We start from the raw sequence: 72,089 nt of genomic DNA on the forward strand, positions 1-72,089 counted from the left end.
GAGGTGAGACGGGCAGAGCGGGGAGGTCACTTATGAAGCAGCAGACGCTCAGCTCCGCGGGGAGTCGGCTCCAGCCGGGTCAGCCTTACTCACATGGTGGCCCCAGTTCTTTTTTTAGACCCCAAGGTCCTCGCCCTCCACTCTTCTAGCTGGCTAACAGGCAAGCCCCAGACCGCAGGCTCCAGAGATACGAGCCAACGTTGGGAGAAGGGAAGATGGAGGCAGGAAGCGTGGCCCGGAGGACTGGCTGAGTGAGGCTGATTGCTTCAAATGGAGGGTTCTGCACCCTCCCTCTCGGGGTCACTGGTTAAGGACGCCAGCAGGATCCAGTCCATGGTCACCCGGCTCACACGACCGGGATGCTGGGTTTGCCTCTCAAAGGCAAGCATTAGAGGGTGAAGGAATCTGGGTCACCGGGGACATCTTCAGTCTTTTTTTTTTTTTTTTTTCTGTTATAAGCTCAGGAAAGTGAGTCTTCTGCTGAGGGGCCTGGGTTTGGATGGGTCTCCAAACCTCTAGTCCAGATTGCTATCTTGCAACTAAAACACAGGGTGAGTGGAATGTTCTTCCAAACTTCATGGCAAACTATGATCTTGGCATGCTCTCTGTATCATTTCCTCTGGAGGGTGCTTCCATGCATAAAAAAAAAAAATCACCATAGTGATAGCACAGTGGGTAGGGCGTTTGTCTTGCATGCGGCCGACCCGGGTTCGATTCCCAGCATCCCATAGGGTCCCCTGAGCACCGCCAGGAGTGATTCCTGAGTGCAGAGCCAGGAGTAACCCCTGTGCATTGCCAGGTGTGACCCAAAAAGGAAAAAAAAAAATTTTTTTTTTAAATCACCATATCCTGGATATGACCAGATTGAGGACCCAACCCTCCCATCAGTCAAGCTGTACGAAGATCCAAGTGCTCCTGAGTCACACCCAAGCCCCCTGTGGGTGGGCGTGCTAAAGACTATGAAGAGGGGTCGAGAAAGAGCCTGGAGGAATTTCAGAAACTGGGAAAATCCGAGAGAGGGACTGACCTGGAAAGGTCACCTGTTCTGTCGTTGGTCTTGTTTGGTCCCATTTGCGACTTTAGTTTCAGCCCCTTTACATGCATACTTTTGAGCAACCCCCTTCCCCCCCACACACATCCCACATTTGTCTGCAATATTACATCTTCCTCCCAGGGTTGTACTCTCCTGTACTCTGGGCTAATTTAGAGACCCAGCCAGAGGATCTCAGCAGGAAAAGGAATTCCCCCTGACGAGCTTAGGGCTGCAGTGCTGAAGGATGGGGCGGTCTCCGGGAGTGCCTTGGAAGGGGTGAGCTCTGCCCATCTCAGGGACACGGGGTGACCAGCGCGGGTGTGAACCCCGGGCAGTCACTGAGGTGTGAACCCCGGAGCAGCGCCCAGGCGGGGCTGGGGTTTGCCCAGAGAACTGTGGTTTGTACCTTCTGAGCATCCCCTGCTGCCTCTCACTGGGCCAGCCCCGCGCCCAGCCATCTGAAAACCTTTCATCTGGGATGCTACTTCAAAGCCCCCTGGGAAAGCCAAGTTGCCAATTAAGCCTCTTTGAGGCAGGTTCTCATTCCTTCCCCACTAATTGAAATGTTACTCCTTTTACTAAACCCATAAACCACCCAAACACAACCGTCTTCCTCATTTGCATTGTAACAATGTCCCTAATGTGCTTCCAAGAGCTTTACGTGAAGGGGAACCTTTTCTCCTCTCGGGGGTCTGAACAGTCAAAAGCAATTCCCGAGGCAAAGGCCTTCATTTCCATCCCTATACAGCTGCTCATTAGCCAAGGTGGAAGAAATTCCTTTTCTTCTGGATTCATTTCCCAGGATGATAATGTCTTTTTTTTTTTTTTTGTCTCAGGCCACTGTTCCCAAACTAGGCTTTAATTGCTTGATAGTCATTGAGTTAATACATATTTACAGCTGGTCAGGTTAAAGAAGGGCTCGTGGAGTTTTATTTGAGACATTTTATTTAACCTGCAATAAAATCATTAACCAGGGGTTCCCTGTTAAAGCAGCGCAGCAGCGTTCTGGGTGCTTTATCTTGTCTCAGCCCCTGGGAAGGCAGGGGGGAGGCTGAGGTGCAGGTTGGCCCTGGGAACAGGGACAGGCCTGGCGACAGCGGCAGTCTCAGGGCCTCGCCCGGCCAGGCTCTCCTCTATTCCAGGCCGCGGGCCTCCCTGGGAAAGCCCGCAGCGGGGGCCGCGCTGGACGGCTCCCAGGCGCCCGGCCAGGGAAACCCGAGGGTGGAATCTCATCACAGAGCCACAGGGCCGCGTCTGGCTCCTGACACTGCTCCCTCCAGTAACCCAAGCTCCGAGTGGCCCACAGGCTGGGCAGGGAGCCCAGGCGCCAGGGGAGTGACAGCCTGGCCCCCAGAGCCTGCCCGGCACCTAGGCCGCGAAAAGCAGGGCGAGAGGAGGGTCTGAGGTGCCCGGGCAATGCCATGGAATGCCAGGGTGTCCAAGCCTCCCTGTTGGAGGCCGTGAACTGTTATTCCTGTTCCACTCCCTTGCCCTCCTTTCCACAAGAAAGCGGTAGAGAGGAGAGAGGTGGACCTTCACCCTCCTTCAGCACTGGCTGGCCGGCCCCTGAGCCCCCTGGAGAGAAAAGGGCTGGCCCGGAAGCAAAGCTGGCTGTGTCAGCTGCTTTCCCGAGAGAGAGGTCTCACCAGTTTCCAGAAGCTTCCTCCCTCTCTGCTTTGCCTCAGGCTACTTGTCTTAGTGATCTTCCCAGAGAGGCCCTCACGGTGTCTGAGATAGCTGGCCATTCCCTAGAGTCCACGCTGCTGTGTGTCTCCTGGACACGCCTCTGGGCCCCGATCCCAGCAACCTTTGCGATTAGATGTGGGGCCACAGAGCTGGGGAGTGAGTGACAAGGACCATTATCATGCTCTTTGCCCTCTCTGGCTGCCTGGAGGGGAGATGACTGAGACACATGTGTGTGTGTGTGTGTGTGTGTGTGTGTGTGTGTGTGTGTGTGTGTGTGTGTGTGTGTTTGGGAACCATACCTGGCGCTGCTCAGGGCTTGCTCCTGGCTCTATTCTCAGGGATCACTCCTGGCAAGGATCCACATGGGAACCAGGTGGCTCACTGAGGATCCAATCCAGGTTGGCTGCATACAAGGCAAGCACCCTACCTGCTGTACTATTGCTTGATCTCCCAAGTTTAAATTTTTTTGGTGGAGGGGGATATTTCTTTGAGCAATTTTTGAAGATAAAAATTGTGACAGAGGGGCTGGAGCAATAGCACAGCGGGTAGGGCGTTTGCCTTGCACGCGGCCAACCCAGGTTTGATTCCCAGCATCCCATATGGTCCCCTGAGCACTGCCAGGGGTGATTCCTGAGTGCAGAGCCAGGAGTAACCCCTGCGCGTCGCTGGGTGTGACCTAAAAAGCAAAAAAAATAAAAATAAAAATAAAAAAAATTGTGACAGAGTCTCAGTCCAGTCCCAAAGTGTAAATGACGCTGTCCCCATCTCCCCTCTCTGGACAGGACCATCTGTGGGGCTGCGCTTCAGGCAGGGACTCAAGCCACGTCTCGTGCTGCAAGGTGCTACCAGTTAGGAGGATTGTGGCCGTTGCCCTGCATGCTCGGTTCTTAAGACTCCACTCAAATTCCAGCTCCTTTCCTGGGATGGACACACACACACACACACAGACACACACACACACACATGGGCACACACGCACATACACACACACACACATGGGCACACACGCACATACACACACACAGGCACACACGCACATACACACACACACGCACGCACGCGCACACACGCACACACAGCCTTATCCAGCTGTTAATCCACGAGCTCCCACCAAAGCCTCCTTTGTCTCTGACTCAGCAGCTCGAGCCAAGCAGGAGTCTGGGACGGGGCCAGCAGCAGGAGATTTAGAGACCCTGCGTGGAGGCCAACGCCTCTGACTCCCAGGCAGCTCGCCCCGCAGGGCAGCTCCCTGCAGACCCCCTTGTCCTGAGCCCAGGCTGGAGAAGGGCTGGAGAAGCCTGGGAGAGGAGCCGGGAGACCGACCCGACCTCTGGAGAGATGCAGCACGCCCGAGGCAGCCGGCGTCTTAGAAACAGCAGCTCCTTCCCTTTCCTCTTCCAGACAAGGAGACGGAGGCTGCGAGTGGGAGGTGGCGGCGGCGGCAACACCAGCCGAGCTGCCTGACTCTCCGCCCGGCTCCTTCGTGGCCTCCTGGAAACCTGGTGACGAAAAGCAGGCAGACGAGTTGAGCAGTGGCCAAGGCTCTCTTGGCGGCTCCTGGCACGCGCGTCGAGTGACGCGTCCTTTTTCAATTCCCCGAGCTGTCGCCTGGCTTCTGCGCCCCGGGCTCTGGGCCTCCCAACCCCACCTCTCACTCTGCCTCTCCTCTGCCTCTCCAACTGGGCCTTTGGGGTGGACAGTTCCAGGGCCAGCCTCGCCCGAGTTCCCTGCCTGCTCTCCGTCAGCTTGGACGGGCTCTGCTCAGGACCCTGACCCTGTTCTTGCCCTCTCTCTGTCTGTCCCCTGTAGTGGACAGAAAACGTGATGCTTCATACGCCCATTCTCTGTTTCTCCCCCTCTGGCTTTGGGGCTGCACCCGGTGATGCTCAGGGCTGAGTCCTGGCTCTGTGGTGGTCTCAGGGGTCACTCCTGGCTGTGCTCAGGGGACCCATACGAGGTGTCAGGAATCTAATTGGAGTTGACTGCATGTCAAGGGTTTATACCCCTATGCAGTTTCTCTCCCATTCTCTGTTCCTTGGTAGTGGCCTTTAGTTGGCTGGGCATCAAGAGTTCTAGGGGGTGAGGAATGTCATCTTTGTTTTGCAGGGAAGAGAGTGGGAGCTTAGAGATGCACCCGTGGTGGCTCAGAGAGGATTGGAGATGAGTATAAAGCTCAAGGAGAACGGATGTGTTTCTTTTGCTCCTCTCCTGCATTCTCACAGCAGCGTGGCCTGTCCATGTGAGCAGTTTCTTTTCCTCTTTCTACACAGACACACAGACGCACAGCACACACACACACACACACACACACACACACACACACACACACACACACAGAGTGACCCTGGGTCCTGGTGTAGGATTTCAAACTCAATCCACAGCAATGTCTCCTATTCTCTCTAAAGCTAAAGCCAATTTCCAGGGCCAATATCTGAGGGTCTTTGGGCATCCTGCTGGTGAGAGTTTGCATCTGACCTGAGCAAGGCAGTGAGGCGGTGGTCCGCACCCACCAGGCATCCCCGTTCCGTCAGTGTGTTTCTTGATGGTGGGAGCTGACTCTAACACTTCTTTTCTGCTCTTGGATCCTGTCAGGAAGCTACGAGGGGAGTCAGAGTCTGGGATAAGTGACTCTGGAAGAGCCCTTGAGATCATGTAGTCCGACCTTCTCATGCTTGGGGGTGGGGGGCACCATGGCAGCAAGGCTGGTCTATGATCCCACTCTTCAACACAAATGCTTTATGGAAGATGCATCACCGGGAACCCAGATTCGTTGATGTCTCCACAAAACAAAGGAACACCAAGGCTCTTCTTCCAAACCTTCCAAGTAAATCAAGGAAGAGGCCGTTCTATGTTAGGAAAGCGGGTACATACAGCCCTCACTACATATTATTTATGACGCTGTCTCCTTTTGGGGGGTGTGGATGTTGGTTTTCCCCTGGGGTGGCTTTTTGGGCTTTCTGTTTGTTTGTTTGTTTTAGGGTCAGAACCAGTGGTGCTCAGGGGCTACTCTGAGCTCTGTGCTCACATATCATATACTTGCCGGGCTCAGGGGACCGTGTGTGTTGCCAGGGATCACACCTTAGTTAGCCAGATGTGAGGCAAACGCCCTGTCTGCTGCACCATAGCTCCAGCCCCTGGTATGACTTTCTGAATTGATCTGCTTTGTCTTCAATCCTTTTTAAAGCTCACTGAGTATCTGGGGCAGGGGGTGATGGAGGCATAGGGGTGACAGTCCTCAAATCCTGGAGGTGAAGGAGGGAAAGGAGATGTTTGAGAAGGTTAGAGCTGGGAGTGCCTGAACAGCTTTTCATTAACATTTATTGCGTAATGAAGGACGGTTGAGTCACATTGGCATACTTTAGAATTTTCTCAGAGTTTTTCCTTGTAGAAAAAAATTTAATTCATTAAAATTATTTAATTGGTCAGGGTCACCTGACCCTGAAAAAGCCTCCAATGCGGCATCGTTGGGAAGGACGAGTAAAGAGAGGCTTCTAAAACCTCAGGGCTAGGACGAATGGAGACGTTACTGAGACTGCTCGAGGAATTTGACGATCAATGGGATGATGATGATGATGATGATGATGAAATTTATGTGAATAATTATTTAATTTTATCTTAATTTCTTTAAGAATGGGGCATGGGGGAGGTGCTGGAGTAATACCACAGTGAGCAAGACTCTTGCCTTGCATGTGGTGGACTTTGGCTTGATCCCGGCATCACATGTTCCCCGAGCACCACCAGGAGTGATCCCTGTGCACAGAGACAGTAGGAAGCCCTGAAAACAACCATGTGTGGCTCTGCCGCCCTCCCCCCAAAAACACTCTTTAGAAAGTAGACGCTTGAAAGAGGAAGAGCCGACATGTGACACGTGGGGGAGTCTCCATAGTCCTAGAGAAGATGTTTTTCTTTTCCACCTCTACAGGAAAAACTCTTTGAAGCTCATGCACAGCATGAGACAAGCAATTGTCCTTCATCCTAAGTCTGAGGAGAGCTGGGCTCACAGCAGTCAGTTACTGGCCTCAGCTCTCACGGCCAGCAAATGGCAGAGGCAGGATTCGAATTCTAGCCTCTGAGTTAAAGTCATTTTTCTTTCCATGACATCAAACTGCCTCCCCAGTCTATAGAACCGTGAGCGAGGCGGCGCAATGACCTCCCCTGTCCCCCCAAACCATACTGTCAAGCTTGAGAAAAACGAGTCTCTAAGTCTCAGGAAAGCATAAAGTATTCTAATTCCTCATGACAAAATTGCGATCTGGCAAATTCTGGCTTGTGCTAAGTGAGACAGAACACGCCCAGGTATGATCCAACCTTGGAGAGATCAGCCTTTGGTGGGGAGCTTTGGTGGTTGATACTTGAGTCTCAACAGGATTTACTTTGGAATGAGCTCATGAGTGAGGTCGGCTGGAGTGGGGTGATGCGTGAGGGCGGGAGGATTTGAGATGCTAATCAGCACTGGCTCCAGAATGTTCTCTTAAAACTCTTTGCTACAGGCCATGGATGTTCATGTGCTATCTATCTGCACCTCCTGTGATCTTGAGGTAAGAAAACCCAAATCAATGGGAACCAAATACTTTCACAATAATTGCCTCTAGTTAGCAGAATGGGGCGCCTTCCCTTGAAGAAAGGTGCAGGAGTGGGTGGGGGTAACCTCTGGCCAAATCTCTTCACAACGGGCCGAGTGAGACCCTCTCTCCTGCGTGCTCCCTCCAAAAGGAATCAGAGATAAACACCCCGAAGACTCATTTTGTGGTCTCATTTTGTGGATGTGAATTCAATGACTCCTGGCTCCATTCTCCTCACCCTGGCTCCAGCTTAGGTTTTCAAAACCAATTCTCCCTGCATTAATCTGAAAAGATCCTTTAAACAAAAGCTCCACATCTGAGTCTATTTACTGAGTGTGCAGCTGTGTCAATTGGCCAAGACAAAGCGAGGCTTCCTGGTCGGCCCACAATGGGCCGCAGGTAGTCTTGCAAACAGAGAAACCCAAGACACGGTCCTTTCACCCGCCAGCAAACCTCCTTCAATAAGGGAGAGCTGAAGCTGAGGGTAGGGGGTGGGGGCGGTGCCCAGGGGGTGTCAAGAGAAACGATTGCCGTTCCACTCCCACCCTCACACACACACACAAGTGGGGACTGAAAGATATGATCTGTAAGCCCATCAGTTAGGACTATTAGAAAGGTCATTAGCCGTCTTCCATGGAAACAGAGGGCAGAGAGGAGAGAAGGGGCACATTCATTTCCACATGCTTACTCTGTAATCTGAGCAGGAGTTTCAGCAACAGATCCAGGCACTGCCGTTGACCCTTATCACTTGGTCAGTCTCAATGGGAAGGTGGTCTCAAGTCCATGAGAGCTATCTGACCAATAAAATATTGGCAAGTTTGATTTCTGAAAAGTATTTCCCCCCCCTGACATCCATACAACTCTAGTTCCAAATCAAACAGCCAGCCCTAGGCGGCCAGGAGAGACATTACCTTTCTAGCTTCCTTTCCAGAAGAGAATCATGGCAGGACATGAAATCTGACCAGGTGAACAACGAACCAGTTTGGCTTGGATTCTGTGAAGTGTGAAATTCAGAATGAATATGCCTTATTCCATTTCTTTTTAAACATGTGTGACTATTTTGAGGAATAGCCAAAAGAACAGAAAGATGAGTAGAGAAAAAGATACTTCTCCGACTGAGGTTCGAAAATATCTATCAAAAGGGAGCTGAACGGTATGGAGTTCTGTGTGTCTGGGCCCCGTACATGGGCGTGTTCACATGTATACTTTCATTGTGTGTGCTTGTAAGTGAAGAATCACTTATTTTTGATTGTTGTTCTCTACTTTTTCCTTCACTCACCCATCCCAGCTGACAGAGTCAAAAGGAGCTTGCAGTGAGGGACACAGATCTTAAGTGCAAATGTGGACCACCCACATCCTATTAATCTACTCCCAAATCTCACTTCACAATATTCCCAGTATCTCAGAAGTCTATTGCTCTGTCTTGTCAATAATCACCTCCTCAGGCCAATACCATTTTTAATTTTTAATACTATCAATGAGTTTGGGGGCTGGAGTGATAGCACAGCGGGTAGCGTGTTTGCCTTGCACGTGGCCGACCCAGGTTCGATTCCCAGCATCCCATATGGTCCCCCGAGAACCGCCAGGAGAAATTTCTGAATGCAAAGCCAGGAGTAACCCCTGAGCATCGCCGGGTGTGACCCAAAAAGAAAAAAAATATTATCAATGAGTTTTGCCTATTCTTAAATTTCACAAAAGTGATACCCCATGGTCTGGGTTCTTTTTATCTGATATCCTTCATTCAAAATAGTGTACTAGAGACCACTCTTTAGAGCAAATTGCATTTATTCTTGCATAAGGGGATGTTGAATTGTTTCCACCTGGGGGTTATTCTGAATAAAGTTATGATAAATATTGCTGTAAAAGACTTTTAATGGGTGTGATTTTATTTCTCTTGGAAGAAGTTAGTCTACCTAGGAGTAGAATTGCTAAATCAGAGGGGAGGTATAACTTTAATGCTATAAGAAGTCAAGGAACTAACTGGTTTCTTCACTCTAGAAAACCGCTGGAGTTTTCTGTGGTTGTGCCATCTTATAGAATGTGAAAGAAACATCTAGAAGTACCATCTCTTCAGGAACATTTAATGTTCTGTGAGTTCTAATGTAAGCTAGATTACAATCAGTAATCTCACTGTGGTTTTAGTTTGCATTTCTCTGATAACAAATAATGTGGAATCCCTTTTGATGTGATTAGCATTTGCATATCTTCTTCCATGAAGCCTGTTATTGTGTTGTTTCCCATTATTTCTTTGACATATTATTTTTAGGGTTTTGTTATATATTCTTTCTAGATATGGACTGAAGCGATAGCACAGCGGGTAGGCCTTGCACATGGCCGACCAGGTTTGCTTCCTCTGTCCCTCTCGGAGAGCCCAGCAAGCTACCGAGAGTATCCCGCCTGCATGGCAGAGCCTGGCAAGCTACCCGTGGCGTATTCAATATGCCAAAAACAGTAACAACAAGTCTCACAATGGAGACATTACTGGTGCCCGCTCGAGAGCAAATGTGACAGTGTTACAGTGCTACTGTAAGAACATTGCTATTTGGCACAGAAGGCATTCTTTCTAGATAAAAGAAATATTGTTTCGGGCCTGAGAAATAGCACAGGGGGGTTAAGGTGCTTCTTATCGTTCCTGAGCACTGACAGGAATGAGCCCTGAGCAGAAAACAAATAGTAAACCTGGACGAAACCCTGTGTACACCTGGGTGTGGCCCACAAAAACAAAACACAAAAGAAAAATAGAAAGTTCTTTCTTCTAACATATAAATCAAATGTTTTCTCTTGGTTTATAACTGTTTTATTTTCTTAACGTGCTAAAGCTTACTGATTTAATAAACTCCAACTTTTCCATTTTGTTTTTCTGTTTAGTGTTTTTTCTTGCCTGAGAAAACTTTGTCCACCCCAAAACAGTGAGGACATTTCCTGATGCATTCTTTTACTACATTTACTTTGTGATTATTCTTTGTCTTAAATTAATATTTTTGTGGTCAGGATATAAGGTAAGGGTGAGTCTTTTTTTTAAACATCTAGTAGTTTTAACATCACTTGATGCATACCATCTTTATGCCCTACATTTCTCTCATGGCTTTGTCATAAATCAAAAAATAAAGTTTCTGAACTTTTATTTTTGTCAAACTTAATGTCAATTCTGCACCCTGTTGGTTGTTGTAGATTTTTAATTTGCTTCAAAACCTAGTATTATGGGTTCTCTAATCTGTTCTTCTTTTCAAAAATAATCTGACCAGTTCGATTCTTTATAATTTTATATAAGCTTTAGAGTCAAATTAATTTCTACAGAAGCCTTCTTGAGATTTTGATTAGGAATGTGTTTAACTTGTAACTCAATTTAAGGAGAGGGAGGGTCAAAACCTTAATAACACTGGGCCTTTTAATTAATGAACATAGTCTATATTTGGGAAAATGTAAAATATTGTAAAATATTGTTGCATTTTAAACATATGTATCTTTGACATCTTTAAAAACTCACTTCTAGATATTTCTTGTATTTTGATGGTATTTTAAATGGTATTTGAAATATTTGATTTTGTAATTGTGTGTTGTTAGTAGGTAAAGATAGAAATGATGTTTGTGCATTTAACCTTGTGGTTTGCTGTGTTATTAAATTCCTTAGTAGTTTTACTAGTCACAGAATATACACCTGAGGATTTTTGTTTTACATATAAACTCATGTCTTCTATAAACAACGTTTTACTTCTTTCTGTCCAATCTTTATACTGATTACTCCACCTTATTGCACTTTTCAGGATCTACAGTATGGCACTAAATGGAAGTGGTGAGAGCGGAAAGACTTGTTCTCTTATGATCTTAGAGGGAAAACTTTCAATAGTCTACTCTTAAGACATCAGCAAAAGATTTTTCATAGCTTTCTTTTGTCAAACATTTTATTACTAGTTTTCTGAGCAATTTTAAAAACGATAAATCAGTATTTAATTTGGCTAAAAGCCTTTTCTTCATTTTCAAACTGAATCATCTGGCATTTTTTTTTATGAGTATGTTGATGTGGAAAATGTAATTGGATGCTTTTTGGATGCTGAATCTGTCTTGCATTTCTGGGATACATCTCACTTAGTCATAGCATTACCTTTTATCACTAATGCTGGATTTGATTTGATGATCTTGTTACACATTTTTGTGTCTATGTGTAGAGAAGGTTATTTTTGTTGTGATATTTTTGTCAGTGGCATAATGACTTATTTGTCAACTTGGCTATTCCTAGTACTTAGTTAGGCAATCAAGTACTAATCTAGGTGTTGTGAAGGTATTTCACGTATGTGGTGAACATCTATAATTAGTCGACTTGAAGGAGATTAACCTTGATAATGTCAATGGGCTTCATTCAATCACTTGAAGACCTTAAGAGCAGAACAGGTTTCCCCAAGTAGAAATTTTGCCTCAAGATTGCAGCACCAATTCCTGCTGGCCTGCTTATATACTTTGCACCTACCAGCCCTAGAATTTGCATAAGCTGACTCCTTAAAATAAATATTTCTATCTACCCAAACAAACACATATATACATCAATATATGCAGTATATAGTATACACTGTAGCACTGCACTGTCCTCCCATTGTTCATTGATTGGCTCAAGCGGGCACCAGTAACATCTCCATCATATATAATAAATAGAATATAGTATATATGATATATATACATAGAATATATATCATAACACTGTAGCACTGTTGTCCCGTTTTTCATTGATTTGCTGGAGTAGGCACCAGTAACGTCTCCATTGTTGTTACTGTTTTTGGCATATCAAATACGCCATGGGTAGCTTGTCAGGCTCTGCTGTGCAGGCAGGATACTCTTGGTACCTTGCCAGGCTCTCTGAGAGGGACGGAGGAATCGAACCTGGGTCTACCGCATGCAAGGCAAACGCCCTACCCACTGTGCTATCGCTCCAGTCCAATTATACATTATATATTATATTATATATAAATAACATACATATATATATATGAATATCAATTTTTATCAATGTAACTCTATTTGACTTATACAGATGTTAGTAGAAATTAATTTATGTATCATGCACCTCCATCGATGATTGAGGATCAGGGACGCTGCCTTGTTTGCTAAGGTGTCGAAAATCAGATGGGCTGGACACGTAATGTGATTTAGAGATGACCACTGGACTAGAGCCATTACCGACTGGATTCCACAGGATGTCAAAAGAATGCCTGGCTGCCCACCTACGAGATGGTCAGACTTCTTTGTCAAGAGCCTGAATGAATCGTTTGATGCTCTTCGTGTTCCTGGAGTGAGCAGATGCCATTGGGCTACACTAGGATGTGACAGGGACGAATGGAGATATTACTGGCGCCCACTTGAGCAAATCAATGAGCAACGGGATGACAAGTGATACAAGTGATCATGCACAATATTTTCATCTATGTTCTAAATTTACAAATTTTATACACACATCTGTATGTCAAGACTGATCTTGTGGAAGACAGCCTTAGGATTGGTCAGGTGAGTCCTTTGGCATGTTGTTCTCTGGGTGCAGTCCTTATTCCATGGTTTCATTCTTTCCTGAAAGCTGTGAGCCTTCTGCAGTGTCACATGAACCGACTGGGCATTCATCAAGACAGCTGTCACTCATTTGGCAGGAGTTCCAGAGTCTTCCAGCACGGAGGCTCTCTAGTGACTGTCGTCAGACCGAATCTTGATTAAACACATTTCTCCAAGGAGCCCAGTCAAGGTTTGCCTTGAGTATTTCTAGCCCTGCTTTCAGTGAAAGGATCTCCCCAGTATAAACTTTCGGTATCCATGCATCATAAAGATATCCTCTTCTCTGGTACCCTGACTGGGTCATCCCCATCCCTCAGGAAGCAGGCCTGTCATCCAGTGCAGGGTTTCTACATTTTTGTCAAAAGACTTATAGTTACAAGATCTTTAACTGTGTCCCCAGAGAGAAGCTGGGTGTTCTGTAATCTTCCCACATGTTTCCTTCCCTTCTCTCCAGGGTAGCAGTCTTGCTGTATACTACTCAACATCCCAAAGATTCACTTAATGCACCTTGCCTAATTTAATTATTGCTTATGGTGGGAGATATGCCCAATACTAATTTACTCCATTGTATCCCCAAATGGGAATACCCCCCCACCCTTTAGGCTATTTTTACCTGTGGTCCCCTTGGTATAGCTTGGTGGGGCATACAGGGGCTGCATTGCTTTGGGAGAAATGCTACATTTGATTTTTTTTCCAGGAGAATCACATATCTTAATATATAGGAAGCTGACAATTTTTCTTTTGAGAATTTTGTTAGCTTGATGCTTCCCAAACTTAACTAATGACACTTTTTAATTTACTGGTCATTTATATTGGAAACATATATTGCTTAGGTTCATAAATTGCCTGACATCTTATCTAGTTCCTTGAAAGTTTTGGGAAAATATTATTCAGAAGGGCAGAGAGTTTTTAGGTTTGGCAACCTAGTGTAAATCAGGAGTGCTGATCGTTAAATTGTAAAAAAAGAAAAAAAACAACTCGGGCTGGAATGATAGTACAATGGTAGGGTGTATGCTTTGCATATGACCAACCTAAGTTCGATCCCCGGCATCCCATGTGGTCCCCTGAGCACCTCCAGGAGTAATTCCTGAGTGCAGAGCCAGGAATAACCGCCAAGCATTGCTGGGTGTGACCCAAATAGAAAAATAATAATAATAATAAAAAAAAGAACTCAGACCCTACCTCATGCCTTCACAAAAGTCAATGCAAATTGGACTAATGACTTTGCTATCTGACCTAAATCCATGAATTATATTGAGAAAAATATAGACAGAACCTTCTAAGACAAAGACTCTAAAGGCATCTTCAATGATTCAAGACCACTGGCTAAGCAAATAGAAGCAAAGGTTAGCAAATAGCATTTCATCAAATTAAGAAGTTTTTGCACCATTAAAAAATTTGATGAGAATAAAAAGACCCCACAGGTCAGAAAAAAAATTACTTGCCCATTACTCATCTGATAAAGGGTTAATGTTCAACATATATAAAGCACTTGTAGAACTTAACAAGAAAAAAAAAAACCTAATGAATCCATGCAAAGTAGGAGATTAGATGAACATAAACTTCCAGAAGGAAAACATACTGATGTTTAATAGATAAATGAAAAAAAATATGCTCTGCACCACTTAGCAGAGAAATGAAAATCAAGACAATAATGAGATACCAACTTATATTATTGAGATTGGCATTTATCAAAAACCAGTGTTGGCATAGATGTGGGGAAAAAGCCCTCTTTCACTGTTGGTGGGAATGTCAACTGGTTCAACCTTTTGGGAAAACTATATGGACCCTTCTCAAAAACCATGAAGAATTGAGCATCCATATTACCCAACAATTAAATTTCTTGACATCTACTCTAAGGACCCCCAAACTCTAAATTGCAGCATTATTCACAATAGCTAAAAAAATCTGGAAACAACCTGCATGTCCAAGAACATGTGAGTGTGTTAAAAGATTATGGCACATATGCACAGTGGAATACTACTCAGCTATAAGAAAGAGGAAATGGTGCAATATGTCGTTGTATATATGAAACTGGAAGGTGTTTTTCTGAGTAAGTCAGCCAAAAGGAGAGCGATAGCTATAGGAGAGTTTCTCTTGTGTGTGGGAATATAAAGAAGCACAGTAAGGGAATAGAAAATGACTCAAAGCAACATAATCTGTGTACTGATCTAAAGAATTGAGCTTATTCGGTTTATTAGGGTTCTCTCTCTTTCTTTGTGAGTCTTGCTAGCGGTGTATCAATCTTGTTTATTTTCTCGAAGAACCATCTCTTGGTTTCATTGATCTTTGGGATTGTCCTTTGGGCAGGGTGGAGTGGTGGGGGATGGGGTGGGGTGGTGGGAGCAATACTGGGATCATTGGTGGAGGAGAATAGGCACTGGTGGAGGGATGGGTAAACGATCACTCTATGACTGAAAGCAAACACGAAAGTTCATAAGTTTGGAACTGTACCTCACAGTGATTCACTAGTGAAAAATTAAAAAAAAAGAATTGAGCTTACCATGGCGGGGTGTAGGGGATGGGGCTTGGGGTTTGAGGTGGGCTTGAGGATGGGCCCTGAGATGTGATGGTCGGAAGCAGACACTCTTCATTGACAGTGGGGTTGGACATTGTATGCAGGAAACCCCATCACTGACAGTATTGTAACTCGTGGTGTCTAAAATAAAAATTTCCAAATCTTACTTTTTTTTCTTTTTGGGTCACACCCAGCGATGCACAGGGGTTCCTCCTGGCTCTGCACTCAGGAATCACTTCTGGCAGTGCTCAGGGGACCATATGGGATGCTGGGAATCGAACCCAGGTTGGCTGCATCCAAGACAAATGACCTACCCACTGTATTATCACTCCAGCCCCTCCAAATGTTACTTCAATTGAACACTTTTGGTAGAAAGTAGACAAAAATAGATCACTGTAACTTCTCCAGAAAAATTATGTGTCTGGGTTTCACATCTCAAATGTAAGAAGCATATTACTGAGGAAGACTCCCTTGCCTTTAAAGCTAAGGGATTCTGACAAGCATATTTAGTTGTGAAAGATTAGAATTTGTTTCTTTTTTGGGGGGGTTACACCTGGAGATGCACAGGGGTTACTCCTGGCTTTGCACTCAGGAATTACCCCTGGCAGTGCTCCGGGGACCATATGTGATGCTGGGAATTGAACCTGGGTTAGCCGCGTGCAAGGCAAACGCCCTACCCGCTGTACTACTGCTCCAGCCCCAAAGCCTTAGAAATCTTAAAGTATAATGCTAGTTCATTAAGTCTTATCTTCACAAGTGTTCCCTTCATTACTTTTTTCATGGTAATACTCCACATATAAATTTTGTGAGTCATTTATGAACCCCTACCCCATCAAAATAAATACCTTTGGAAACATTTTGCATCTCAAAGACCTTTTTACAAAGCAGGTGACCTCATGTCCATTGGTACATATGGTTCTATAATGGGCAAGGGAAATGGTTTTCCCCTCCAGCAAAAGTAGTGACTGAAAATTGGATTACCTGGACGCATGCATTGACACCCCAAAACATAGCTCCGAGGCAGTGTGTGCTATGTTTTGAAACCTCTCCTTGCGGGATTTGCTTTGGGGCTAACAAGAAGCATTTTCCCTAGTCTGGGAAAAGTTGCTCCCCCCAACCCCAACACACACACAAACCAAAGATGTGCACCAGGAGAGGTTTGAGTTCATTTCCCAGCTGCTAAGTGCGATCTGAAAACTCCCACCAGCTCCTCTCTACTATTTGTTTGCTCCATAACCTGACTTGTACGCAGGTATCCTGCCTCATGATTCAATCCATTCATTTGTTCACCTACTCATTGGTAAGTTCCAAACTCATTTGCTGCTTGACAATTATGCACTGGGCATTAACATCCCAGAGGAGCCCGGGGGTAGCTATGGGGAAACCCAGAACCTGCTCTCTGGAGGTGATAATGCAGAACTGAATGAAACGTTCTGGGCAGGCGAGATCACACTCCAAGGCTGGACATGATTCCGCATTATACAGACGGGATGGCCACACCTGCTTGAGAGAAGAAGAAGAAGTAACATTTACACAGTGAACGAATGAGAGGAGGAGCTCAAGACAGGGTTGGGTTTCCTTGCAGAGAAAACGGGGAGCAGAGGCCCTGAGCTTGGAGACTTTGGTTATCTCGATTTATTTCAACTGTGGTGCTGAGAATAGAACCCAGGGACTCCCCACACAAGAAGCATACGCCTGGCCACTGCGCTGCATGTCTGGCCAGATTTGAAAGCAATGGCTTCTCAGTGGTCTCTCAAACCCATCTCGAAAGCCAAAGAGCTCACGCTCCTCTGGGCGTCCCAATCTCAGTGCCTGATGACACAGAAGTAGGATCATGGGAAACTGGTTGTTAATTTGCTTTGTTTTTCTTTCTCTCTTTTTTTTTTTCTTTTTGGGTCACACCCGGCGATGCACAGAGGTTACTCCTGGCTCTGCACTCAGGAATTACTCCTGGCAGTGCTCAGGGGACCATATGGGATGCTGGGAATCGAGCCTGGGTCAGCCTCGTGCAAGGCAAACGCCCTCCCCACTGTGCTATTGCTCCAGCCCCAATTTGCTTTGTTTTGGAAAGTTCCTTAAAGGTGTTTTTTGTTCTTTTTTTTTTTTTCTTTTTGGGTCACACCCAGAGATGCACAGGGGTTACTCCTGTCTCTGCACTCAGGAATTACTCCTGGCGGTGCTCAGGGGACCATATGAGATGCTGGGAATCGAACCCGGATCGGCAGCGTGCAAGGCAAACACCCTACCCGATGTGCTATCACTCCAGCCCCAAAGGTAGTTTTTATTTCATTTAAATTTTAATACTTTTTAAAACTTTATTTAAGCATCGTGGCTTTCAAGGTTGTTCATAGTACAGTTGCTAAGGGCATGCAGTGTTCCAACACCAGTCTCCCCATCAGAGAACCTTCTCCCCACCGTTCCCACCATTTCCCCAGCCACTGCCCAACCCTTCCTCCTTTAGCAGACATAAAATAATTTATTTTATGTTGCTTGTTACAACCAGAGGGCTAATGGAATTATCGAAAATACTTCAGTAAAAGAAAATTTGTAAAAATTATTCTATCTCACCGGGGGTCTTTAAGTCCTTATCTGAGGATTTCAGTAAAAGGTTTTGATTCTTTGGCCTAGGTTTGGAAACTGATCCGATTCAGTGACCTCTGTGACCAATTTCACATTTTAAGTGATGCGGCCCAGGGAGAAGTGATTTTTGTACCTGGTTACACAGTCACGCTCTGGTGTAGTCACTGCTTCAAGGCTCCTTTTTACTCTCCTCTCTTCTCCCTCCTCGCTTAACTTCTCTTCATCTCCCCCACCAGAAGAGGCCAAGAGACACATTCCTCCTCTACTTACACTTGTATTGTTTGGGGCCATGCCAGCCAATATTCAGGGCTTCCTCCTGTCTCAGGGAACTATGTGGGGTGGCTGGGATTGAACCTGGGTTGGCCTCATCCAAAGCAAGCACTATACCTGCTGTATTCTCTCCAGTCCCTGATAATAATTATTTTGTTACTAGAATGGTAGCTAACATTTATTAAATATTTCTTTCATGGTAAGCATTGTGCTAAATACTTCACATACATCACCTCATATAATCCACACCGTAACCTGGTGCAATTAGCATGATTCTCATTCTCTCTTTCCAGTGAGGAGGCCAGGGCTGGAGAGCTTAGGGGTCCTGCCCACATCATAGGACGGGCAGGTGATGGAACCGGGGTATCTTCTGGGGAGTTGATGATTCCAGACTTCCGGTAGCCTCTGACCTGGGCATGAATGCCAGACTGATACTGTTGGTCTGTATGAACAGACAATCTTTCTGCCTCATCCAAGGCACATCCCAGGCACATGCCCTGTCACTCCAGGTAACCAGCAGGGACCTAAGAACAAGGGCATGAAGGCAGTGGGGTCTGTCCCTTTGGAAAGTGATGGAATTCTGTGTATTTCATTTAAACCTGGGACAGAGTCACTCGCAACAGTGCTTAGGAGCTATCTGGCTACACCCAGAGCATTTGGGGGACCAGGCAGCAGGAGGGCAAGCTAGAATCCAAGGCATGTCCTCAACCCCTGGAGCCAGACTCCCTGGCCAGTGATGGAGGGATGGAGAGCAGAATATCTCTTTCAGACACTCTTTCCCTTCCACAAGCTTTGAGGAATCCAGTTGCCTTTTCGTGCTGGAGGAAGTAGGGCTCTGCTGAGCTGGCAGATGGGAGAAGCTGGTGTTCACTGTAGCGGCCGGCGAAGCTGGGCGCTGTCTCTGAGTCACAGGGGATGACCGGCTGTGTCAGTTATCTCACTCCAGGGGCCTGAGAGCAAGGGCCAAAGGTGAATGACTGTCTCCTAGGAGCAGAAAGCAACATATTCCACCCCACACTGGAGGCACGGACGGCCTTCACTCAGAGCAGCCTGGACTCTCTGAAGGCAGGAAGGACCTTGTTGGATCTGGGCCTCAAGTGAACAGGTACAGAGGAAGGGAATTCCAGGAGGAAAGAGTAGCTTTACACCAGTCCTAGGGCATTAGTGTGGCATGGAAGGTCAAGAAAAGGGATGCAAAGATAGAGAGAAAGAGAAAGAAAGGAAGAAAGAAAGAAAGAAAGAAAGAAAGAAAGAAAGAAAGAAAGAAAGAAAGAAAGAAAGAAAGAAAGTAAGGAAGGAAGGAAGAAAGAGAGAAAGAAAGAAAGAAAGAAAGAAAGAAAGAAAGGAAGAAAGAGAGAAAGAAAGAAATAAGGAAAGAAAGAAAGAGAGAGAGAGAAAGAAAAGAAGGAAGGAAGAAAGGAAAGAAACAAAGAAAGAAAGGAAAGAAAGAAAGAGGGAGAGAAAGAAAAAGAAAGGAAGGAAGAAAGGAAAGAAACAAAGAAAGAAAGGAAAGAAAGAAAGAGGGAGAGAAAGAAAAAGAAAGGAAGGAAGGAAGGGAGAAAGAAAGAAAGAAATGAAATAAATAAATAAAGAAAGAAATAAAAGAAAGAAAGAAAGAAAGAAAGAGGGAGAGAAAGAAAAAGAAAGGAAGGAAGGAAGGAAGGAAGGAAGGAAGGAAGGAAGGAAGGAAGGAAGGAAAGAAAGAAAGAAAGAAATGAAAGAAAGAAAGAAAGAAAGAGGGAGAGAAAGAAAAAGAAAGGAAGGAAGGAAAGAAAGAAAGAAAGAAAGAAAAAAGAAAGAAAGAAAGAAAGAAAGAAAGAGAGAAGAAGAAAAAAGAAAAAAGAAAAAAGGAAAGAAAAGAAAAGGGAGACTAATGCAAGGATTGGAAAAAGTGTGTATAGCTCTCATAGGTGTGGTTGGCAAGTATAGTCCTACCAGGTCAAGGTGAGAGAGACTCCGGCTGTATGTTAACCAGCACTGCAGTCCACCCTCTTTCCAAAGTGTCAGCAGTGGCACAGAACGTATTCTCTTGGCATTCATGTCAAATAGGATATTGAACGCATGGCTCACCCCTAACCCCTCTAAGTCACCCTCAGAATAGCACGGTCTCATGGTGCTACCTTATTTTTATTGTTCTAACTGGATTTAGCAACAGATTTTGTCATAGGGGTAGAGAAGGGGTGGGCATTGACTGGGAGGCTGGACTCAAGTGACTCCTCAAGGCCTGTGTCAGCCCTGATGACCGGCTGTGCTTACACATCCGGGAGCAGCAGTGAGAACACAGAGCACAGGCATCCCCGCGTCCCCGCCACGTACACGATCCAGGAAGCTCTGCCGTCTCCGTGGGCTGCCAGGGCCCCTCCCAGGATCAAGGGCTTTAGAGCTTGATTGCCTGTTTCACGCCAGTTTCTGAAGAAGGGTTGGGAAAGAGGCACGACCTTGAGCCGTCAACGGCAGGTAACGTGGATAGGGCCAGACGCCACCCAGACAGAGCCGGGGCGGGCTGGGCCGTCAGCAGCTTGCGCGAGTCCTCTGTGAACTCGCCCCAAATCCTGTGATCCTTTTAGGGAAATCGGCAGTTATTAAAATTGAATTAGGGGTACTTATAAGGAAATATAATTTATAATGAAACATATGAAATTATATATTTATGGGACACAAATACTCAAAACGTATTATTTGCTAGTTATCTTACTTGTCCTCGGGAAGACTGACATCTACTGTGCCCATGTGACAGGTGGAGATGCTGTCTAATGGCCCGTGACTCCTTATCGCTTCCCAGCTCTGCTCGGTCCTGGAGGGTCAGTAGCTTGGGATGCAGTTCTTTGGGTTTCGGGTTTGCTAGTGGTCCCAGGGACCAAAGCTGTGAGTTCATGTCAGAGCTATGCGCAGTTGTCAGTGGCTCATCTAACCTGGCCACCTAGTCAAGAGTTCATCAGCGATCAGTGGAGATATTGTGACACTTAAAGACCTTGTGAAACTCACAATCACAGAACTGCATATGGCTCTAATTTTTTTAATTGTGTGTGACACATTTTATTCCAGTAATATTTGCAATAATCCTCCCTCCCTTCCCCCTCCCTTCCCTCCCTTCCCCCTCTCTTCTCTCCCACCTCTCCCCTCTCCTCCCTTCCCCCTCCCCTCTCCTCCCTTCCCCCTTCCCTGGTCTTCCCCTTTCTTCCCCTCCCCTCCCTTATTCCTTCCTCCCTCCCTCCCTGCCTCCCTCCCTTCCTTCCTTCCTTCTTTCTTCCTTCCTTCCTTCCTTCCTTCCTTCCTTCCTTCCTTCCTTCCTTCCTTCCTTCCTTCCTTCCTTCCTTCCTTCCTTCCTTCCTCCCTCATCTAGTTGTTAACCCTCTACCAGCACACCACTGCAAATGCAGCTCTTCCTTGCAAATTCACAAGAAGAAAAATGAATTTTATCCTGTACAATAACTCAAATGGTCTCTGGAGAACAGGACAGACTTGTTTGTATGCAGAAGACTTTCTGGGTGCTGAGGAGTCACTGGATGACTGAATATACAAATAGATGACTGCAGTTTGCTCCTTTGTAAAACAGTGCGCTGAGAGCTGGAAGCTCAGAGATTTTTAGCAACAACAACTCCCTCCAACAGCCACTCGGGTGGATTGTGTTGGATCCTTTGACCTGACTCCCGCAGCAGCAGGAGGTCTTCAGGTTGGCCTCTCCCAGATGTCCCCTCCCTCCTGTGTGTCTCTCACTGGACACATACCAGCATCCCCCTGCCTCACAGCTTCGCACCTGATTTTCCCTCCATCTGGAAGCTTCTGTCCAGGCTCACAGGACTCATATCCTAACTTAATTCGCCATGTCTTCTCCCTAACAGCCAATCAGGGCCTTCCCCCATCTCTTCCTTCTCTCTCTCTCTCTCTTCCCCCTCCCTCCTTCTCTCTCTCTCTCTTCCCCCTCCCTCCTTCTCTCTCTCTCTCTCTTCCCCCCTCCCTCCTTCTCTCTCTCCCCTCCCTCCTTCTCTCTCTCTCTCTCTCCCTCCCTCCTTCTCTCTCTCTCCCCCCCCATCTCCCTCTCCTCCCTCGCTCTCCCTCTCCCTCCTTCTCTCTCTCTCTCTCTCTCTCTCTCTCTCTCTCTCTTTCCCTCTCCCTCTCACCTTGTCTTATTTCCTTCTGAGCCCCTGTTACAGCTTGATAGAATATATCTATTTGTTGTCAAACTCCTCCCCTAATCTTCAGTCCCACCGGCTAGAGATCTCATCTGTTTTTTGTTTTTTTTTGTCACACTGAAGCCTCACATGACACTTGTCCCCCGCAATGGGGCCTCCGTCAATTTTGTTGGATAAAGAACAGAGGAGCTTGACTGAGAGCTCGCTCTCACCTCAGAGACTCTGTCACTGGCAGCTTGGGCACCACAGCCCGGAAGCAGAGCCAGTGTCCCTGGAGTAATCAGTACGGCGGCCACTCCCCGTGCTCACTAGCCCCAGGCGCAGCCTCCCCGGGAGGCCCTCCTGAGGGTGGAGGCCGTCCTCCAAACACCCTCTGCAGCTCTAGCATGGGCGCGTCACCCGAGTGCGTCCTTATTCCACTGTGTGTTGACAAGTGCTCTTTGCCGTTTCGAACCCGCTGGCCCCGTCCCCTTGTCAGGAAGGAGGACCCCTCTGGGCTTTGCCTTTGCGCCCCGCCTCTTTGGCTGGAACAGCGGGAAGGGAGCAGCACCAACACGGACTGCTTAGAATCTGGTCCTCCCAACGGACCTGGCAAATAGATACATTTGGGAAAAAAATGGGGGCGAGAGAGCAGAAAGAAAAGGGGAGCTTGGGTTGAGGGGCCCAGCTGTGGGTCCCCGCGGGCCTGGCGGTGAGGAGTGAATTCCCCCTGGGCCAGGGCACCTGTGAGGAGCTAATGAGAAGCATTCGGAAGGCCTGCTCCCACAGGGACTGATCCGGACCCCCCAGAGCAGCCCCGCCCCCGCGCCCAGAGAGGCCTGATGAAGGATTAACCTCAGCAGCTTGTACCCGGGGACAGGCTGCTGCTTTTTTAGACGGAAGAGGAGTTCTAGCTTTGGTCTCTTGAGGATCCTAAGGGTTTGAAACTGTTTCTGAGTAAAAAACCGTGAAGACATAAATAATAATAATAATAATAATAATAATGATGATGATGATGATGATGATGATGTTATCTTCCGGGATCCAACACAAAGAAAGATGGTATTAACCTACCAGAGAATCAGATGCTGCCCAGAGCTTGAAATTCAACTCCTCCACTTCTCAGTGAGGGGAAACTGAGACCCACAGAAGCTCTCCCAGAGGGTACCCAGAGGAAAGTGGTTTCTTTGGGCAAGAAGGACTCAAACCAGGCCTGGAGCACACATGTTTGGTATGTGGGAAACTTGGTTCAGTCACCAGCACTGGATGGTCCCCTGAGCACTGAGCTGGGAGTCGCCCCTGAGCACCACCAGGTGTGGCCCCAAAACCAAAAGGGAAAAAAAAAAGAAAAAATATTAAAGAGGTTTTCTTGAAGAATTCCGTGAGCACACACCAAAGTATGGGCTGGAGTGATGGCACAGCAGGTAGGGCATTTGCCTTGCATGTAGCTGACCTGGGTTTGATTCCTCTGCCCCTCTTGGAGAGCCCAGCACGCTACCAAGAGTATCCCGCCCACACGACAGAGCCTGGCAAGCTAACCGTGGTGTATCCGATATGCCAAAAACAGTAACAAGTCTTACAATGGAGACGTTACTGGTGCCTGCTCGAGCAAATCAGCAAATCGATGAGCAACGGGATGACAGTGACAGTGACACCAAAGGATACTTAACACTCACTGGTTCAGGGTGGCCAAGCCCGGTTTGAGTTGGGTGCTGGGGTGCTTTAAGGGAGGGTGCTGGTGCCCGAGGCTGGCTGTGCTGTTTGCTCTTGGGGAAGCTTGGGTGGCCCCGGAGCTGTTGGTCTCCCTATTTCCTGAACTGTCCGAAGCGAGGGTGGCACCTGGTGCCGGCGGCTGTGAGGTCTGAGAGGGAGCCCGATGCAGTGGAGCAGGGCTGGAGCAAGGCCACCTGCAGGAACGTCTCCCGGGGCTTCTCCTGCTCCCCTCTGCAGCCCTGCCCCTGGGCTGGAGGGGGGGGGGTCGGGGTGCTTCACTCTACTCCCCCAAAGTTCCCTGGAGCCTCTACCACTTGTGCCACCCTCTGTCGGGCACGTTTGTGCCAACACATAGGTGCCAGCAAGGCCCCATCCTCGGAGACCGTCGGGATGAGGCGCTGTGGCAGGGGGAGAGGCTGGAGCTGAGGCTCCTTCTCAGCAGACACCCCAGGCTCCTTCCTCGGCGGGGCCTGCTCTGGGCGACCCAGGGGATGGCCCCGCACCCGCCTTCCCCGGGACTCAGAATCACACGCCACAAGTGTCTGCGGGCCTTTGCCGTAAATGGTGCCTCTAAGGGGCTGTTGGTGGAGCTGGGGTGACCATGCACTTGAAGAATCCCTACACGGGCCCCCCAAGGTGGACTGCATGTGAGTCGTGCTGGGCACGGGGGCAGAGAAGAATCTAGGATTCTTTTCTAAAAACTGAAAACATACAATCTTTTAATGGAAAACTAATATTATCAAATGCTTCCTTAGTAGGGCTGTCTTTCTTGGGGGAAAACTCCAACAACAATAGTGAGTTTTGTGTTGAAATATGGAACATAATCAAAGTAAAGAGAAAATGAAGTGAAATTAATCAGTTATACAGTTGGAGGGGGGGGCAGGGGGTATACTGGGGATTTTGGTGGTGGAATATGGGCACTGGTGAAGGGATGGTGTTTAAATATTGTACAACTGAGACATAAACTTGAAAACTTTGTAACTTTCCACATGGTGATAAAATAAAAATTTAAAAAAAAATTAAAAAAAAAAAGAATCTAGGGAGTGAACTGGAGCTCCGAATGCCGTGGCTGGTATGGAGACAGGAGCACCCAGACTTGAGCCGCTCTTGGACCAGCAGCGTTCCCGTGGCAGGTTACTTCACACTCGCCATCAACTTCAAATCCTGAGCGCTCCCTCCGATCAGGACTATGGGGATGAAGGCATGGTGCGCGCTGGCAGTCTCTGAACCCTGAGCCAGTTGGCTGCTAGTTGGCTCTGCTAACTAGCGTTCCTAGTCCCGCCCTTGCTTACCCCGCGTGAAGATCCTGTCACAGAGCCTGTCACAGCGCTGCTGCTGTGGAGGTGAGAGGCCTGGTTTCCCTGACCTCCCCAGGGCCTGGAAAACTCACACCTGGCCCATAACTTCCCCATACGCAGCTCTCCAAAGCGGCCACGAGGATTAGTGTTGTGTCTGGTGAGTGGTTCACGGAAGTGAGGGGAGAGAATGAGAGACCCACATCAGACTATCCTCGCAGACCATACCAACTAAGGCCCCGGGAGACTGTCTCAAAAAGATCCAGTCCCAGTGCTCTGGGCTTTTTTCTGCATTAGCTCCTCAGTTCTTTTTTTTTTTTTTTCCTGCTTTTTGGGTCACACCTGGCAATGCACAGGGATTACTCTTGGCTCTTCACTCAGGAATTACTCCTGGCAGTGCTCAGAGGACCATATGGGATGCTGGAAATCGAACCCGGGTCAGCCGCGTGCAAGGCAAACGCCCTACCCGCTGTCCTATTTCTCCAGCCCCAACTCCTTCATTTCTTTAGATAAATTCAGATCAGGTTCGTGAGTATGATAGCCCTGCTCTTCTCTGGCTGGTCTAAGACACCCTCTGATATTTAGGGTGCCCCTATCCGCCTGAAGTTGCCCATCGGGCCATGGCTGCTGGTTCAGTTGTGTGCTTTTATGTCCGGTTTGCTCTCCTCCCTCCCCGGGCTCTGTTTCTATAGGAACATGGTACTTTCAGACTCACACAAGCGTCGAGTCGTGGACATGCTACTAGAGAGTAGTACCTAGTCAGAGTAGTACCTAGTCTGGATCTTACATAGAATCTGGCCTTTCGTGATGCTCCCCACAAAGGTGAGTCTGAGGGCTGTGGGAGAGGTAATCACTTCCTGCCACGATGGGAGCCCAGCACACAGTAGGTGCATTGTAGTCCCTGGATGGCTAAAAGTCACTTGTCAAGACTGTCTTATTTACCGCCGTATTGGTCCTTTGGTTGGCCACAGAATCCAGCCATCCCTCGGGGCTCGTGTTCTTTCTGACACCTGAGGCTGCTCTTGGGGCAGGGGTTTCATTCATGTGTGCCCTCCTGATTTCTCCCCACACAGCATGCTGGCCTCGGCTGGTTCAAAGCATGGTTCTATGCCGACCATTTCTCAGCTCCCATCTCTAGCGGGCTCCCTGTTGCTTTGGAGTTCAAGTGTCCATTTATCATCTTGGGAGTCAAGGCTTTGGCCTCACCCCTAAACTAGCTCTTCAAACTCATCTCCAGTTGCTCCTCACAAGTGCTCTTGGTTGTATCATTACAAGGTTCATTGCCTTGCCCAGTGTTCTCCAATTTTTCTCCAATCTTCCTTCACGTTCTCTGGGACAACCTCCAACACCACGATATTCAAGCAGAATCTTAAAAACTATACGTGATTCCTCTGCCCACTGGCATCGCTTTAGAAGTTTTCAGCTCTAGTTTTCTGGAAGCATCATTTTGTTTATAAAATCTCTCACTGGTCGGGCACCCTTTATCCTCTTCCGCTCTGGCAGGTACAGCCAAACCCTTTGGCTTCACATTAGCTTTTGCATTTCACTCGTTCACTCTCACCTCTGCATGACTGAAAGTGCTCAGAGGATGTAGATTTGGATCTGTAGTTTTGGGTCATACCCAGCTGTGCTCAGAGCTTACTCCTGGCTCAGGGATCACTTCTGCTGAGGCTAGGAAACCATATGGGGTGCTGGGGATTGAACTCAGGTTGACTGCATGCAAGGCAAGTGCCCAACTCACTGCAGTATCTCTCCAACACCTGGATTTAGTTTTAATCCTGTTTCCTTTCCAGTGCTTTGCATGTGGAAAGAGCTAAATTGAACCACTGCCTCACCAAATAGCAATTCTGTCAACATAGGTATTACCTCTACACCTTGCAATTCTTGTTTCTAATTTCCATCTGAGGCATATGGGTCTTACAAAAGGGATGCTTTTTGTTGTCATCGACAAATGCTGAAGGCAGCAGCATCAGCTTAAGCTGCAGGATAAAAGAGCCAGGACACCTCAGATGACTTTTCTCATGCAAGGATTGTTGCTATGGGTGAGTACCTGAAAACTAAACTCTGGTTGTCTGCAAGTTACTGCAGCTGTAGACATTCCCTACACACCCATCAGCCAAATGGAGGTCGCATGCAGCACGAGGAAGTTCTTTGGATCTAGAAAAGCCAACCATGAAACTTTTCAAGCCTGTCCAACCAATCTATTCACTGAAAAAAGATAGAAGTCAGGCCATTTGTTTGAACAACTTGATCAGCTAACACACGTTTTATAGTGTTGGAAGGGTTGTTGAAAGGAGATCCTGTCTTATCACCCCAAGTTGCATTTTTGAACTTGTAAAATAAACTATCTTTAGAACCCCCCCAGGCCTTTTCATAAACTTATTTCCAGACATGTTTTCAGGAGGCATTGGAGAAGCTGTGATTAAAGGATATACATATATTATTTTGTAGGCTATGGAGACTGGATCTCTTGTCAAAGAAAGACTTGGGGAAAAAAGAATAAAATCTATTTTACATCAGCTGAATGTCTCTAATTGGGTCTTGAAGACCAAACAATTCCCTTCAGGACAGCTGGGGCTTTGGGTAGCCCCGAACCAATTAACTCAAATTATATAATTTTCCTCCCACTCCTATCCCCAAAGCTTGACTTGCTTATTTAGTAAAGAGGAGGATTAGTTGCAAGCACTCAGGAATCCATTCTCCAGTGGCCTGGCATGATATGTTGAACTCCGCTCTGGGCCAGCCTGAAGCACCTTGGCTGGGAAGAAAGGAAACAGGGGCTGAAGTCAAGCGGCCCCTCCATCAGAGCCTCTTCTTTCTTGGGATACAATGCAATTCAGAATAAATATATGGCTGGATTACCAGGCCGCAGAAAGCATCCCAGCGTTTACACAGAAACAATCACTCTTTAACTTTCCTAAATCTCTGACATGGGCAAGAACTAATTAAAGTAGCAAACTCATAAAATGATCATAGAAGACTAGAGAAATTAAAATATTCATGGAAAAATCAAAATAGCTATGTGTGCTTATATGTGTGTTCCTGTGCATGCATGTTTAAAGGAACAGATCATTAGACAATAAATCAATTTCATGTTTCTCCTCCTCTTTGTTAAGATTGGGATAAGCTTTAGACATATGCTAAAATGATACAACAGTTCCAAATTTACAGCTTCCAAGTTAAAAAAAATTAATCATTTTTTAAGAAGCAGAATAACACTCAGTGTTTTAGCCATCTGAAAATTTATCTGGAGAGTTTCATTACAGAAAGACATCATTTCTTTTTCTCTTATATAACATGCTACATTTTGTGATTGTCGTAACGGAACAATAAAGTTTGGATTTAGCCATTATAAAATATAAACTTAAAATGCCATAGTTCTAATAAGAAAAGTATTTCCTTATTAGTAATAGTATTAATACCTTAGGTGTTCACCATAACTAACAGGCGGCAGAATTTTTTAGGGAAATCCTTTTTGATATATTTTTATATTTGGAATTCTGTCAATTGTAAGTACTGATTTTTTTCATGCACCCCAAGGAAGCAAGCAATAGCTTCCCACCCCCACTTTATTCCGATCACCCGAATATCTCTTAATTCCTTAGCACATGGAAAATGGTCCTTAATGTCCCCCAGTATTTTCTCAGAACTTCCTTTCTGAGGGAATACTTTCCTGATGCTTTTGACTGCTTCAAATGCTAGGATTGAATAGATCCATGTAACAGCAGGCTTTCCTGGGGCTGCAAGTACTGAGAGCTATCTCCCACATTTGATTTTTTTCATTGTGTCTCTCAGAGAAGACAATAGGTATAATTAAAGTTCCCCCCCTAGGAAGTAAAAAAAACCATTTCCTAAAGCTCTTAGGGGTGGAGAAGCATCTTGTCTCCTGTTGAAGCCAGCCTCTCTCCAAGATTCACAGAGGTCTAAGAAGGCCTCTAGAGATGTGTTCATTGGTTCGCTTCAAAAGCTACTGAGCCTCATGGAAGACTCAGGAGTGGAGAGTCACATCGTTTGACCATTTGGCCCATAGTTCTACTGATCTGGGCTGAGACCTATTCTGCTAATGATCTTGATCTTTGGGGACATGGATCCTCACGTTCAGGGGCCGTAGTCCTAGGAGAATAGTTAGATCAGAGTCAGAATGTGGAAACAAATTTAAATGAAGGTAGCTGGCTAGCAAGTTCACATCCGGAGATCACGGGAAGTTCTTTAGTCTCTGCTGGTCTGTTCAAGATGCACGGTGGCAGCCCAGGAAGAAGGAAAGACTCAGGTGACTCAGCTTTCGGATCTCATGACTCAGTGGAAGAGCACTGCTGGCAATCAACGCGGGTCACGCCGTTCTAACAGACGCACCTCGCTTCTTTTTTTGGACTTTGAAGATGGGTCACAGCCATCTTGTGATTTACAGGCTGACGCTTCTCTCTGCAGCTCCTGGCTGAATAGATTTGGCATCTGAGGTCCAGGCTTAGAGGTGGCAAGTGGCAGGGCTGTCTCTGTTGAGTTCCTCTCCATTGGATAGAGACAGGGAGTTGTGTTCATTGACGCAACACAGCTGATGCCGTCACTAAGCGTTCACCAGCACGCAGCTTTAGGACTTCTCGCCCAAATCAAAGCACCACTTGGGTTTATTTTGAAGGTATCTTGAAAGGAAGCTGTTTGACTACTCCTTTCGTGGCTTCCCCTCCATGCACTGTGTGTAATGATCCAGAGACAATCAATTGGACACTGCATTTTAAAGATAAGGATTGGGATTTTACTTCTGGGTAACCTGGTGACCCCAATCAATCTCTGTCTTACAAACCCTCTGAAGATTTGATGCTCTGGTCCACAATTAAGTCCCCGCTTCCAAGAACGGCAACAGATGTTGCAATGCAAACACCTTTATTAACTATTTATCTCCAGATGTCTATCAAAGATGGCTTGGCTAACAGAAACAGCAGACTGCTCCTTCCATGAAAAATCTCCATCTTTCCTCTTCAGCTTTTACTCTGCAATGCTTTGGAGAAGATAAAAAAGCGATTTGGTAAGCAGATATTTAATGGCTTTAAAACCCGACTGTTCCTGAAGGTGATTGTCACCTAGCTAATGGAAGTAATTGCTATTAAGTTGTATTACCCATTTGCGTTAATGCTATGTAAGGGTAGGCATTAGTGCTATTTGGGGTGAGCAGAAAACATGCCCAAAGTGGATATTTTCATATGGTCATGCCCACCCCCTCCCCCCACCCCCTGCTTAAAACTTGTTGATTATATTTCATTCACCAGCTGTTGGCCTCATTTGAACCATGGCTTCAGTAGCACAAGAAATGATCCTTGCCACACCTGAGTACAAGAATGCCATGCGGATTATAAATGATGGTGGAGGAGTCCTTTGAACTTTGAGAATGAAATACAAGACCAAAATATTTTAAGCAGGACTCTGAGTAATCCTTCGTATTTGAAAGCGCAGGGTGTGTTCGATAGGGGAGTCCTTGCCTGGAGTGCATTTGGGTTATCCCGTAGAAAGAGAAACAGGTGAGCAGGACGGCCTTTCTTCTGAGTTCACTAGCTCTGCCAGCCGCGTCCACTCCTGGGGGATCCAAGCAGGAAGTCTTCAAGGGTAGGTGCAAATCTACAAGGTGGTCAAGGAGGCCGCTGCTTCTCAATGTTGCTGGCCCTTCCAAGGGGTAATCATGGCCGTTCCCCTTGGATGTGCCTTCCATCACATCTCTGTAGCTTGCAGGTAACACTCCGAGGGGTCACTGTGTAAGTGTGCCAGCTCACGGCCTGGAACAGGGGGCCCTTTAGCTGGGGTTTTGCAGGCTACAGCCACGTGGGCTTTTGTTGCCACTGATGGACAATAAAGTCATTTCCAGACTCTAGGAGGTAGAGGTGGCTTCTGGGTGCCTTCTAGAACACTTAAAGTTGTGCTGGGGGCATGGATGAGAAGCACAGGCTGCAAGGAGGGGGGCTAAGAGCCAGTGTGTAGAAACTGTTGCCATTACTCTATGTGCTTCACTCTAAATGGGCGATTCCATTTCAATGATGCCCGGAAATACCAAATACTCTCCCATTAGGACTAGACAGACAGACAGATAGATTTGGGGGCCACACCCTGACAGTGCTGAGAACTCACTCCTAATTCTGTGCTCAAGAGTCACTCCTGCCAGTACTCAGAGGACTGTACACATTGTGAGATTAAACCCAGGTTGGATGCAAGCAAAGCGAGCACCCTACCTGCTATACTATTACTCTGGCACCACACAGCCCTCTATCTTTAATGAGAGTTGTGTGAAATAAATAGAAGTTTTGGCAATTCTGTATCTCTCGATGTAGACCTCTAGGAATTTTCCAAAAAGCAAGTCTATCTCTTGAGAAACTATGAGTTTCATGCATTGCAACTTTCAGCTCTAAAGAATGGAACTCCATCAACCCACAGTAGAGGAAAAAGAGAATTATTTACCTACTGTTACCATGAAGCTAGTCTAGCTCCTAAGTGGGTCCTTGAATTTTTGTATTTAAAATTAGCATACAAAGCTCCAGATATTTACAACATCATATTATTTAGCAGGGCCTTTTTGGTTTTGTTTGTTTTCGTTTGTAGGCCACACCCAGCAGTGCTCAGGGCTTACTCCTGGTTCTGTGCTCAGGAATCACTTCTGGTGTGCTCAGGGGACCACATGGAATAGCAGGGGTCAGACCCGGGCTAGCTGCATGCAAGGCAAGAGCCCTACCTGCTGGAGCATTGTCCCGACCCTTATTTATTTACCACTATTAAGAAGGTAGCTTTGGATCCCCAGCGTTCTCTATCCAGGACTCACATTAGTTCCTTGCTGGTCCTCACGTTTGCCATCCTGGTTCCACGCTGGTTTCTAGCTGATTCTGTTTCTCAAAGTCCAAGTTCCTGGCCTAGCTGAGAACTGCCACTCTCTAGCTGTCCATCTGGGTGCAGGTGAGGGAGGGGGTCAAAGGGCGGCTGCCATTGTTTGGGTATGAATGTAGGGTCAAATAATTTATCTGACCTGAGTCCCCCTTTTAAGTCTTACTGTTTCTGCCCACCTATTCATTTCCTAATCTTTAGTGCTCTGACTGGCTTTCCGACATGCCCACAAGATTTAAAATAATCAAGGGCTTCAATTTTATGTATCTATTTATTTTATTTTAATTTTTTTCTTAAGCATTGTGATTAATAAAGCTATTCATAGTTGAGCTTCATGTTAGTAATTCTCCAGCACCAGTCTCTCCTCCAGTGCCCCTTGGTGCCCTCCTACCTGCGCCCCCCCCACCAGCCTGCTTCGTTGGTAGATACATTTTTAAGTTTATGACCAATTTTCTTAGTAAATTACCTGATTTCCCTCTCCACTTCCACTGGATCTCCACTCTGTTCTGAACACAAGATAGCATCACTGTTACAATAAGAGGCATTCCAAAAGGAGCGGGCAAAAGCTGCAGCTTGAAAAATCGGAGAGACATATCCAGCAGTTAATTACTGAAAATACAAAGTTGTCTTTGGTATTTTGAATATGTATGGTATTTACCAGACTTCTAAATAAACACTTATACCTAATATTTCATTGTCATTTATTTTTGTAATGCCTCACCCATGAAGGAACTGACAGAGGAACCCAGGTGTGCGGGACCCGTGGCTGAGATCTCCAAGACTTCTTGGATCAAGACTGGGCCTCCTCCACCCAGATCCCCAGTTTTCCAGTAGCTTGGTAGTCACACCCACAAACTGCCCCGGTGCCATGTAATCTCATCAACGGCCAAGATACAAGAGACTATAAAACAAAGCTCCTGGAAGAGAGTGACACAATTTTTCTTGGAGTACGTGGCCGCATTTGCAGTCATGCGACCTCTTTATTTTTATTTTATTTAATTTTTTTATTTGTTTTCTCCACAAGGCAGAACCTGGCAAGCTACCCGTGATGTATTTGATATGCCAAAAAACAGTAACAACAACGTGCTTTTTGTGTTCCTGGAGCAAGCAGACGCCATCAGGCTATACGAGCACACGACAGAGACAAATGACATTACTGGCACCCGCTCGAGCAAATTGATGAACAAGAGGATGACAGTGATACAGTGAATATTTCATTGTCATTTATTTTTGTTTTATTTATTTATTTATTTATTTATTTATTTATTTATTTATTTATAAAAGGGCCTCAATTCTATTTGTTCTAGCCCCAGACAGTTTGGTTTGTTCTTTTTGTTGTTGTTTTTTGGAGGCCACAACTGGCAAGTGCCCTGGGCTTATTCCTGCCTCTATGCTCAATGATCACGCCTGGCAGGGCTCGGGGTATCTAGCCCCTCGACAATTTGCTGGTCTGTGTAGGCAGTGCCAGACAAGAAAGGTTACTCTTCTAGCAGAGATAGATGGCTTCATTCAGAGGGACTTTGCTGCTAAAGAGATAGTACAGCAGGTAAGGTACTTACCTTGCAAGTGGCCAACCCGAGTTCAATCCCTGTCATCCCATATGGTCCCCCGAGCACCACCAGGAGTAATTCTGAGTGAAGAGCCAGGAGAAACCCCCGAACATCACTGGGCGTGCCCTCCCTGGCCCCCCAAAAGGGACCTAGAAAACCATCTATGTCCACGTACTGTGATTTCCCCCTTCTCCCCGCCTCCTCCACGTTTAAGGACACTGATGCTTTGTGGGAAGGTTCGTGCCTGTACCACACAGTCCGTCTGTGATCAGCCCCAGCAGGAAGCAGACCAAGTCATGCCTCAAGGAGAGAAGCTGGGCTTCCTGGTAGCGAGACCAGCAGCAAAGGCCCCGATGAGATACTGGAGATCCTGGCTTCCGGGGTGACGGGCAGGCTCAAAGGAGTCGCCTTACTCTATTGTACACTGAAGAAAGCCGCCTCCCCCAGCCCTTGCCCCAGTGGCCAGATGTCTGACTGAAAATGCCATCCATGTGGCCCTAGGCCAGAGGAGGCCCAGAGGGTTGGAGTTGAGCAAGAGCCCCTCGATGCTGGTCGAGCAGCTCTTAAGACACCGTCACTGTCATCCCGTTGCTCATCGATTTGTTCGAGAGGGCACCGGTAACATCTCTCATTGAGAGACTTATTGTTACTGTTTTTGGCATATCCAATACGCACGGGTAGCTTGCCAGCCTCTGCCATGCGGGCTCGATACTCTCGGTAGCTTGCCGGGCTCTCCGAAAGGGACAGAGGAATTGAACTCGGGTCGACCGTGTGAAAGGCGAATGCCCAACCGCTGTGCTATCGCTCCAGCCCCCTTAAGACACATTCTTATTTATATTCTTTTCACCTCCGTGTCGGGGGCAAAGTCTTCAGCCTCTCGGATCAACTCTGCACAAGGCCACCCATGCTTCCTTCCAGCTCCCCTTCTCCTCGTTTCTCCTTCTGCAGATGGTGCTGAGGGTTCGGGGCTCGGGGGTGGGAAGAAAGCGTGGATGGAAGGAGAATGCTGGGGAACTTTCTGGAGATGGGGCCCTGCCAAGCTGTGGCCAAGCTCCTGTTCTTGGCACTGCTGTGTGTCCTTGCCTAGAAGACTCTAGCAGCCGCAGAGCCATGACTTCCTCCTCTGCTGGAAAACCACGGGCAGAGAAGGCTGAGTTGGACAAACTCTAAAGTCCTTTCCAGCCCCAAGTTTATCTGTTTATCAAACAGTCTAATCTTTGCCAACAAAAAGAAAGAAAGAGACCAAAAAAAAAAAAAAAAAAAAAAGGCCCTTGCAAAGCCTCGGGCCTGGAGACAGTCTCTTTGCAAACTTTGCCATCAGTCTCAAGACCTTGAGGGTTACACAAAGGGCACCACCAAATACCCTGCCATCAAGATAAGAGGAGGAACCTGTCCGGGGCTTTTCTGGCAGCTCATAGGCACCTTTGCACGGGCAGCCCGAGGCTGGTGGGCTTAACCCTTGCAGCACTGCAGCCTTTCGTCCGGCTGACCCGGGAGCAGTGAGATGGACGGGTCTGAGGGCTCACGCCGGGCACCAGGGCATGACTCAGCTCTTTTCTTCCTCTGAAACAAAGAAACTGGGTTTTAGTGACTTCACATCAGAAGCCAGGGGGCTCTCTGGTGTGGAAAATAAATGGAAAACAAATGTCTTTGATTTTGGATAAATCACTTCTTCACTCTAGACTTCAGCTTCTTAATCCCCAGGATTTCTAGTCCCCTGGAGGATACTCCCCGGGCACCCCCCCCCCCCCGCCTCCCCCCCTCCTGCCCCCTTAATAGCTTTCCAAAACTGCCTTGAGTTTTAACGATGCAGCATTTTCACGATATAATTTTTTACTGCATCCCTCTAACCATATTACGGGAAGATCTGACTTTTTAGGATTTGCTTAAAGAAATAATAGTTTCCTCCAAAGCGAATGGCTTTCTAGGGGCTGGCTCCTGGCATCATCACATGCTAAAGCAAACAGTGAGCCTGCCTGGCACATGGGCGCCCAGCAACAGACCTCTCACACCTTAATCACCTCATTAAGTTTTCAATGGAGTCGATGCCTGTCATTTCCATCCGAAGATTTACAGGGGCCTCTAGGTGTGTTTTCTAAAGGAAGCCAGAACCCTCTGTAACCACTGCTCATTTACTCTCCCATTTCCAGATCTAGAAAGAGTGGCGATGATCGTTTGGGAGGGAAAGCGCTTACGTTCTTTGGAAAGGATTCACAACCCACTACCACCACCTTTGGTGCAGGGGGGAGGGGAGTATGTGTTTAGCAGCTTGTAACGTCAGGGCCAGCAAACCGGGAGCAATCAAGGCAGCATTTTTATGAAAAAGGCTGAAGGGCATACATAAGGGGGGGATGGGATTTCATTTTAGGTCTCAGATGGCTGCTCCTGGATTTCTGGCCTTCGGATTCCCCCATTCTGCCTCCACGCCCCCCCCCCCCACCGCCCCTCATCCCCAAACAACAAATCAGCCGCTGCCCTCTGAGGCAGCCCTATCGGAGTTGGAGGAACATGGGCATTGACTCACTTTTTTATCTCTAGCTGCCAGTCCTCCGGGCTTCTGAGCTTGTGTCTGCCCTAGAGACCTTCGGCGGGGGGTGGGTGGGGGGAGGGGGGCCGTCCCCAGCGCTGAAATGCAGGAGCTGAGTGTTAGGTTGGGGCGGTCTGTGAGGGGAACCAGGCCCTGAACACATCTTCCCTGTCCTCTCTCTAGAATGTTCTTTGAAAGAGCCCCACATGCACGCGGCAGTCCAGTGAGGGCTCTGGGACGTCCCCCCTCCCCCTTCAAAGCTGCCCAGGGGCGACAGCTCAGGAGTCACCGGAGCAATCTCCTCCCCGAGTGTCAACGTGCAGTTTCTGTTTGCCCTCAGAAAGGTGCTCGTGACAAATATTTATTGAGGCCGCCCGCAAGCCCTGCGCTCAAGAATGCTCCGCGGCACAGAGAGAAGAAAGAAATGTGGTTTGGTCTCGGGGCACTCGAGGCCGACTGGGGTGGCCACACGTACTCCGGGCCCCCTGGCTGCCTAGGGCTGGCGTCACAGGCTCTGCTGGGGGCCAGGCTGGGGGGGGGAGGCGGGAGGCTGAGCCAGCCTGAGGAGACTGGAAGCCAGGCCGCTTCGCATGGGCTTATTTATGTGTGGATGGCGTGTGTGTGCCTCAGGGACACAGACTTCCCCGCTGGTGTGTCTCTGCCGCTCGGGGCCATACCCCCAACCCAACCAGCACAGACCTCCAGGTCAGAGCCAGCAAATGGCAGCTCTGTCCTCTGGCTAATCTCATTTCCTTCCAAGGCCAAAGTCTGAGTCCTCTTACCTGCTGATTTTTCCTGCCGATGTGGATTCTGGACTGAGTTCCTCTTCTTCCAGCTCCCACACACGTACACGTCCAGCACGTCCATCCTTGGCAGCCAGGCGTTCCCCTCCGCCACTCTCTCTTCCAGGCCCGCCCCGGCAGCCCAGCTTCTCTGTCGTCTCTGGAAATTCGCACTGGCCAGGTGGACTGGGGTGTGTCCACAAGACCTGACAGTCCCTGTCTGGGGATTGCTCTGGTCATACCCTTGAGGTGTCCGGAAATCCTCCTAACATCACTGTGCATCACCAAGCTGGCCTGGGCCTCTAGGCTCACTCTCCTTCATCCTGTAGTAATATAAAAAAGTTTGTAAAAAAGAAGGGTCTCGGGGCTGGAGTGATATCGCACAGCAGGTAGGACGTTTGCCTTGCACACGGCCGACCCGGGTTCGATCCCCAACATCCCATATGATCCCCCAAGCACTGCCAGGAGTGATTTCTAATGCACGAGCCAGAAGTAACCCCCGAACATCGCCGGGTGTGATCCAAAAAGCAAAAAAAAGAAAGAAGGATCTCTGTGGGCAGGTGAGAGTGGCCAGGGAGAGAGTCCGGTCAGCAGAGGGACTGAATTTATTCAGGATGCCCCCCAAGAAAGTGGGGAATTAGAACTGACGGTTAGACGCATCGGAGGGCTGAACCCAGGGGGTTCTCAATGTTTATAATCAGATAATGCCCTTATAGAATTTTCCAGAGCAGAAGGGGTGTCTCATTCCCTAGCATTCTCCAGTCTGAGTAAGAACCCAGCAGGCTCGGTGGACAATTACCCACTGAAGAAACTGGGCATGCCTTGAAGGTCCTTTCTGACCCTGACTCAGTTACCTATTGCTCTCTAATAAATTATCCCAAACTTAGCAATTTACAACAATCATCTACTATTTTTCGTGATTCTGGGATCGGGTGAACTCAGCTGGGCCGTCCTGATGCTCTCGCCTTGACTCACGCATTTGTCTGCCGTGATTTGGCAGAACTGGAAGCTCCAAGACGGCTCATACACCCTCTTGTGCCTCAGATCTGCCCGTCAGCCAGCTTTCCTCCTGCTCTGGCCTCACCATTCAATCCTCCGGCCCAGGCTTCCTTCGATGCTATTGCAAGGAAACAGGAGATGAAGCTATAAACCTAGAGGAACGGGATACACACGCGCTTGCTTCTGTCTCGTTCTTTTGGTCAAAACAAGGCCAGCTCACATAGAAAGGATAGAGAAACAGAGTCCACCTTTGATGGAATGATTGCAAAATATTTGTGACTGTATTGAATCGATGATCTCTCCCTCATTCTTTCTAATTCTGGGTCTTCTAATTCTGAATTTGCTAGGTCCTGGTAAGAGCCACATGCTGCGTTTCTGAACTGCTGATGAAGAACTCCTTGCAGGCGCTGATTGTTGACTAAATCACCTTCTCTTCCCTGCACAGTCTCAGACTTTAGGGGGAACTGGTCTTACCAACTCTAACAGGGCTGATAAATCCACTGGATCACGTCTTCCCTTCAGGAACTCAGGTCTGCACCAATCTCATAGAATATTGTAGATGTTGGTCAGGAAAAGACTTGTAATCAAATGCAGGCCAACAAGGTATCAGAGGAAGTTTCATAGGAATTTCTGATCAAGGCATTTCCTCATCCTGGTGAAAGTTTGACTGCAAATTTCCAGTTAATATCATTGTTAGAGTCTTAGAAACTTGCCCTTTAAGAAAAATGTTGTGGAATAAAAATAGGTCCTCAGATAATGTCGAGGTGTCCAGAATTTTGGCCCCACCCAGTAGTACTGAGACCTACTCCTGGCTCTGTGCTCAGGTGTGAGCCCTAATGTTGTGTGGGTGCCAGGAATTTGAGTCAGGGTTTGCTCATATATTTGCTTTGCTTTTTTTGACAGTGTTTGAACAAAAGACTCATCATGGCATAATGGAGCTAGAAAGACACATAAGACAAGTATCTTACTGTCTGTCTTACTCTCTGGTCCCTGGGATTCATTTTTTCTTTCTAGTTAACATCAAAATAAAACCAATTTAGGAAACTGGTAGAACAAAACAATGCCATTCAAGACTTGCTGTATAGGAAAGGATTGTTTCTCTTCATCTGTTGCTTGTAGAATTGAACCTGTAAATGTGGCCATTTGTTACTCAACTAAGAACGAATCTTAAGAAAAAGACCAAGGCAAGAAAAGCACAGAGAGCTGAGCAGGGTTCCTGATCTTTCCCTTCCTGACTCCTAGCTTCTATCTCTGGGCACATTTTAGGTCCATGAGCCAATGTTTCCTCTCTCCTGGTTATACCAGCTTGAATAGGATTTTCTGCTTTTTTTTTTTTTTTTTTTTTTTGCTTTTTGGTTCACACCCAGTGATGCACAGGGGTTAACTTCTGACTCTGCACTCAGGAATAACTCTGGCGGTGCTTGGGGGGCCAAGTGGGATGCTGGGAATCAACCCCAGTCGGCTGCATGCAAGGCAAACACCCTACCCACTGTGCTATCGCTCCAGCCCTGAATAGGATTTTCTGTTAGTGGCAGTTGGGAGAGGCACAGCAGGCCCAAAGTTGTTACAGACTTAGTCACTCAGAGTAGATTACAAATCACCCCACTGGTTTTAAGGTGATCTCTATGGAATAAGACCATTTTAAGGGTAAGAACTGGCATATTTTTTTCCACTTTATTTAAACACCGTGGTTTGCAAAGTTGTTCACGATGCATTTGTTACTAACATTCAAAATTTCAACACCCATCCCACTACCACTGTTACCTTCTCTCCACTCTTGTCCCCATTTTTCCAAACACCCCTCAAGCCTGCCCCCATAGCAGGCCCCAAGTAATTTATTTTATATTGCTTGTTACCACTAAGTGGCTAATGGCATTATATAAACATATTTCAGTAAAAGAAAATTCATGAAAACTGTTACATCTCAGCATGGGGACATAAGAACTAACATATTTTTACTTTGGTTTTTAGAAAGTATTTGAACAAAGGATTCATCATGTCATAATGGAACTAGAAATACCCTTGGACACGGTCTATTCAATCACTTTACTCAACAGATGATCGTGAGACCCGGACACTACAATACAACATGACTTGGCTGTCCCAGCTCGTGGCTGGAGTGCTCCCCGCTGAGCCACACATCCTCTCCTGCACGCCACAGCTCTTTCTGTTCCTCACAAGAGTGCCATCATCCACACACCCAGAAGCCCAGGCCCCTGCTGATATTTAGGTTGCAAATATGAACCTCGAAATAACCTGACCCTGGGGACCTTCCTTTAAAAAACTAAACATGCGCTTCTACCCACAAGCGCACGCATTCCACGCCCAGCTGTCTATTCTAAAGGGATGTTGGGTCAGGAAGACAGCTCAAGGAACTAGGGCCTGTGCTTTGCATATGGGACTCTGGGATCTGATCTCTGGCACTTCTGGGTGTGACCCCTCTCCCCGCCCCCCAAAAAGAACAACCAACCAAACAAGCAAAAATGACAATGGAGGAGTAGAAGAGATAGTACAGTGGCTAGGTGTTTGCCTTGCAAGTACCCAATGTGGGTTCTATTTCTAGCACCCCTTATGGCCCTCCAAGCCCCACTAGGAGAGATCCTTGGTGACAGAGCCAGACTTAAACACTGAGAAGAGTTAGGTGGGCCCCCCAAACAAAATAATGATAGTAATAATAAATTCAGTAGGAACCAGAGAGACAGTAGAGAGGGTGAGGCACTCGCCTTACATTCAGCTGGCCTGAATTTGATCCCTGGCACCCCAGAGGGTTCCCTGAGACTTCCAGGAGTTATCCCTGAGTTCAGAGGCAAGAGTGAGCCCTGAACACTACTGGGTGTGGCCCCCACACAGACAAAATGAATTAAATCAAATTTTAAAATAATAAGAAATAAAATTATGTGTCCGTGCAATGACTAATATGGAAGTTCTTACATATTATTTATGTGCAATTATTTAAATTTGACTACTTCCCAGATAGCCAGGAGCAGGTGGTTAGGTAGGCAACAAATCATGGCATTTGTGGGATATCTGTGCAATAGAATACAATTTAGAAATAAATGGAGAGTTAAACACACACACACACACACATACAAACACACATGCACACACACACACACACACACACACATACATGCATACACGGAGCAACCATATAGAGTGAAGAAAACCAGACATAAGGAAAGGATGCATGGTGTGACTCCATTTATATCAGGTTCCGGAACAACAAATCTAATTTGTGGTGACAGAAGCCTGCTCTGAGGCTGCTCTGCCTTGGGAGCAGATGAGAGGCATGAGGGAATTTCTGGGGTCATCAGCATGCTCTGGGTCTCCATCGGCCATGGAGCACGTGGCTGAGCTCATTTGTCAAACTTGATCAAGCGCTTAAGATCTGAGTGTTTCACTGCATGTAGATTATAGCTCCAAATGAAAAGAGAAAAGCTCGCCCGGGGCTCGGAGGGAGACCAGCAGCAGTCTGTGGTGGGGGGGCTGGAGAGCGCGCGCGGTGGGTAGGGCACTTGCTTTGCACACGGTGGCCCCGATACCATAGATGGTCCCCCAGGCCCCTCCAGGAGGTTTACGCTTATTTGTATATTTGTTTGAGGGCCACCCCTGGAGGTGCCCCGGGATAACTCCCGGCTCTGCACTCAGGAATCGTTCCAGGCGAGCTCAGACGGACCATACGGGATACCCAGGCTTGAACCCAGGTCAACTGCAGCTGCGTGCAAGGCAATCACCCTCCCCTCTATAGTAACTTTCTGGCCCCAACCTCTACCAGGAATAATACTTGACAGTAATATAGAGATAGGAGTAATTCTGAGCGTCACCGGCAGTTGATGCTCAAACCCCCCCGCGCTTGCGGTTGAGAAGGGTGTGCGCATGTGCGCGGAGGGCTGGCAGGGTGTTGAGTTTGCCGTGACGTGTGCGGGCTGCAGGGCTCAGAAGCACGGCACTGTCTGCCCACTTGCACTCACAGCCAGGCCAGCCACTTCCTGTTCCTGGGCCAGCGCCTTGCTGTCAGCTGGGCCTGACCACAGCAGCGGTAATAGTAGGCTTCCAGGGCTGTTTCCTCTCGATCCCGCAGCCACAGCGCGAGAGCTGCCAAACCCAAGGGATGCTTGTCCCCAACTCAGATGACCTCATGAAGCTCACCAAAGCATCTTCCGATGCCTCATCCTCAGATACCCTTCCAGAACCTTCCGAGCCCGGGATTGCTTTTGCCATCACTAGTACCCCGTGGGCTGACTTTCTGATAGCCCAAACCCTCTCCAGCTGGCTGTGTCTGCGATGCGTTTTTTATTTTTCTTGAAGCCTTCTTTTATTTGCCATGTCTGTTCCTTCATATTTCATGACAAATCGTCAAATCAGGCTGTCTTTAGATGCCAACATCTGGTATGAAATAGCAAGTCTGGATAAACGTTCAAAGCCCTGTTTCCCACCAGCCAGGAACTCCTATTCTGCACATTGTTCATCCGTTCAAATTGTCTCACATCCTCTTGTGGATTTCTCCACGAAACACATCTTTCAGCATGCTCGGGCTCTCTGGCTTCATATCAGGGTCAAGGCTGACATGGACTCAAAAGTTGCCCGGAGAATCTGTTGTTTTGCGGCTCTCTTTTTGCTTGTCTTAAAAACAAACAGAAACCATTGAATTCAAAGGTAATCATTCATGGACCAGATAAATGAATTCAACTTTTCCCTTATTGTGATGTTTATATTTTCAATGTAAAACAAACTCTTTGAGATGCCAGACATATGGCGCCCAGACGCCGGCTGGGCGAGGGGGTGGTGGAAGGTTTCAGCTGCATGTGGGCTGTTCCCCCGTGGGTGGATGTGTGCCTGGGTGGGGGTCACCCGGATTCCCATGCCGGCTTCCTTTGTCTTCCCCGCCATCTCTCTTCCGGCGACACAGGAAGTGGAGCTGCCCCACGCCCTGGGCTGGCAGGAAGGCCAGGCCCCTGGCTGGGCACGGAGGAAGCCCGTCCTGAACACCCCACTTGGAGACTCAGAGGTAGGTTACATCCGCCTTCCGGGGCTTTCTAGGGCCTTCCAGAGCTGGCTGGGTGGTTCCCCCGATCCCCGTGTGTTGTATGGGCCCGCGGTGGGGAGACGGGGTGAGGAGGGAGGCAGGAAAGCAGTCCCAGGGAGTGGAGTTGGGGGCCACCGCCAATTTCTACTTCATCGAGTACGTTTTCTCTGATTTGTTTTCTCTTTGTGGCTCCAAATCAATAGCCGCCTCCTTCTTCCGTGTGGTTCTTCAGGGGCTGCCGCCGAGGCTGAGGGGGGATACGAACCCTGAGAGACGGCTCTGCTCCCGGGGTCCCCAGGCAGACCCTCCCGAGGTACTGTGGAGAAGGAGGCCTGTGCTCCCTGCAAATCTGGAGTGGACATACGCTGCTGAGGGCCTCCTCCCTCCTCTCTCCTCCTCAGTCTTTCCTTTCCCCTTCCTTCTTTTCCTCTCTTCCCTTCCCTTCTTTCCTCCCTTCGTTCTTTTCTTTCTGCACGCTTTCCTTCTCTCCCTCCCTCCCTCCCTTCTTCCCTTCCTCTCTTTCCCTCCCTTCCTTCCTCCCTCCCTCCCTTCCTTATTCCCTTCCTCTCCTTCCCTCCCTCCTTCTCTCCTTTCTTCCTTTCCCCTCCCTCCCTTCCTCTCTTCTTCCCTCTTGCCCTCTCTCTTTCTCCCTCCCCTCCTCCCTCCCTTCTTTCCTCTCCCTTCCTCCCTCTCTCCCTTCCTCTCTCTCTCCCTCCCTCCTACTTTCCCTCCCTTTCTCTCCTTTCCTCCCCTCTTCCTTCCCCCCGACTCTTCTTTCTTCCTGAGGACCCCTGGCTCTCAGACCCCTCCATGACCATGCTCCCCACACTTGGTATGGTTGCAGGGTGTGAAGCAAGGCACGTACGCCCACCCTCCTGTCCATACAAGTGTCCGTTGGCGGATGGAGTTGGGGCTGCCGAGGATTCTCCCCTCAGCTCACCTGGGCCCATTGCCACTTCATCAGCCTGTGGGGGCCTGATCTGACGGCTCTGCTGGAGGCTCTTCGAGCCTCAGTGTCTGCCAGCTGTTCCCCAACTTCCTTCTGCCAGGAGGCATGTGAAGTGCTGAATCAGCAGAGATTGGGGGTGGGGGTGGGGTGGGGAGGGGTACTTTAGGAGGGACCAGGAGAATTTTTGAATTTGCAAACCCAACACAGCCCCACCACAAAACAAATGTTGAACAGAAGGTCAATTCCACGGACAAGCAGCTCGCTGGCTCTTGCTGGGCGTCTGGTGGCCATTTCTGTTCTGCCCTGGGGCCAGATGTTGTCCTCCAGGAGCGTGCTCTGCAGAAGCTGGGGGAGACAGACAGAGTGGGCAGCGTGCGGGGACCGAGAAAGCTCTGCTGTGGCTTTTGTGGGGCTGCAGGTTCCCCGAGGAGCCTCCGAGGCCGGGGCTCTGGGAGAGCTGAGCCTCCCTGACCTTGCCTGAGATTCGGCAAAGTGATAAAATAAAGAATGTCATGTATTGCTTTGGGAGGGGCACACCCCGGCCTGCTTCGGGCTGTTCCCAGCACAGTGCTCTCTGCAGGGCTCGGGGGGCTGGGGGTGGAGCACGGGACTCCAACACGCCAACTCTGCACTCAGCCCTGAGCCTCTGCCCAACCCCGGGGTGGTTTGGCCTTGTTGGGGCAGCTTTCCTGACCCCTTGGTGAGGTGGCACCATTTGAAAGAAGAATCTGAAGCGCCTTCTCCGAGTTTCCTCTGTCTAGGAATTCCTGAGCTGGTGTCTCGGAACATCAGAGCAGGGGCATCTTAGACCTTTGACCCCTGAGGGCCGACGGTTGAAACCTCCTGATAAGGAGGCGGCCCAAACCTTTCTGAAGTTCTACCGGAAATGCCTGTAGCCTGGCCCGGTCCACTCAGTGGTTGGAAAGCTCTGTCTTCAAGGGTCTTCCTTTGTCCAAAGTGTGTGCATGGATCAGGCCACTGGTCATTCTATGAACAGGCTTTTAGAACCTTCGTTGTGGCCAGAGCGTTGTGGTCCCCTGTGCTCCTCTCGGGTGAGGCCCCCAGCTGAGTCATCGCCTTTATTGTCTCAGTCCGATTCATGGCTCATAACCATGGGTTCCTGCGCCAAGTCAGGGGTATGGTTTCATTTCCCTTCCTGCATCCCGGGAGACGAGCTCTTGCCTGGGCCTGCAGGCGCCCTGGCAGAAGGGGTCGGTGGGCCGCAGGCAGGACGAACAAAGGCACTGGGGCTGGAGGTGTTCTCCATCATGTTGAAAACTGTGTCCAATCGCATTGTGGGGAGCGGCAGGTAGCTGTGAAAGGCGGCCGGAGGCCCCATTGTGAGCCCCTGGGCTACAGGTGAAAGGTCACTTTGCAGGCAAGACTCTGACCCTTCACTTTTTTGTTGGAAGTGTCACAGATTTATGGCACTAAGCTCTGCCAATATCTTTATCCCGTTCAGCTTTTTCTCCAGCAAAACTCTGCCCTCTGGAAGGGGGGCGGGGGGAACTGCCTCCTTTCCATCCAAAGGGAGGAATACTTTTTGTCTCTCTTGGTTTACACACACACACACACACACACACACACACACACACACACACACACACACACACACACACACACGCATGCACACACGCACGCACGCACGCACGGCAAGAGTTGGACTCATGGAGCTAAGCTGAGAGGCCCGCGGAGTCCTTCAGTCCTTCCTTCCTTCCCACAGCAGCATCTCTGAGGCTTCTGGGAAATGAAAGGACCGTTCCTGGTGCTAAATCACTTGCCCAGTAGCTCGCAGACAATGTGGAGGGCAGGTTGTGCTGGTGGGGTTAGGCCTCTTGATTCTGCAGAGCCTCTGATCTGGCCAGAGCAACTAACGAAGGCCTGCTAGGAAAATGCCAACAGCCGGCCGGTGGCCTTGGGGTTCCTGGGGGCGCTGCCAAGGTGCAGCAGGTTCTTTGACAGCATATTGGAGGGGTAGGGAGGTTGGGTGTCAATGGGCAGAGAAGCCCCCCCGCCCCTCCGGGCCCAGCCTCCCGGCAGGAGCTAGAGGGCAGCAGCCCCTTTGGGGTTGCCGGTGCTTTTCAGACAGCCTTGCAGGAGACCGATTTCCTGCTGCTAGAAATTTGTTTGCAAATGTCTTCTCATTCAGAAGTGACAGGATCCAGGAGACACTGGTCAGATATGAGAGCTTGATTATGGATTTCCCAAGAGACCCAGAGGCCTGGAGTTGGGGTCACTCCCCCTACCCAGGGGAGTTGGTTTTGACCGCATGCAACTGGTAGGTCTTTTCACCTGATGCTTGAAGGTGTCAATGTTTCAAATCGACACTCCAAATATTGCAGTGATGGTCAGGACTCATAGCTTATACTGCACTGTAGCACTGTCATCCCGTTGTTCATCGATTTGCTTCAGCGGACACCTGTAACGTCTCTATTGTGAGACTTGTTGTTACTGTTTTTGGCGTACAAATATGCCACAGGTAGCTTGCCAGGCTCTGCCGTGTGGGCGGGATACTCTCAGTAGCTTGCCAGGCTCTTTGAGAGGGACGGAGGAATTGAACCCGAGTCGGCCACATGCAAGGCAAATGCCCTACCCACTGTGCTATCACTCCAGTCCTATAGCTTATACAGGAAGAGAAAAATCAGGCAGCAATGAAGTGTTTTCCTTGATTGACTCTTGCAGTGTAAGGGATCACACAGATTCTATCCATATTTCCTAAGCACCTGCTATGTGCCGGGCCATGTATTAGGGACCACCTGTGACCACAGCTAGCCAAGTCCTTGCTTTCATGTGGCTTAGTCTAGTGAATTTCTATACTGAATCTTTATTTAAATCCAACAACATGCCGGGGGCTAGCGGGCTATCAAGAAAACAGAAACTGGGTCGGAGGGCAAAGAAGGGTGACAAGGAGGTGGCCTGATGATTTTGATAGGCAAAGTGGACAGAAAGAGCCTCTCTGAGGGGTGCCAGGTGGCAAGAGAACTGAGTGAGAGGAGAACGTCAGGTCCCTTGATGAGAAGACAAAACATTCCCGAAAGAGGCTGACACGCAAAACCTTCCCAACAAACCCCCAACTGAAAGAGGTTATGTATGCAAAATGAGTCCATTTAATGACCAATGACCATGCCACTTGAAGCTCCATTTGCTCTCAATGGAATGAACATCTCCGAATGCAGCAGCTATGTGTACCTGGGTCGAGAAATCAACATGAGGAATGACTTGGTGCCAGGACTGCGCAGGAGGAAGAGAGCAGCGTGGAATGCCTTCAAGAGCATTGAAGAGGTGGTTAAGAGAACGAAGAACCTCCGACTGCGGGCACATCTTTTCGATTCCACCATTCTTCCTGCGCTAACATATGCCTCAGAGACCTGGGTCCTACGCAAGCAGGATAAGAATGCTATTAGGGTATCCCAAAGAGGAATCGAAAGAGCTATGCTGGGAATATCATGTCTCATTCAAGTGAGAAAAGGAATCTGGGGTTCTGACCTCCGTCGATGGTCAAAAATTGGGGATGCTGTCTTCTTTGCCAAGGCATCAAAAATCAGATGGGCTGGTCATGTAATGCGATTCAGAGATGACCATTGGATTAGAGCTGTTACAGACTGGATTCCACGGGACGTCAGAAGACCTTGTGGCTGCCCACCAACTAGATGGTCAGATTTCTTCGTCAAATCTCTGAGTGAACGATTTGAGGCTCTTCCTGTTCCTGGAGCGAGCAGGTATCATTGGGCTACACTGGCTCGCGACAGGGACAAATGGAGATGTTACTGGCGCCCACTCGAGCAAATCAAAGATCAACGGGACTACAAGTGATACAAGTGACCATGCCACTTGAAGTAGAGCTCTCTGGACCAGGATTGCTAGAAGGAGAAAATGAAATCATGCTTATGAAACACCCAATGTGTGACTTTCAGTAAGGACCAAGGGGCTGGCGTGCACGACTGGCATGAGGGCCCCTAATTCCATTCCTAGGATCACTCCGTCTCCAGAGCCTGGTGGCCCTAGCACTGCTGGGCGTAAACAAGACCCCATTCAACAGTCATAGCTAGCCGGTAAGGGAAGGTGGCCAAGGACTATTATGAATCCTTGTCAGAGAAGAATCTAGAAAGAAAATTATTGATTCAATGGCACACTGCAGGTTAGCAGAGGATGGAAACAGCTTGGATTCTCTTTAGTTGTTGTTAGTTTTGGTTTTGGGTCACACTCAGTGGTGCTCAGGGCTTACCCTGGCTCTGCACTCAGGGATCAGTCCTTGTGGTGCTTGGGGGAGCATATGGAATTGAATCCGGGGTGGCCACATGCAAGGCTAGCAGTTACACAGTGTTCACAGTCTCTCCACAACAGCTTGAATTATTGAGGTTGAGGCTGAAATCATCGAGAGAGCAGGTAATAATCCACATTGCACTGCCCCTGGTAGTGAGAAAGAAACTTTCACTGCATCAAGCCAAGGAGATTTGGGACTTATTTGTGATAGCGGCTAGCATGACTTCACCTGACTGATATACTGGTCAGACTCTGCTATGACTTAGAGGGACAGAGAGACCCTCAAAATGCAGAGCTCATGCCTCTTGGAGAAGGACACAGTATTGCCCACAGAGAAGAGAGTAGAAGCCTGGAATCTTGCTTCTTGGGGCTATAGTTTGGCTGCTTCTTCACAGGTTGTTTTGACATTTATGTAACTGAACATTGCTTTCTCAACAATGCATCATTTATTTTAGAGGGGAGGGGTTCCCTGCACCCGGAAGTGCTTAGGGGTAACTCCTGGCTCTGCATTCAGGAATCGCTCGATTGAACCTGGGTCAGCTGCGTGGAGACAATTGTCCTACCCACTGTACTATCTCTTGCCCCAACACTTCATCATTTCTAACAGAAAACCTCAGCAAATATCACAGTACTGTTTGGATTTTCTCTGTAGTGTCCTTTCCGTGTCCTATTAGCTAATAGTTTGGTCTTCTTGGGAGCAAAGCAAGAACAAGTTCTGTCATCATCTTATAAGGACCACGATCTAATCTCATTATTTGGAATCAAGGATAAAATTGGAAGGCCGTTGGGAACAAAAAGAATAAGCAAACACAGCATTGACATATGTCATGTCTTTTAATTCATTCCACCACCAACATTTTCATGGGTTTCCACGATTTCTCTCCAGACCCTGAATTTGTACTCCAGTTACTCTGCATGTTGAGCAGTATGTCTATAGTTTTTCAACACCCATGACTTTGTTTCTATCCTCGGCCTGAGAAATATTCCCCTGCAAATCCCCCTGGACCTTCTCTGTCACTCCTGATGGTGCTGGGTATTGAAACCAAGGTCTCACACATGCATGGCAAATGCTCTACCACTGAGCTACCTTACCAGCCCTATTCTATATATTTTTGTTTGTTTTTGGGAGAGCCACACCCAGTGATGCTTAGGGGTTATTCCTGACTCTGCACTCAGGAATTATTCCTGGTGGTGCTCAGGGGACCGTATGGTACACCAGGAATCAAATCTGGTTCTGCTGTGTGCAAGGCAAATGCCCTATCTGCTGTGCTATTGCTCTGGCCCCTGTCAGCCATATCCTAAAATTGCTTTTTTTTTTTCCAAGCAGATCTCTAAAAAAAAAACTGTATACATCCTCCAAAACCCTGTTTAAATGCCACCTCCTCCAGGAAGCCTCCTGAATTCCTTTGTCACAAGTCAGCATGTCTTGTCGTATATTTCCTGTTGACTGCTTTCTGCTTCTCTTTCCTGCTTATCACCACATGCCTCCCCTGACCAGGCCGCTGAGCTGAGTGTTCTCTAAACAGACCAACAGGCTGGGCATCATTTGGGAAAAGTAGAAACCAAATGATATATTCACTTCTTTGTTGTGTTTTCCAAAAAATACACCATTTACAAGAGAGTAGGGCCAGGGCTTTGAGCACATTCTCCTGAAAGACGTTATTAGTATTACCTCTCACAAACATTGCCCCCCCCCAACACACACACACACACACACACACACACACACACACACACACACACACACACACACGCTCACATCTTCCACGAGGCCCTTCAGTTTCCATGGACAGGAGGAGCATGTTGGCTGTGTCTTTCTGTTGCCTTTATGTTGGTGTTCAAACTCCTCTTCTCCCCTCAGCCCCATCAATTATTGAATGCTTAAAAAAAAGAGAGAAAGAAAGAAAGAAAAAAAAAAACCTTACCCCAGCAGATGTGTGTGAGCTGTTTGATCTCAGGGCTGAATAGGGACGCAAGTATCTGAGACTCAGATTATGGTGCAGAAGAGGGGGGGAAAAATCTGAACAGGAGCTCTGTGAAGGAGAAAGTTTAGCTTTGATCTCACTATTGAATTTTGCTAGTGGGGTGTGTGTTTATATCTATTTCTATTTATCTTTTTAGCTCCAAAGTGTTGCTCTGCCGTGCCTGTCTTTTGTAATGCTACAGAACGGAGTTTCTTCTGGGTCTATGCAACGCAATTTTAGTCACTTACGGTAAGAATTTAGTTTTTCTGGGACATAAAGAGAGGACGGTGGCCTAATTTATGGATATCTTTTCCTTGAAGGGATTCTAAAATAATTGGGGCCACTTTATCGCAAACCAAATGGAAAAGAGCCCTATTAAAACATGGGGAGGCTGAATTCCCAGCCGTGGAGGTCTGATTTGATCGTTTAATTCCTAATTTGCACATCTTCCGCACGAAAGAAAACCCAGTACTAAGAAAGCAGTGTGACCTCTGCAATTTAGAAGGAAGGAATTAAAGTACATTTGCTTAGAGTGAAAATCACTTTCAAGGCTTCTCCTGGAGGCAGTCTCTTTTTTCCCCCCTGCTAAATAATAGCTCATTTTAAAAGTTAAGAGAGCTTGAGAAATGTTGTCAGTCACCTTTCTCTGAGAGACTGTTATTACAGGAGCATGGGACTGGAGTGACACCGGTTCTTCGTTGTTCATGCAACATATAGAATTGTGGGTTTTTAATGAATTTCGGTGTGACAGGGAGGCATTGTCCACGGTCTCCCTGACTGACCATTTCTCTTGATCTCAGGATGACTGAAATGCTTATTAGCACCAGCCTTGCATTGCCTGGAATCTTCAATTAATTCCTTCCTTCATTCAATTTATTTATTTCTTTAATTACTATTGTTTGTGGAGAAGGGAGAGGGTCACACCCAGCAGTGCTTAGGGGCTGTTCCTGGCTCTGTGCTCGGGAGTGATCCCTCCCCTTACCCCAACCCTGGCAATGCTCATGGGATGATTTGTGGTAGGATTTGAATCAGGGTCAGTAGGGCACAAATTCAGTGCCTTCTTAAACTCCTGTGTCATGTCTCCAGTCCTGACTAGAGAGCATCTAAATATATTGAATATATTTATTGAATATACTAAGAGGGGCTGGAGTGATAGCACAACGGGTAGGGCGTTTGCCTTGCACGAGGCTGACCCGGGTTCGAATCCCAGCATCCCATATGGTCCCCTGAGCACCGCCAGGGGTGATTCCTGAGTGCATGAGCCAGGAGTGACCCCTGTGCATCGCCGGGTGTGACCCAAAAAGCAAAAAAAAAAAAACTAAGAATATGTGTTATATAATACTGTAGAAATGATATAATAATATATTTGAAGAATTCATATTATGCCCACTTGAGCAAATCAATGAACAATGGGGCAACAGTGCTACAGTGCTACATATCTTACCATTTAACATATTTATTGAACTAGACTATATGCTAGAGGCTTTGCTTAGCCACTCCTAACCTGTACGGGGCCTTGAAAAGCAGGCCCCTAAAACAGCACGAGACTCTAAGTTAGGTGCACAGAATTCTGCATGGTTCTTACCTGGCATTTTTCTGGGTATCCAGCACCCAACCAGAACCCTCTGGCGTGAGCTGAGTCACCTCCAGGCCGTGTTCTCTGAATGACTTGTGGGGTGGGACATGGTAAAAGTCTCTCTAGGGAACAAAGCCAGACATGGATGGAGATGATTCCCCAGTGCTCCTAAGGGCTCTGAGCCAGGAGGGAAAGCTCACACTCCTGGAAGCGGTTTTTTTTTTTTTTTTTGGCCTAAAGCTTCAGGTCTGTTGGGTTGTGAAAAGATTCCAAAGAGACCTCTCAACTTCCTGCTCAGCGGAGGTCCTGGTAGCGATGTCTTAAGTCTTGATGGTTCCCCAGAAGAACTTTCCAAAGCCTTTTAACTGTCGTCTCTCTGTTGTCCACCCCACCTCCCCACCCACCAGAAGACACCCTGACTTGGTAACTGAGTGTATGTGTTGCAGGGATTAAGTAGTCCCAGGGGTGAAGCTCAGGGCTTGGGTTTATTCTAGAAGACTGCCAAGTTCAGCCTCTCTGTTGGGTGCATTCCATAAGCCGAATTCTCTTTTGGGAGGTTGGTGTGTGCGTACTGCTATATGGTATGCTTGGGGGACCATGCGGTGTTAGGGACTGAACCTGAGGTTCCCACATGCAAAAGATGTTTTCAGTCCTTCGAGCTGGCTCCTTGCCTTCCCCTTTCCTTGTATTGGGGTCAGTGTGTAGTATCTGTACAGTCATTTGTTCTTTAAACAAGTTACAGGGTTTCCCGGTGTTCTAATGCTGTTAGTCTAGTTTATTGCATATATACAAGTTTTAGTAATTTCTCTTTCATGTTGGTTAGCTAACAGGAAACTAGGATATCAAATAGCCATATATGTTTTATTTTTCTCTCTCTCTAGCCATACCTATCCGTGAAAAAATAATTCCATAAAAGTGTTACTCTGGGGGCTGGAGTAATAGTACAGTGGGTACGGTGTTTGCCCTGCATGCAGCTGACCCTTCATCCCATATGGTCCCCCAAGCACAGCGAGGAGTAATTCCTGAGTTCACAGCAGGAGTAACCCCTGAGCATCGCTGGGTGTGACCAACCTAAAAAAGTTCCCCCCCCAAAAAAAATAATGTTACTCTGTACAACAGGTACCAGCTGTGATAAAGAGAAGTAACAAAACCACCAATGAATGCAAGTTTTCCCTCCTATATGTGTCTGCACATGAGTGCGTCATTCTAGAGAAGCTTATTACACCCGACATCTTGAACACTCTTCTACAATTCAATTTGTTGATAGATTGAGCAGGAATTAAGATGTTGCTGATGGAACATTTAGCACGAGCTTTGCAGTTAAATATACCTGGGAGTAGTTAAACATATTCTGCAGTTAAATATATTCTGGGACTAAGAACTGTGACTAAGAACTGATGTCTAAGCTTGTAGAACAGAGACCCTGGGTTTTGGATACCGAGTGAGACAACACTAAGTATGATGTCCGTCACATAGTAAGTGTTCATTTTATGCTAGAAGTCTTTCCATTTTTTGTGGATGTTTCTAGTGTCTTTCATTGAGATTCAACAGTTGTGATCAGTTCTATCTCATAAGATAAGTGACTATTTTCAACACATCTCTCTAACGATAAGAAGGTCTGTAGAACCTTCCACACAGGTGGTTTACATATGGGGGCTGGGGATGCTCTAGAGAAAAGGCTCCTAAACTGACCTGGTCTATTGCCACCTTTTCAGAAAGAAAAATTATGCAGCACCCCCTTGCCCCCAATATTGCCCGGAAATCTAGCTTTTTGAAGTGACCAAGCAGAAAGCAAGCCTCAGTTGTACCCAAGGTTACTCCCTACCTCCCCCCCCCAAGTCCCAGCACCCCAGGAGGCAGTATCACCCACTTTGGGAATCATTGCTCTAGAACATTACGATAGCGTGCCCTCTCTGAGGCCCTAGTTGTCACACTGCACCCACGTGTCCCCCAACCGTAGCTCACCAATGGCCTTCCTACTCTTCTTGGCGCCCCACCGCAGTGCCCAGTTCAGGGTGCCCGGAAGCAGTGCCCGCTCTTCCTGGGTGTGCCGGGGAGAGCGTGCAGTTTCTTGTACCGGCTGGTGTTTGAACCCGGTCCTGCCCTCTCTTGGGGCGCACCCATGGCCAAGTGTTGGGCTTCTTGAAGTCATTACCTAAGGTCATTCTCTTGGCCCTTCCCAACTACACCTCATTAGCTCTTGTCTCCACTGTTTTTCCTAGCTTTTGAACTCCCTTCAGAAAACGGTTTCTGTTTCCTTTCATCTCGCTGGAGGCTCTCACACATCTGGATGCTCCCGTGGACGGCCAGCCCTCCCAGTGGGCCTGGACAGACAAAGTGCGGCTGCTGTTTAGCCCGTGGGCTTTGTCCACTCTGCCCTGGAGAACACAACTGATCTGGCATTTTGCAGAATCAGCCAGCACCCTGTTAGGTATGCACCCACAGCTCTGCAGCCCGGAGGGGCCCTGGGAGCAGCAGTCAGGGGGGCCTGCCTGACACTGGCCAGGGTGTGGCCGGGGACCAGCCCTGTCACTCAGATTCTCTCCTGGGAATGTGGGTGTTGCCGGGACAGATGCAGCCCCGAGAGTCACATGAGTCCCTTCATGCTATTTGTAGCTCCCGCCCCAGCTGCCCGTTGGCTCCGGCTTGCCAGGTCCAGCCTCAGATTCTGGCCGGTCTGAGACTCAAACGCTGGCTCTGTCAGTATCTTACGTGACCTCCCGAGTGTCCTTTTGTGCTTAAGAAGATGAGATTTCATTTCTCTTACTTGCAGTCAAAGAAGTCTGATAAAGTATGGCCACATCTCCAAAATTCAATTTATGTTAGGATTATTCTTTCTTGTTTTCTTGGGTTTTTTTCCTCTGGCGGTGGTGGGGGTGGGATTACTCCTGGCTTTGTGCTCAGAGATCCTGGAAGAACTCTGGGGCCGTATGTTTTTTTTTTTTTTTTTGGCTTTTTGGGTCACACCTGGCGATGCACAGGGGTTATTCCTGGCTCTGCACTCAGGAATCACGCCTGGCGGTGCTCAGGGGACCATATGGGATGCTGGGAATCGAACCTGGGTCGGCCGCATGCAAGGCAAACTCCCTACCCGCTGTGCTATCACTCCAGCTCCTCTGGAGCCATATGCAGTGACGAAGATCAAACTCAGGTCAGCCCCAGTTAAGGCATGTGGCTTAGCTGCTGTACTATCTTGTCAGCCTATTATGATTATTCTTGGCTGGTATATATTGGAGTTTTCTAAGATCTACAGTTTTATTTATTTATTTTTTAATTGATTTATTTTGTTTGCTTTTTTTGGGTCACACCCGGGAATGTACAGGGTTACTCCTGGCTTTGCATTCAGGAATTACTCCTGGCGGTGCTCAGAGGACCATATGGGATGCTGGGAATTGAACCCGGGGTCAGTCGCGTGCAAGGCAAATGCCCTACCCGCTGTGCTATGGCTCCAGCCCCATGATCTACAGTTTTAAATGAAGGCATTTGCAGCTGTGTTTTCAAGTGAGCTTTCTCTTCCTTTAAACAAGAGCAGAATTTCCTTATACACAGGGTAAAAGGCAGCTCCAGGTAAAGGAGCAGAGCTCAAGAGAATCCTATGGGTCAATGTTGTGCCCTAAACCAACACTTTTCAAACCTTGGGATGCATAAGAATCATTGGGACCACATTGATGCTTGGGATTCTGACTCGGTAGATTTGGCCTGGAGTCTGGAACAAACTCCCAGGAGCTGTTGGCCTCAGACCTATATTTGGAATGGAAGTTCTTCAGAGTTCTCTTTTCCCCAAGCAAGACAGACCTTGGGACACAGAAGGATATCCTCTGACTTATGAAAATAAAAAGACTATAGACCTAATGGAAATTGCCATCCATGGAGAACTTTTGAGACATCTGAGCAGCCACACCAACTTTTTCCTGTTGGGTTCTTAAGCAGCCTCAATAATGGCTGACTGGGACTGGAGTGATAACACAGCGGGTAGGGCGTTTGCCTTGCAAGCGGTCAACCCAGGTTCGACTCCCAGCATCCCATATGGTCCCCTGAGCACCACTAGGAGTAATTCCTGAGTGCAGAGCCAGGAGTAACCCCTGAGCATCACCGAGTGTGACCCAAAAAGCAAAACAAAAAAAACAAAAAAAAAAACCTGACAGGGTGTGTTCAAGGAAGGGTGTCCCCAGGCAAGCCCCAGCCTCTGCAGGGCACAATGTCAGCAAAAGGTTTAAAAAAAGAGGAAAAGAGAGCAGGGCATTGCAGAGAATCAATGCAAGAGTGCCCCCTGGGACTGATCAGCAGGGAACACAGCCTGAGTTGGGACAGGAGCTTATCCTGGGTCTTACTGTCGCCCGAAACACCTGCCTCTCCTTTATCTCCCAAACAGTTTTCTTCCCCTTCCCCCCAAGCCTAGCTCTGCGTACGCCTCTCCCCAGTTGCTTCCTGCAGTTCTGACTCAGTATCATTTCAACATCTCATTGCTCAACCTTCAAGAGCCTGAAGCCAAGAGACTGAGATCAAAGGGCTGCAGCACATAGTTTGCATGTGTGAGACCCCAAGTTCTACTCCTGGAACCACATACCCTTCTGCCCCAGCACTTGCTGTGCCCTGGTGACCCTGAGCACCTCCAGGGAGCAGCCGTGTATCACCAGGACTGAGCATTGGACCCCGTGACCTGGTTGGCTGAGTCTTTTGGAGAGACCCCTGGGCTCTCCTGAGCACCGTGCTGGTGTTTGATCCTCAAAGAATTGTTAAAGGGAGAGAGTACCTGTCATGTCTCTGACCTGGGTTCAATTTCCAGTACTACAAGAACCCCTGAGCATTGCCCATACAGTCCTGGAGGCCTGTAGTGCTGCTGGGTGTGGCTCTAGGTGTGGTGTGGTCCCCCAGAACTGCTAGGGACCCCCAAGTTTCCCCGGCACTGCAGGGCCCAAGCACCGTTACCCCCTTCTCCCAGGTCCTTGTATTAACTGACTGCTGAGAATTGCTGACCTCCTGAGCATTCCTTGGGAACCCCCTCCCCGGCCAATAAATGGTTAAGATCCAGCTCTGATACTAATAACAAATCTCTGCCTTTATGGCACCCCTGAGTTCTATTCCTTTCTCTTTCACTTAAGTTTTGCAACCACCCTACTCATGTGATATTATTACTGCAGAGTCAGGCAGGGAACGAGCCTGAGACAAACTGCTGAGAAGAAAGAGAATTTGAGCCTTACTTATCTAACTCCAAAACCTAATCCAAGGCCACCCACTAGGCACATGCACTCTGTGTGTGCACATCAGTGTGACTGTGTCATTGTGTGTGTGTGTATGTGTGTTTCCGTCTGTGTCTCAGTAATAGGTTTCTCTGTCTAAACACACAGGTCACCTAGACCGGATTTGGGAGGTCAGGCAGAATATGCTAGAGGTTCTCTTGACCAGACACACAGATTAGAGTCATGTCCCTTTCTAGAAATATCCTTCAAGAGATATTGTTTACCACGGGTGCACTGAACAGAGGCAGGGCCAGACACATTACTGGAAGTGGGAAGCATTTTTTCCTACTTACCAATCAGCCTTGTTTTCCACTCATATCTAAGACATTTAAAAATCTGATGTCCCAGAGAAAGAAAAAGCTCATTCATTCTCCTCCACTGAGAGTCTGTTTTATCAAGACTGGGTTCTAGAAGGAGCTACAGAGAACCCTAATTTGGGGGACTCTGAACATAAGGGTGTACTGAGATGCAGAGTTGAAGAAGGCACAGCCTGAAAAGGAAAATAATCTAGGATTGAGTGGACCTGGGCTGAAGGAAATGTCCTTGGAACAGGAACTGGTACCCAGGCCAGAAATTCCAAATTTCATGCTGAACCAACTAACATGCACATGCATGTATGTGCCTGTGTGTGTGTGTGTGTGTGTGTGTGCACGTGCGCGTGCACGTTGTGTGTGTGAAATGCAAGTGCCACTGGGAAGGGCAAATGTAAGAGGGTTCGGTGGTAGAGAAGGAAGTGGAAGGCGATCAGCAGCGTTGCTAATAGGGATGCTGAGTTTATTCAGCACAACCGCCTAGACAAAGGCTGAGAGAGCACAAGCAACACTCATGCATGCATGCATCCAACTGGTATTTCTGAGCACAGAAGAGGGCATTGAGATAATAGCTGTGAACCAGACAGAGAGAGCCCCAGCTCTTGCGGACTGGCAGGGAAGGCGAGTGTTGAGTAGATCGAATCATAGCTGTGCTCAAGGCTGAACCCAGTATTGCAGGACTTGTTCTCTGGCTGGTCGAGTTGGGGCTCCAGGGAAGAGGACAGGAGCTCACATCCCAGCTTAGGGTACAATGGCCTTCATGCCTGCAGTGTGTTTGGGGCCACTGCAACAAGAACTTTGGATCAACCCCTGCCTTGACCTTGAGAAACAACCCATCTCATTGCCACAGCAGAGAAGCAGACCCGAGACTGTGCTGCGTGACTGCCTGGCCTATGGGAGAGCACTGGGTTTAGAAGCACAAGAGTTGGCAGCAATTCTCAGCCATTCCTTGCTCTGGCAGCGCTTGGGGGTTTGTTTTTCCTCTCCCATCCCTTAGAGATGTTGTTGCGATGACCAGGGTCTTCCCAGGAGATCTCACACTTTGGTTGCCGTGACCACCGGAGGAGTCCCAAACTTGGTTGTGAGGTGCACACACTTTGGGAGATCCCACACGGGTCGGAATGCACTTGGCCTTGCACTGTCAGGGAGCCAGTAAGTGGTTCACCTGTGTGAATCAGGTGCTCTGCCACCGACCTGCCCCAGACTTTACATGACCTAATTTTGAAAAGCTCTCAACACTGCACCTCCACTTACTCATTTGTAAATGGGAGAAACATTGTTCCCCTCTGCCTACTTGCTAGGATTCCTGAATGAAAGGGTTTTGAAAGCTGAAAATAGCCAGAGAGCTGTGTGACCCCACTCAGCATGCACAGACAGAGGCACATACTGAGTTTAATGAGCCTGGGACATTCAGGGGGAAGCCAGTCCAGCCTTCAGCGAGTGCTAATGAAGCATCCCACAGGCAGTCTTCAGAGATACCAACGTGGAACCAGGAAGAAGAAAGTGGCTTGACAGGCATTGGCCTGTGTGAAGGGAGAAGCCTCCTAAGGACCTGGAGAGATAGGTTTGGCAAAGATAGACATGCTGGTGTGGGCAAGAGAAGGCAGTTGGCTGTGTGGAGAGAAAGGCTGATGAGAAGGGATCCCGCATAGACTAAGATCATTACCTGCTCTTGTTTTTTATGACCCTAGTTTAATCAAGCCTCATGTAAAACACAGAGATAAACCCTGGATTTAGCTTGTTTCTCATGAAGGTTTAATTCTGTCTCGTGGGTGGGGGATGGGGCATTCATGATTTTTTTCTCTACATAGAAGGCAAGGAGATAGGATAGTGCTGGGAATACGGGCCACTCTTGCCAAATTAGAATCTGTTGGATAACATTGGGTTGTCCTTGCTCCTCCCACAGGGAATTTGTTTTATTGAGTTAAAATTGGGAACCACAGTGCTCTTGAGGCACACCCAATTCCACAAGGCACTAATAATCCGATATTTCTTTTCTCTTCCTTTGCATGGTTTAGCAATGACCTTTTTGTATAGACACAGGAAGACAGCTGATGCTATGCCTTTGTAACATGGGAGTTAATTGACTTTTAATAATATTTACTCCTGGGCATTCATCATCCATAATATTTACCTGACTTAAGTATCAGTTGCCATTACTTCCTAACACCCCCAAAGGGAGAGTCCCCAATGAGGGACTTGGGTGGACCCAGGTTATGCTGTAAGCTACCCTGGCATCGAAAAAAGACAAACTAAGTGCTATAAGAAGTATAATAAGTTAAGAGAGAGTCATGGAACAAACTGCCATGACCCAAAAAGAAGTAATTGAATAAAAACCCTGCTGGGGTTAGGAAAGTGAGATGTCCCTAGGAAGAGTCACTCTTTAAGCTTAATATATTTCTTACTGTGTTCATACAAAATGAATAGAAATATTAGTAAGAAGTAAATTTACTATGATTGTTTAAGTGGAGTACTAGCTGAGGAAAGGAGAAAGCAATTCACCCTTGGATGGGATCCCACCTTTGAGCAGATCTCCATGTAATCTAGAGTGCTGAACCCCCAGATGAGATTTTGTCCCAGAGTTAAGCTCCTAGAAGAACTCCCCTTGAAGGAGGGACTTTAAATCAATTTATTGTTATGAAAATGTTCAGCCCCAACTATAGGTACCCCTGACCCTCCACAATTTCTATATAACTACATTGTGAGAAGAAGTAAGGAGAAAATAAACTGTCAATGATTACCAACCAGCCTGTGTCCCCGTTCCTTTGTTCATCTGTCAGACAAATTTGCATTTGTCTGAGGGCTGGAGGAACAGTTCTTTGCTACGAAACACACCCACGTGTTTGAACTCTCAGAATCCTTAAGTCCCATACTCGGTAAAAGAGGAGTTTTAGATGACTGAGAGACTTCCCTGAGGGAAATTTTATACGGTAAAACAATCAAGCTATGATAGACACTTATAGAGGAAAATTAATAGAGCAAACTGTGACCAGCGGGGAAGAACTATCAAGGAAGAATCCCAGATCCCAAACCTTAGGGCAAACTACTGGTGAATTTGGTGACGGCAATAGTTCCTGGTGTTCAACAAAGGAAATATTAGAGGAATAGCAAAGTGGGGACAGAGGGAGACTTGCAAGGTGTCAACACAGTGGCTGGAATAAACAGATTAACCAAAAAAAAGAAAGAAACTTCAATGGGGAAAAGGGGGGGGGGAATTCAAAGACAAGCTACACAGGGGCCAGATTTAAGATTAAGGAGGGGACAGAGCAATGCACAATTCACTGATAATCAAAGAAAACTTACATTGTATTTGGACTGACTAGATTTGCAACAGTAACAACAAAAATAGCGTATCAGAAGACTTCTACTGAGGATGATGAGAGGAAACTGGGCTCCCAAAAGTTGATCCCCTAGGAGCTGAAGAAAACCTAGGCTGAAGAAAATCAACGCTTCCCACCAAGTGACACTGCAGAAACACTCAGGGATGTGTTGTTGGCAGAGCAGGCGGTGGTTTGTGAAGTCAGATACCACCTCCAAGGTAACGGATACAGGAAACAGATGTAGGCCATGGGGCAGTGCGTGGTGGTCTTGCAGGGTGAACCAGAGCTAAGACACCAACGTGAACAGACCATCATGATTTTTAGAAAAGAAAAGAACGAGAATGAACATTCTAATGGGATAGAATTTACATAAATTAAAACCACAACAGGAAGAAAACCTCTGTGTTTTGCAAGGATCAATTCCTATCCCAAGTCACATTCCAAACACACCAGATTCAGTGACTGGGTTGTCACAAGAAATTGAGATCATATATTAATGGGGGGTGGGAGGTGGGTGGAAGGGCTGAAGAGGAGGCTCAGGTGCAAAAAGAAATTATTCTGGAAAATAGTTTGTCAGTTTATTAAAAAAAAATTTAGACGCACAGCTGGAGAGATAGTGCCAGGTTTAGGTACTTGTCTTACATGTGGCCAACTCCAGTTTGATCCCAGCACTTCATTCGGTTTCCTGAGCACTGCCAGAAGTAAGCCCTGAGCACCGCTGGAGGGGACCCCCACAACTAAATGGAACGAACCAAAAAAGATACACATTCAGAAAGAACACTGCATAAGAACATTTATAGAAGTTTCATTTATACTAGACATGAACCGGAAGCCAACTCACATGTCCATCATAGGTCAGGATGACCTATGGGCCACAGTGATGCCATCGAATACAACATGGAAAGGAAAAGGATGAATCTGTGGAAGAATGTCTCAACCGGGAGGACTCTCAAAATAATTGAACTGGGCAAAAGAAGCCAGATCAAACCAGAGTCCGCACTGCGTCCATTCTTTTATAGATATTTGTAGTAAGAGACAAGGGAGCTGGGGTGGCTGAAAGATGATCAGGGACAGTCCAGAGACTCAGGGCTCTAAATTAGTCTCTGACTTATTTGCAGCCCAGTCCTCTGGGACTCTCCCTCGCTCAGAGAGTGGAGAACTGAGAGCAGCAATGGCCTCAGGCACATTGGCTAACCTAGGCTGAGTGCTTACCATATGTCAGGCACACTTCGGGGAACTCCCTGTCTCCGGATGCGTCATCCTTGCCCGGGCCCTCTGAGATGATTCAGTTCCACTCGCCGAAGGAGGAACCTGAGACCCGAGGGAGGTAATTCATTTACTCAAGCTTTGTGGCTGTGTGGGGTTCTGATGAATCTGCTTCAGACCCGAGCACCTCAATTCCTCTGTCAGCAGGAAGTAGGCACACAGGTGTCTTGTCACTGCTGGCCCCACAACCTGACTGCATTTAACCCCTGACATTACAGCCTTTGCTGTACTTAGTTCCATATTCTAGCCAAGGGAAGAAGGAAGCAGAGATGCAGAATTTCTCAGCTGGCCAGTGCGAGGAGAACTAGGATTGAATCCCCCAAAGCACATGATTTTCTCACTGAACCGATTACAGGGTAGTGACCAAGCAGGGAGGCCCATCTGGATGGTGGAAGGCCCCTGTCATCTTTGGGGAGAGATAGTACTAGGATAAAATACCTCCTTTGCATGTGGCTGACCTCAGTTCAATTCCCAGAACCACATAGTATCATCAAGTATCATCAAGTATCCCCAAATTACCATCAGCACAGGGCTAGGAATGGCCTCTGAGATCCACCAGGTATGATGGTCCCTAATCCAAAAAACTAACAAGAAATTTAAATGTCATCCCTTTTCTTTTTTTGGTGAGTTTTTGGGTCACACTGGTGATGCTCAGGGATTATTCCTGGTTCTGCACTTAGGAATTACTCCTGCTGGTGTTTGGGGAACCATTTGGGATGCTGAGGATGAACCTGAGTTGGCCTCGAGCAAGGTAAAATGCCCTACCCAATGTACTATCACTCGGGCCCCCATCCTCAATTTGTCACCATGTTCACAAATGGATCACTCAGTTTCTTGTTCAAAATCAGAAGTCGGGCGGGGAGAGCAGGTTGACAGAGAAAATAAATAGCCAAGGGAGAATTCTTAAGCATGTAATACTTAAGTTGTGCCGGATTGAACAGAAAATTTGGGCTAACAGCCATTTTCTTCTTATTGTTGTCATTGTTGTTGGTTTTGTTTGAGTCCCAGGCCTGGTGGGGGCTCACTCCTGGCTCCGTGCCCAAGAATTGCTCAGGAGGCCATATACTGTGCTAGGGATGGAACCAGGGTTGGCAGCTTGCAAGGCAAGCACTTTACCCTTCTCCCCTATTCTATTTCTCTGCACCCCCTGTGTATTTCTTCTGAAGAAATACACAAAGGAACGAGGTTAGAGGAACTCAACAATTAAGTTTTGCCTCTTGAAAATAACTGCAAAGTCAACCTCTAAGTTTAGAATCCCAAATCAAGTTGAACTCCAAACCCGTTTTGCTATTACTATTGTAGTGTCAAGGTACGTGGAGAGCGTTAGGATCACACGCTCTAATGCTGGGGGTTCGTGCTGGATTGAACTGGATTGGACCTCCACGTGTAAGGCGGTTGTTCACTCCTGAATCACACGCCCCTGGTGCTCAAGAATTCTCTATAAGGGGGCTGGAGCCATAGCACAGCGGGTAGGGCGTTTGCCTTGCACGCAGCCAACCCGGGTTCGATTCCCAGCATCCCATATGGTCCCTTGCACACCGCCAAGAGTAATTCCTGAGTGTAGAGCCAGAAGTAACACCTGTGCATCACTGGGTGTGACCCAAAAAGCAAATAAAATAAAATAAAAGAAAAGAAAAGAAAAAGAAAAGAATTATCTATAAAACACGAAACACCATTATCTGGATTTATTTATTTGCTTGTTGACTGGGTTTTGGTTTGGGGACCACCCTCAGCTGTGCCTGGAGTCACTTCCTGGCTCTGTGCTCAGGGGTCCCTCCTGGTGCGGCTCAGAGAACTCTGTTTGGTACTGGGATCGAACCCACAGCAGTCGCATGCAAGACAAGTGCCTTGGCAGCTGTATATCTCTCTGGTCCCAATGAGAATAAATAAATTAAGAATACTTCTTTACCTACTGTAATCAACACAGAGTCTGTCCAAGAATGATTTCTAGCCCACCAGCCGCCATCAGGGGGTCTGGCTTTGATGTGGAGAGTGGGAGGCAGGTGGGGCCTGCAGCAGGCATGCCCAGGGCAAGTTCCTGACACCCAGATGTGGAGTCAACCTAGGTCTGCCCCCGCCCACCCACCGACACCTGCAGGCCCCACCCTTGCACTGACTTCAGAGCACGCAGGCTTGTCAGGACAGATTTCCAGGCTCCACCCCAGAACTTCTAACTGGACACCCTGGGCTGGCCAAGGACATGCATTTCTCGCAGACTCCAGGGCTACCCCGGAGTAGGACTGTGACTCTGGTGGAAATGACTTTCTCCTCTGCTGTCTTGGTCAGGCCGGGGCCGGGGTGGGGGGGGTTAGTCCCACTTCCTTTAAGCACTCTCCGTGTGCTCTCAGGACACTGTGGGGGTTATTTTGTTTGTTTGCTTTCAGGGGTTCACATTTGGTGATGCTCAGAGCTTACTCCTAACTCTGTGCTCAGGGATCCCTTCTGGTGTGCTGGGGGACCATATGTAGTACCAGGGATGAAACCTGGGCTGGCCATGGGCACGCCACGTGCAGCTCTGGTCGCCTGTGGGCTTTTGAAGGAAGGCGCCAGGTACGAACAGGGCACTGAGGGGCCTCCGGGAGAAACTGGCTGCTGAGGGAATACCCTGGCAAGAACACTTTCATATCTACCCCCTGTACCCCCTTGTCCCCCACCCCCACTCCACCCCATCTTTGGGCTCAGTCAGAAGCTGCAACGATAGCCAATTGCTGGTTTTTTATTGCCACCGCAGTGCTGTGGGGGCCAGGGGCCACATACCACAGTGCTTGGAACGTGCTCGTTTGGTGGGTATTTGTTTCTCAGGCAGCAGCTGCCGTCTCGGGGACCCCTAATGCAGACCATGACAGAAGGATGGAGAGGTCTGGGGACACCCACACCCCCCTTTGGCAGCCGTGACATCCGAGGCCATCCTGGCATGCAGTCCTGCAGCCAGGGGCCACGCCAGATCTTCAGTTTTTGCAAAGGAGTGAACGAGAACCTGGGACCCAGCTCAGCACCCTCCAGACTGCGCATGCTCCATAGTCACAGAGGTCTAAACAGTCACCCTGGCGGGGGGTGGCACGGTTCCAGAAAATTTCATCATTATAGAAGGGCCAGAGCAGCGAGAGCAAAATGGTATGAGGGGTGGGCGGGCCCAGTGATGTACCCCTGACCCTGCTCTCCCCAGGGCCCAAGAATCCACAGGGGAGGCTTTGCCCAGTGCCTGCCAACAGATGGAGCCTCTGCTTCTCTCTGCCCTCGGGGGCATCCCTGGGCAGTGGAGGGTCAGGCAGGGGGACTGGCCCTTCATGGGTGTGTGGCTCCCAGGACCTCTAGCCAGCGTCCTCCCCACGGGGTTCCCGGTCTGACGACTGGCCCCTACTGTGGGCCCTCTCTGGCCCCTCTTGTAATCCCCCCGCACTTGTTTCCACCTGGATTCTTGGGGACCCCCATCCTGACCCTCAGTGCAGCAGGCAAAGGTCATGCCTCTTTCTCCTCTGGGCAAAGGCCCGTGCCCATGTCCGGACCGAATCCGAGAGGACTCTAAGTCCCGATCCAATCTGATGCTTGCAGCCGGAGCCAGCAGAGAGCTCGGCTCGGAACAGGGCCGAGAGCGAACACGGGCTCAGGGGAGCGGCCGCTGCGAGATGTCTGAAAAGGCGCCTGCCACTTAGGATGAAATAGCTTCGAATCGAAGGGTCACGAGGTCCCGTTTTCTCAGCTGGATTCACAGGTGTGTGTGGGGTGAAGGGGGCGGGTACTTGGGTGGGACACGCGTGAGTGGATCCGCAAGTCCCTTCAGGAGCCCCTGGACAGTCACTCCCAGTCTCCCTGACAGGGTTTGTAACCACTGCACACCCAGGATGTAGCCGTGAAATGTTCTTACAACTGCCCACAGAAAGGTACGTGAGAGGATTCAGTGGGTTGGAAGGACACAGGGTTGAAAGAACGTCCCGACCCCCTGCAAAAGAGATTAGTTCCACAGACTGTGGGCACAAAACTCGGGGGTGAGTTTTTAATTCATGGACTCCTAAATGATGCTCAGGGGGTCCAAGAGCCCCTGTCAGAGACAGGGAGCCGGGTTAGGGGTTCAGTCCGAGGGCTGAAGGGTCTGGAGGACCTGGGCTACCCCAGCAGGGTGGAAGGGCGGGGATCCTGAAGCAATTTTGTTTCAACAAAGGTATATTTATATATTTATATGTATACATTCTGGTCATCTCCCAAGAACAAAATAAACGACAAAAAGGAAGGTCTATCATGTGTTTCTGTTTTAAGTTGTGGTTTTAAAAGGGAATGCATATTCATACATAGAGGAATACACAAGAAATGTACTTTTTCTAGGGGAGGGCACACCCGGTGCTCGAGGAGCAGATGGTGCCAGGGGATCCTGAAGTTCTGGGGATCAAACCCAGGGCTCCCACATGCAAAACATCTATGCCAGGGATCTGAGTCAGCTCTCCAGCCCTGTGTCCTGTTTTCTTCCTTCCTTCATTTCTTCATTTCTTTCCTTCCTTCCTTCCTTCCTTCCTTCCTTCCTTCCTTCCTTCCTTCCTTCCTTCCTTCCTTCCTTCCTTCCTTCCTTCCTTCCTTCCTCTCTTTCTCTTTCTCCCTTTCTCTCTTTCTCTTTCTCCCTTTCTCTCTTTCTTTCTTTCTTTCTTTCTTTCTTTCTTTCTTTCTTTCTTTCTTTCTTTCTTTCTTTCTTTCTTTCTTTCTTTCTTTCTTTCTTTCTTTCTTTCTTTCTTTCTTTCTTCCTTTCTTCCTTCCTTTCTTTCTTTCTTTTCTTTCTTTCTTTCTTTCTTTCTTTCTTTCTTTCTTTCTTTCTTTCTTTCTTTCTTTCTTCCTTCCTTCCTTCCTTCCTTCCTTCCTTCCTTCCTTCCTTCCTTCCTTCCTTCCTTTCTTTCTTTCTTTCTTTCTTTCTTTCTTTCTTTCTTTCTTCTCTTTCTTTCTTTCTTTCTTTCTTTCTTTCTTTCTTTCTTCCTTTCTTTCTTCCTTTCCAAGTTTCAAGTTTAGTGCTGGCTAAGAGAGGGTCCCACTCTCAGTGGCTGGGACGTGCAGCTTCTTCCTCGTGTGGAGCATGAGGAGAGACCCACTTTCCCCTTCACATTCATCTCTGTCGGTCCAGCCAGGACTGGGCCTCTGGGGTCACTGCTCTGGCACCTCAGCCCTTTTGCCCTGGTGGCTCTGCTATAGCCATGTACAAGGCAATTGCTCTTACCACTTAGCCACCTCCCTGGCCCTCAAGAAAATTCCTAATTAACTCACCCTGCCCCTGATTCCTGAGAAATGGAAAATACAAATCTCATATTTGTTCATGTGGAGACCAAGTCTTTGTCATCCAGAAGGTGCTAGAACAACCCAGCAAACATGGACTTGTGTCATTATTATCTCATTACCCTGGGGTCAGAGTCCCCTCTGAGGGCTGTGAGAGGCTTTCATGGGAAAAGCAGTCTGGCCTCTTGCTTCCTCCACCTGCGCTTTCTCCTTATTCTTTCCAGAGCAAAGTGTCTCGTGATGAGACTCAGGGATGGGAGTTTTGAGCTGGGAATGGTGGAAAGACAGGAGTGACGCTGTATGTAGCTGGTCTTCACAGCCACAGACACGTTTGCCTCATCAACACTGTCTGCCTTTAACCAACAAACATATTTTACTAGGAAGTCAGGCCAGAATAGATCTCACCGCCTTTCACGGTCCGCGTCAATAAGGGTAAACCTGGGGCATGCATCTCTTACTGATGGGACCTGACTGGGAGCCCTTCAAAGAGCTTTGCCAGCATTTTCTGCAGACCTGCCTCAGATGAACATGACAAAGCCCAATTTGTGACAGAAACTTAGAGCTGTAGAGCCGAGAGGGGCCTTGAGGAAGCCCAGAGCTCTAGCCCCGCCTTTGCTCATATGAGCACTTTAGATGGGTACGAGCAGGAGGAAGGAGCTGGGTTCCAACTGCCCACCTGGATGTAGAAAGGTCAGAAACGTCCAGATTTCATAACAGGTACCTTTATGCAGCTTATCTTTTTTTTTTTTTTAAATCAACCTGAGATCTGGAGTGTGTAATCGTTATGGCTCAGACTGAGGAACTAGATTCAGAGTATGAAGCACCTTGTTCCAACTACACAGCTGGTCTGCAGTGGAGTTGGGTTAGAACTCACTTCTAAGCCGACTCCTATTCCGTTCGTTAGGACCATTGCCCCTGGTTTCTAGAGTAGGTGGGGAGTGTCAGGGTCTCCCCCTGACACTCCCCACCTACTCTTTCCTCTCCTGTTCCAGGAGCCCCCTCCACCTCCCCACCCCGCCCCCCTCACACACACACACCAGTTCAGGACTTACTCACACATGGATGACATGAGCAGCTTCAGGCCCGGCCAGCACCCAGTCACCCAGCCCAGATATAATGCTAGGCCTTTTCCACTGTTGTTTTCCTTACTTTTCCCCAGATAGTCCTTTCAAAACAATTATTTACAGTTTTTTACTTAAACAAAAGAAATAATTCAATGTGAAAGCTATATATTAGCTTCCTTCCCTTCAGCCTTTGACCTGGCATTCCAGGGGCTCTGGGATCACCCCTGCCTGGCATCAGTGCTGCCCATCACTTGCCCCTGCCACCACTGTGCTGTTAGTACGTCTACTGCAACCTTGAGCTGTGTCATCCCTGCCATGGGCTGGCTGAGACACACGGAACATTGGGTTTATATCCAAATCCAACAGAACATCTGCTGCAGTCTGGCATGTAATAGGTGCCCGGTGGTGCCAAGTTTATGGCGCGGTCTCATCCTGCAGTTGTGGTCCCTACGGCTTCTCTGGGCCACACCAGACCATCAGGCGGAGGGGGTTCTTTCATCCTCTCTCGAGAATACCCAGGAACGGGCTGAGTTCCGCAGACTCCTGAGCTTGCTAGCCATGCGGCTAAGGTTCTCTTTGACTTCGTCCCAGCGAGATGCCTGGGGTGTTTTCCACATTCTCCATCTGAAACGCATCAACGTCTTTAACTGAACCTTCCTAATTCGGGGTGAAGAGGAGTGATGGCGAAAACCCTGCCGACGGGGCAGTATGCTGTGTCTGAGGGCTGTGCGCCCGGTGCCCAGATGTGCCCGTGAGAACAGCCTCATGGTGGGTTCATGGAAGAGCAGGAAAATGGAGCCTCAGAGGAGTGTGGAGGACTCGGCCACAGAGCTGGAAGGGAGCGTCTGTGTCTCATCGCACTGACAGTGAGGCTCCAAGGACAGTGGGTGGGCAGGGCCTTACAGGAGTGGGTACTTGGGGAGGGGTCCTGTGTCTTCCTCTCACTGGCACACAGCCAGTGGGGGGGGACCTCGGGGTCTGGTCACAGGGCTTTCTGCCCCTGCCCCTCCATCTGCTCCAGCCCGATTCCGATCAATGAGAAACAACAAATTCCTTCCCTCCTAGGGAGGGGAAAGCTGAACCTCGTGCCAGGAACCCACTGTTCCAGCTCTTGGCAAGCCTGGTTCTTTTCTTGTCCTTCCGGCTTTGGGGTCAATGCCGTCACCCCAGAAAAGGCCTTCGCTGGTCACCCCCTCTCTCCCCCAGAGGCCTTTTCGATGACATCACACTGGCTCTTTCCTTCTCGGCAATTACCAGAAGCCGTCCGGGTTCGGCTTGTTTCTTGGCTTTGTCCATTGTCCCACTGGACTTGAGGCTCCAGGAAGGAAAGAACCACGGCTGTGTTCTCCACGGCTGGGTCCAGGCGCCTGGAATGTGCTCGCGGCGTGACCAGCGTGTGGCTGACCTAGCTCTGGGCCAGCGGGCGGGAGGGAAGCTGGGACCCCGCACCGTGCGAGGCGTGGCCCATTTCTCCAGACTTCCTGAGAGCCCCCGGAGATGCAATTTGTTTTCCGCATGGTAGTTCTTTACAATGGGACCTGCAGCCCAGGCAGGACAGCCCAGGTGGCCGAGGCCTGTGTCCACCACCTCCCCACCCTCCCCAGTGTGGGGCATTGGACACACAGCTCTCACTTATTTTGTGGGAGCCTATCACCACTCAAGATTGGCGTTATCAGTCCCACTTTTGGGTGTCAAAGGTGGAATTCGAAGAGGGTGAGTCACAGGTCACCAGTCTCGGGGCCAGAAAGCGCTACATAGGGTGTCCCTGCCCCAGACACCCAGCCACGTTAGGTTGTACCACTGGCTTCTTAACCACAGCCTCCCTGGGCCAGGGATCCCACAGGTGAACCGGTCATGGGGTTTGGCCGAGTCCCCCGAGGGCTGAGTCATGAGGAGTCAGACAGCCGGGACCAGTTCCTCTCCCTCCAGGAAGCAGAAAGGAACCCATGCCCCACGCTGATCCCAGCCAGGCTACTGCTGCTGCTCCTGCCTGCAGATTGGTCCCCCCAACACGGACAGGACCCCAGGACAAGACCCTGGGGAGTCACCAGGCTGAGGCTTCGCAGAATCACCCTCTTTTCTCACCTGGAGTTCTTGCAGAATCGTCCTTCACTCCAACACAGTGGGGGGGCCCAAGGTCTTGACTTCTCTTGGGGTCTAGGGTGTGGAGGTCACACCTGGTGAGGTTGCTCTGTGCTTTTGGAAGTCCTCCCAGGAGAACACCAGAGGCGGTGCCGGGAATTGAACCCGGGTCACTAGCATGCAAAGCAAGCACCTTCACCCCGTGCTACCCCTCTGGCCCTGGGAGCCTGGCATGAGGCAGTTTGGTTGGAAATCCAAATGCCGCTCTTGGTTGCTGAGCAACCTGGCTTGGGAAAGTTTCCTTCCCTCTCTGCTTGCCAGCCCACAGCTATAAGTGAAAATGGGGGTTCTGTTGCTGCTGGAGACTCTCCCCCCCCCCTCTCTCACACACACACACACACCATCAGTTCCACATGTCCACGACACAGAGCAAGCTCAGCCACCACAGCCTTTATTGTCACTGCCGCTGCCGTGAGCGATCTTTCTGGGGACACCTACACAGTCCAGTGAATCTTGGGGCCGTCAGGTTTCAGCCATCTGGCTTCAGCACATCATGACTGAACTTGACCGTCCATCTTTCAACTCGACATTTGGGGCAGTGATGGGGGGCAGTGGGGGGGCGGGGGACTGGAAGTCCAGTGCTCTCTCTCATCCGTTAAACTCAGCTGCTGGGACGGGGCTGGGAAATGTCCGAGGTCGGGAATGGTTTCGCCCATGTCTGGTTCGCATCTGCTCTTTACCGGCGGCTGCCAAGCCCTCCGGGGCTGGTCCCGCTCACCGAGGTGGCCGGGGCGTGGCCTCCAGAGTGTGGCTCTATCAGCTCATTAAATGCATTTGCTACTCTGCTGTGTCTGTTTGCAGTGTGAGCAGACTGTGGTAAGGGAGGGGCCCAGGGGGTGCGGCAGGCGCTGGAGAAAGGGCCACAGGGAAAGGCCAGGCCCGGGGGCCCGGCTCAGGGATGGGGTGCAGTTGTGGGGGGCTCTGGCAGTGACAAAGAGGCTCAGAGGCAATCAGAAGTCTGGCGTGGGTTGCCCACGCCCCCAGGCCCTGCCCAAGTACCTTCTCCCAGAGAGGACAGCCCCGTCCAGCTGTGCCCTCGGAACCCGCCTGGGAGCTAACTTCCCTGATGGCCACACTGGGTTCCGGACCTGCCTGGCTGAGAGCCTGATTCTGTCACACGGTGGCCCTTTGGGAGTCTCTGGCCCAGCTGGCACTGAAGGCCACTGTGTTCCGTGGGATACTCATCCCCCGTGCAGGCTCGAGTCAAGCATTAGCGCCGCCCCCAGCAAACCCCAGTGCACAGCCGTGCTGACCTTTGCCCCATCTTCTGTGACCCCTCTGACCTGGTTAGGCCAATGCTCTAGGGACCCCCTGAGGCCCAGGGCCTGCCACCCACCACTCTGGGGTCTTCCCTCCCTGGGCCCGGCCCCTGGCCTTGATGGATGTCTGGCCCTGCTGTGGGCTCTCACTCCCGTGACCTCTGCCCACTCATCAGTCATGCCCCCTGGCTCTTCTCTGAACCGCACGGCAGCAGGACACGTGGAGAGCAGCAGCCTGGAGCACGGCGCCTGCATCCTGCTCCTGCCACCCACTGGGTGGGGCCGGGCTGGGGTCCCTCACCAAGACAGACCTGCACTTCCTGCTCTGGGCTGCCTCCATGCTAAAAAGGGCCAGTGACAACAGCCCTTCCTACCTCCCTCCTTCCTTCCCTCCCTCCTTCCTCCCTCCTTCCCTCCCTCCTTCCCTTCCTTCTTCCCTCCT

This window comes from Sorex araneus, chromosome 2 (assembly GCF_027595985.1).
Source record: "Sorex araneus isolate mSorAra2 chromosome 2, mSorAra2.pri, whole genome shotgun sequence".
In the NCBI taxonomy this organism is placed as follows: Eukaryota; Metazoa; Chordata; class Mammalia; order Eulipotyphla; family Soricidae; genus Sorex; species Sorex araneus.